Source organism: Malaclemys terrapin, chromosome 2, assembly GCF_027887155.1.
Source record: "Malaclemys terrapin pileata isolate rMalTer1 chromosome 2, rMalTer1.hap1, whole genome shotgun sequence".
Taxonomy (NCBI): domain Eukaryota; kingdom Metazoa; phylum Chordata; order Testudines; family Emydidae; genus Malaclemys; species Malaclemys terrapin.
The window spans coordinates 141,139,676-141,208,148 of record NC_071506.1 but is presented as its reverse complement, the minus strand read 5'-3'; the positions used below and the strand labels follow the sequence as shown (position 1 = coordinate 141,208,148).

At 54.7% G+C, this 68,473-nt stretch overlaps 4 protein-coding genes across 6 annotated transcripts in view; 2 read left to right on the top strand and 2 right to left on the bottom strand.

Moving 5' to 3' along the window:
- YKT6 (YKT6 v-SNARE homolog) overlaps positions 1–17 on the bottom strand; it is an 11,327-nt gene extending 11,310 nt beyond the window's left edge. Inside the window, exon 1 of the mRNA XM_054017811.1 lies at positions 1–17. This exon is cut by the window's left edge and continues 80 nt beyond it. The gene's annotated coding sequence lies outside the window, so the exon portion shown is untranslated.
- Positions 18–10,655: 10,638 nt separating this feature from the next.
- GCK (glucokinase) lies at positions 10,656–44,211 on the top strand. 3 transcript variants are annotated; one of them, XM_054020820.1, is made up of 10 exons: positions 10,656–10,919; positions 20,457–20,619; positions 22,332–22,486; positions 25,636–25,755; positions 27,301–27,396; positions 27,764–27,863; positions 33,595–33,778; positions 36,831–36,986; positions 38,903–39,136; positions 40,176–44,211. In XM_054020820.1, exons 1-10 carry the CDS (start codon positions 10,887–10,889, stop codon positions 40,318–40,320), a joined length of 1,386 nt encoding a protein of 461 aa, XP_053876795.1. In that variant the 5' UTR covers positions 10,656–10,886; the 3' UTR covers positions 40,321–44,211. The 3 variants fall into 3 exon arrangements, with proteins under 3 accessions (XP_053876795.1, XP_053876796.1, XP_053876797.1); XM_054020821.1 differs by lacking the exon at positions 10,656–10,919 and adding an exon at positions 15,519–15,607; XM_054020822.1 differs by lacking the exons at positions 10,656–10,919; positions 20,457–20,619; positions 22,332–22,486; ... (2 more) ...; positions 27,764–27,863; positions 33,595–33,778 and adding an exon at positions 33,992–34,199.
- A 3,541-nt stretch (positions 44,212–47,752) lies between these two features.
- Positions 47,753–54,355, top strand: MYL7 (myosin light chain 7). The gene is made up of 7 exons (XM_054017096.1): positions 47,753–47,857; positions 49,056–49,166; positions 50,002–50,077; positions 51,908–52,012; positions 52,932–53,010; positions 53,834–53,882; positions 54,179–54,355. The coding sequence occupies exons 1-7, from the start codon at positions 47,855–47,857 to the stop codon at positions 54,278–54,280; spliced, it is 525 nt and encodes a 174-aa protein (XP_053873071.1). The 5' UTR covers positions 47,753–47,854; the 3' UTR covers positions 54,281–54,355.
- Positions 54,356–55,454: 1,099 nt separating this feature from the next.
- On the bottom strand, positions 55,455–63,324 carry LOC128831240 (antimicrobial peptide NK-lysin-like). The gene is made up of 6 exons (XM_054017543.1): positions 63,193–63,324; positions 61,513–61,643; positions 57,133–57,243; positions 56,686–56,857; positions 56,237–56,366; positions 55,455–55,670 (listed from the first exon to the last, which is right to left on the bottom strand). Exons 1-5 carry the CDS (start codon positions 63,236–63,238, stop codon positions 56,353–56,355), a joined length of 474 nt encoding a protein of 157 aa, XP_053873518.1. The 5' UTR covers positions 63,239–63,324; the 3' UTR covers positions 55,455–55,670; positions 56,237–56,352.
- Positions 63,325–68,473: the final 5,149 nt, after the last annotated feature.

Here is a 68,473-nt window from a genome sequence, read left to right as displayed (position 1 = left end):
GCCCCGCTGACCCGGAAACAAAATGGTGCGGCCGGAAGTGCCGGCGGTGAGTCAGTGCCACGGAGCGCTCTCGCACTGCGCATGCGCTCGCCCGCTGAGGGAACCAGCCTGACAGACAGCTTCGCTCCCCGCTCCCTCCGGCCCATACTGGACAGCCAATCAGCATCGCCCTGACATAAGCCCCTCCCAGAGAGGGCGGGGCTGGGGAAACTCATACACCCCCCCCTCCTCCCCCAGGGTGTGGGGCAAGTCCCAGGGGCAGGTCCCAAGGGGGCAGGTTCTGGAGGGGAGGCAGGGGCAGATGCTGGGGAGCTGATCCAGCCCACCCGAAACCACCCATATGCTCTGGCTGCAGACGGAGGCCTGGTTCATGCCCATGTTTTGTACCCGTGCAGTGCCCTGGGGAATGGGAGATCGGGATGTGCGGGCGCCCAAGCCTGTGTGATGGATCAGGGGCACGCTCCTTGTGGAGTGAGCTACCGCACACTGAGATGAGCACCACTGACTTGGGAGTAGCCCTGCTGTACCCAGGGCACCAGTGTGCCAGGGTTGGACCCACTACATCCGAATTGGCCTCAATTACACCAGAGTGAGTAACAGTGTACCGGGGTCAGCACCAATACACTGCGATGAGGCCTGCTGTCCTGTGGTCAGCACCAATATACCCGGATCCTGTGGGCAGCAAGTCTAAGGGGAAAAACAGTTCAAGAGAGTTGGTAGTTTTTCAGAGACATTATTAAGGGCTAAGTTCCCTGTAAGCCGTGCGGCCACACATCACCCTGTTTAGTGCCTCACAGGCATTCAGGGAACCCACCCAGGGACCAGCCAGGGGAGGGGCACCCCTCCCCCAGCCCCAAACTAGCCCAGCCACCAACTTGCCCCCAACCTTTCCCCGTCCCCAACTATGCCGCGGCCCGGACCTGCCACAGCCCAGCCAGGGCACCCCACCCCGGCCTGAACCCGGCCAGCGTGGCCCAGCCTGCACCCAGCTGCAGCCCGGGCGGCCCAGCCCGAACAGCCCGGCCTAGACCCAGCCACGGCAACCTAAACCCAGCTGCGGCTGGGGTGGCCTGGCCTGAACCCGGGCAGCCGGGCTCGGACCTGTCACAGGGCGCCCCTCCACGAACTAGTTTTGCCAACTTTCCAATTGTACAAAACTGAACACACTAGCCCTGCCCCTTCCCTGAGGCCCTGCCCCTTCCCCGCCCCTTCCCAGAGTCCCCACCTCCGCATAGAGCAGCGGTTCTCAAACTTTAGCAACCCAAGGACCCCCAAGCCCCTCGCTCAGCCCCAGGCCCCGCTCCCACTCCACCTCTTCCCGCCCCCACTTCACCCTCTGCCCCTTCTCTCTCCTGCCTCTTTCCACCGCCTTCCCCGAGCGCGTCATGTCCCCGTTCCTCCTCCTTCCTCCCAGTGCCTCCTGCACACTGTTGAACAGCTGTTCCGCCATGTGCAGGAGGCATTGGGAGGAACGGGGCGGAGTTGAGGGAGGGAGGGAGGGGCAGGTGTTTATCAGCGGGGCCGGCGGACCCTCTGGAGTACCCTCACGGACCCCCAGGGTCTGCCCTCCTCAGTTTGAGAAACGCTGGCATAGAGAGTACACTTATCTGGGAGAGGTTGCAAGTGCTTTAGAGGATAGGATTAGATTTCAAAATGATCTGGACAAATTGGAGAAATGGTCTGAAGTAAACAGGATAAAAAATAAATATATGGAGCTATACCTATCTCATAGACAGGGCTGGCTCCAGGGTTTTTGCCGCCCCAAGCGGAAAAAAAAAAAAGCCACGATTGCAATCGGCAAGTCCTTTGCTCCAAGTGGGCGTGAGGGACCGTCCGCCAAATAGCTGGACATGCTGCCCCTCTGCAGAGTGGCCACCCCAAGCACCTGCTTGGCAAGGTGGTGCCTGCCCTGCTCCTAGAACTGGAAGGGACCCTGAAAGGTCATTGAGTCCAGCCCACTGCCTTCACTAGCAGGACCAAGTACTGATTTTGTGCTAGATCCCTAAGTGGTCCCCCTCAAGGACTGAGCTCATAACCCTGGCTTGAGTAGACCAATATTCAAACCACTGAGCTATCCCTCCCCACGAAGTCCATGAAATTCAATAATGAGAAATGCGAAGTACTCCACTTAGGAAGGAACAATCAGTTGCACACATACAAAATGGGAAATGACTGCCTAGGAAGGAGTACTGCAGAAAGGGATCTGGGGATTATTCATAGATTCATAGATTCTAGGACTGGAAGGGACCTCGAGAGGTCATCGAGTCCAGTCCCCTGCCCGCATGGCAGGACCAAATACTGTCTAGACCATCCCTGATAGACATTTATCTAACCTACTCTTAAATATCTCCAGAGATGGAGATTCCACAACCTCCCTAGGCAATTTATTCCAGTGTTTAACCAGCATTATAGTGGATCACAAGCTAAATATGAGTCAACATTGTAACACTGTTGCAAAAAAAGCAAACATCATTCCGGGATGTATTAGCAGGAGCGTTGTAAGTAAGGCACAAGAAGTACTTCTTCCTCTCTACTCTGTCCTAATTAGGCATCAGCTGGAATATTGTGTCCAGTTCTGGGTGCCACATTCCAGGAAAGATGTGGACAAATTGGAGAAAGTCCAGAGAAGAGCAACAAAAATGATTAAAGGTCTAGAAAACATGACCTACGAAGGAAGACTGAAAAAAATGGGTTTGTTTACCCTGGAGAAGAGAAGACTGAGAGGGGACATGATAACAGTTTTCAAGTACATAAAGGTTGTTACAAGGAGAAGGGAGAAAAATTGTTCTTGTTAACCTCTAAGGACAGGACAAGAAGCAATGGGCTTAAATTGCAGCAAAGGCGGTTTAGGTTGGACATAGGAAAAACTTCCTAACTGTCAGGGTGGTTAAACACTGGAATAAATTGCCCAGGGAGATTGTGGAATCTCCGTCATTGGAGATTTTTAAGACCAGGTTAGACAAACACCTGTCAGGGATGGTCTAGATCGTACCTAGTCCTGCCGTGAGTGCAGGGGACTGGACTAAATGATCTCTCGAGATCCTATGGGCCCCACTATACCAGGATCAGTACCAATATATCAGAATGGGCCCTGCTATACTGGGGTCAGCATTAATATATCAGGGTGAGCCCCGCTAGACAGGGGTGAGTACCATAGGTGCCAACTTTACCCGGCACCGGTGGGCGCTCGCACCCCCCGCCCCCGGCCCTGCCCCAACTCCATCCTTTCCCAGCCCTACCCCACCCCCATTCCAACCCCTTCCCCAAAATCCCTGCCCCAACTCCGCCCCCTCCCTGCCCCTATTGGATCCCTCCCCGGCCCCGCCTCTTCCCCGAGCGCACTGTGTTCCCCCTCCTCCCCCTCCCTCCCAGCCACACGAAACAGCTGTTTCACAGCCCAAGCGCTGGGAGCTAGGGGAAAAAGCGGGCACGCGGCACGCTCAGGGGAGGAGGCGGAGGTGAGGTGAGGCAGGGCAGGGTGGGGTGGAGAGCTTGGCTGTTGGTGGGTGCTGACAGGGCCGGCTCCAGCTTTTTTGCCGCCCCAAGCGGTGAAGCAGCTCTACTGCGCTGCTTCATTCATCGGCGGCAATTCGGCGGCAGGTCCTTCCTTCCGAGAGGGACTGAGGGACCTGCCGCCGAAGACCCAGACGTGCCGCCCCTTACCATTGGCCTCCCCAAGTACCTGTTTCCTTTGCTGGTGCCTGGAGCCAGCCCTGGGTGCTGAACACCCACCAATTTTTCCCAGTGGGTGCTCCAGCCCCGGAGCACCCATGGAGTCGGTGCCTATGGTGAGCACTAATACACCGGGTCATCCCCAATATACTGGGCTGGGCCCCACTATGCAAGGATTGGCCCCAACATATCAGGGTCAGCTCTAATATACTGGGGTGGGCGCACCAGACAGGGATCAACCTCAACATACTGGGTAGGGCTGCCAACTTTCTGATTGCAGAAAGCGGAACACCCTTGCCCTCAGGCCCCGCCCCTTCCCTGACACCCCGCCCCTGCTCACTCCATTCCCCCCTCCCTCTGTTGCTCGTTCTCCTCCACTCTCGCTCATTCGCTAAATTTTCACCGGCCTGGGGCAGGGGATTGGGCTGCGGGAGGGGGTGAGGGTTCTGGTGGGGGTGCAGGCTCTGGGGTGAGGCCAGGAATGAGGGGTTTGGGGTGCAAGAGAGAACTCTGGGCTGGGGGGGTGGGGCCAAGGGGTTTGCAGTGTGGGAGGGGGCTCCAGGCTGGGGCAGTGGGTTGAAGTGTTGGATGGGGTACGGGCTTCAGGGCGGAGCTATAAATGAGGGGTTCAGGGTGCAGGACGGGGCTCTGGGCTGGAGCAGGTAGTTGGGGTCAGGGAGAGGGGGAGGGCTCCAGCTGGGGGTGCAGGCTCTGGGGTGGGGCCGGGGATGAGAGGTTTAGGGTACAGGAGGGCACTCTGGGCAGGGGTGTGGGACCAAGGGGTTCGGAGTGTGGGAGGGGGCTCCAGGCATTGGCGCGGGGGTTTGGGGTGCAGGAGTGCGGGCTCTGGGAGGGAGTTTGGGTGCAGGAGAGGGCTCAGGGCTGCGGTGGGAGGTTGGAGTGCAGGAGGGGTCCAGGCTCTGAGAGGGCGTTTACGTGTGGGAGGGGGCTCAGGGCTGGGGTGGGCGGTTGGAGTGTGGGAGGGGTCCAGGCTCTGGGAGGGAGTTTAGGTATGGGAGTGGGGTCAGGGCTGGGGCATGAGGTTGGGGTGTGGGAGGGGGTGCGGTTCTGGGCACGCTTACCCCAGGTGGCTTGCGGAAGTGGCCGGCATGTCCTGCCGGCTCCTAGGCACAGGGGCAGCCAAGGGGGCTCCGCGCGCTATCCCTGCCTGCAGCTCCGGCGCTTCCCTGAGCTGTGGGGGCAGTGCCTGCAGATGGGGGCAACACATGGAGACCCCTGTCCGCCTCTGTGCCTAGGAACTGGCGGGACATGCCGGCCACTTTTAGCGGCCTGATCAGCTGTGCTGACCGGAGTTGCCAGGGTCCCGGATGCCTGGCGACCCTAATACTGGGTGAGCACTGATATACCAGAGTCTGCCTCAATATATCAGAGTAGGCCTAACTATACTGAGGTGAGCCCCAATATACTTGGGTTGGGCCCCACTATACCAGGGTAGACACCCTTTTCCAGTATGAGCCCCACTCTATGTGAGTAAGGCCCTTTATACCAGGGTCATCACCTTGATACCAGGGTAAGCACAGATGTGTTGGGATAACTGCATCCACATGGAGCGATACAGATCTAACCATCTTGGTTTCAAGTCAATATTATAGCGGAGTGATAGCACGACCATACTCAAGGGTGAGGCTTGTTTGCTGTTTACCCTCCTCCACAGAACAGAGAACCCCACCCAAAAATTTCTGCATCAAGCCCCAAGCTTCTATAAGAGCTACATTATATCTACATCTGGTCTTAATTGAAAGACTTCAAGTGACAGAGAAGCCATCACATCTTCTGCAAAGCCTCCTTCCTACGAGATCTGCTGCCCTACAGGTGTGCTCTGTAATCTGGTGTGTCACATCAGTGGCTCTGTCTGAATTAGACTGGAAGCTTCTGGGGGCAACCACCTTGTCTTCCTCTTCGCACTGGCTGTGCTCGCTTCAAGAATGAAATAACTATCTGGGCTTCATTTGTGATCCCAGGACTGTGCCTTAGCAGGATCGCTGGGCCAAGCTGCTCCTTGCCTATTCCATATCTCGTTGGGTTATAAGGCCTCTGAAAGGGGAATGATGCAGAGCTGGACCCTAGTTTCATTCCCACCACGGCAGATGCTTACTCTCGTCTTTGCTCAGATGTCTCATCTAAGCACCTTCCTGCTCTTTGTTAACCTTTGTCACTTGGAAGTGGGTTTCTCTGACCCAACACGGTCACCATGGGAGCAGAACAGGTTGCTAAGTCTTGCAATGGAGTGGTTACCGCAGTAACAAGGAGATAAAGTGGTTGTTATGACAATTTGAAGGAAGACTGATCACCATGGCAGTGGCCTTCTGCATGAGAGCACTAATGGCCAGGTGGGGAGGGGGCCCCATGAAGCAGGACAGCAACAGGATTTCCCTGGTTGCCACAGTAATACAAAGTTAATCTCAAGTTCCCAGGATGCAACTTGGGACCCCATTGAGGGCAAAACTGGGAAGGTGTCACCAGCCAAAAAAGTAAATAAACTTACTGGTAAGTTGAGAAAAGTGACTGGAGGAAGCAGGCAGGTGGGTGAGTGAAGCTGAGCACCCATGCTCCATTACCCCGAGGAGAGGAGGAGACCTTCAGTTACCAGGAAGGGACTCGTTGCTTCTCTTCCGACAAGATGCAGGGTGACAAAATGGATCCCAACGTGATGGACGTACCTTCACCCCATCCCACCGAGTGAACCCCCAAACCAGAAGGAGGCTGAGATCCCGGGGGCTGGGGCAAGACAAAGTCCAGGGAAAGAAGGAGAAGCAGGAGCAGAATTGCTTTGGTTTTGATTTTGCGTGCTAGAAAAGAGGAAACCAACCAACCAGCCTACGACTGAAATAAACCAGTGAGGAAAGTGAAGGATTCACAAGCGCAGCAGGGCGGAGCTGTCTTCTCAGTCCAGGACCAGCTGCTTCAGGAGCAAGAGGTGGAATATTTCCGGGGCAAGAAAACAAGTGGTGGTGTGTGTTTTGACTCGGTGCGTGACGGATTTGCCAGCAGCCTGCCCCTTGCGGACAGCTGCCCCAATGCTGGATCGCAGAACCAGGATGGACAGCTCCAAGAAGGAGAAGGTAACATTTCTAGTTCTGGCTCTCCCTTAGCTTTGTGGGGCGATGAAGGTGCTGCCTGGATGGATAGCGGATTAATCAGTAGGCCCCATCCTAAGCCAGTGGTGGACTCCTTCAGTGCACCTCTGCAAAAGGCAGACCTTTCTGGGAACCCCCAGCTTCATTTAGTGCCCATCCATCACCCCTTGTTCCACTAGACTCCAAATCCTGCTGACATAGAAGTTGACACCCAATTTTTCAAGGATGTCTCAATTTCTGGAGACCCAGTTAGTGCCCAGGTCAATTCTGGACACTCAAAATCTGAGGCATCCAAACTCAGAAGATGCCTTTGAACATTTGGGCTTTAATTTCCAGGTTCGCTAGTGAAGCAACTCTTCGTTTGGTGTTTGGAGAGACGGCGGGTCTTAGCTGCGCGTGCTGCTGCGTTGTGATGAGATTGCATCCAGGGTCGCGTAGCTTGGCCGTCAGCATTCTGCCGGAGCATTCGGTGCCATCCCCGTGCCAAGAGCGCAGAAGGGGGACGCGTGTGGCAGATGGTGGGCAATGTGGCAGAACTGTGTTCTGAGCTCGTCTCAGAACGTGGATTTGCTAACGCTGCCGAAATGGGTATTTTGTGCTGGGGGAAGAGGAAGTGCGTGGAGAGGATGGGCAGAGGGAGGGGTCTAGACATTTGGGGACAGGAGAAGGCCTCCAGCAGCTGGATTGTTGGTTGTCACTGAAGTGGTGTACTGGGATTTAGGGGTTAATAACCCACGTCTCAGTCATACCTCATTATCCAAAGGATGGCACTGTATTGGGGCCAACACTGACACAGAGGGGAGAGTGCCCCCTATTAATCCCCCTCAGCCTGCAGCACAGCACCCCCTAGCACTGCACTGGCACCTTGGGGGTAATGCTGATTCAGAGGGGAGAGCGCCCCCTATTGAACCTCCCCATGCGGCTCCTGGTATTACAGTGCCCCCTAGCACCTGAGTGGAGCTCAGAAGAGAGAGCGCCCCCTATGGGTCCACCCGCGCCACAGCCACTGTAGGCTCAGGTCTTGTGCAAACAATCCCGGTTCCTTTTAATCTACAAGATCTGTCAAGATCACAGCTCCTCCAAGGTGTGTCCTATGTAAGAGGGGACTTGGGGGTTCTGCAGGTCGGGGGGTTCTGTGCCCAGGCTGTTTAGTCCCGGGGAAACAACGCACAGCTCTGTCGGGAAGGCTTATGGTTCGGATCGCCGATTGGGCTGTTTGCTTTTCGACTTGGCTGTCTACCGTCCAGCCTTGTTCCAAGCCCCAGTGATGGCTTGTCTCCCACCCTGCCTCTCCTCTGGGGCCCATTATAACCAGCCTGTCTGCAATTTGCGGGGATGTTTCTCAGTGTGGTACTCCAGCAGCTTGGATTTCGGGGCTGCCATAGAGTCTAACCTGTCTGGGCAGCAGGAAGGAGAAGTGTCTCATGGGGCTCATGGCGTCCTTGGCCCACTGACCTCATGCCATTGACATCTGCTGAGGGACCATATGCAGCGTCCTGCCACCATGTGACCTAGTTAGAGCCTGAGAACTAGAGCAAATAACTACACCATCCACACACACACCATGTGCATCCCCATTGTGTGCTCAGAGATCACAGTCGATCTCAGCAAGGGGGTGAGCCAGAGGGAGCAGTCAGTGTGCATTGGCATCTCCCTGGGTGGGGGAACAGGAAGAAAGGGGTGTCCCCTCACTCCCAAGCTGCAATATTGTTTGGAGAAGCAGTCTGCCCATCTCAGGGATTGCAACATCCCAGCTCCCTGCAGTCCGGGGAGCCAATGGCAGTGCGTGGAGTGGGCGGGGCCCACGGAGCCCCAGCAATGCCCATTGTGTGAGCTGTGAAATATTAACTCTGCAGCAGCAGGTGCTTAGCACAGAGAGATCCCAGCTACATAGGACCCAAAGCCAGCCTGCATTCGCTGTGTGTGCTGGCCCGTGCAGAGAGCTGGGCTCACCCCCGGCTGGCTGAGAAACGAGGGTCCATGCTGCTCGTGCAGTGCCCCTTGCTGGCTGGGGCATGGTTTGGTTTGTGCCATGGCAGGGGCCTCAGGCATTGGTGGCACCTTGGTCTCTCCTGTTCCCTGCCCGTAGCACACAACAGTTTGATCTCCTGAGGACTAAAATGCTTTGGTCGAAGTGAAGGAATTGAGCCCAGCACAGGGGTATTTGGGTGACCGGTAATACCTGTGCTAGGCAGGGGGCAGCCTACATCATCTCATGGTCCCTTCTGGCCTTAAACTCTAGGCAACAATGAAAAAGAAGAAAAGCGGCGCATTGGGAGCTACTGTGTGTTAAAGGGGAGCGTGATACATGTCTGAAGGAGAATTACGGGGCTGCCAGTGACAATCAAGACTGAACTCAGGGAAGGCCCCGGCTGGGTGCAGGTCACTTGCCAAGGTGTATCTCATTTAATCATTTCCCTGCTACTGCAGGGGCCTTGAGCACTGGTGCACCTCAGTCCCACCCATTCTCTGCCCGTGGCACGGAATAGTCTATCTCTTTTCTGCTGCTGGTGGCCTGTGATATACAGGCGGTCAGACCAGATGACCTAGTGCTCCCATCTGGCCTTAAACTCCAGGATGCCTTTCTGTGCCTCAGAGCTTTATTGGTCCCCTAGGGCCTTCCAAGCTACATGTGTAAGGAGACGAGGGACCCTCTGTCCTTCCTTACACACGATGCAGCAGAGAGATCAGCTGGCAGCTGTCTAGCAACTGCTAGCTTCCTTGTTTTGTCCTTTTCCTTTGGACCCCCTTTCTTCAGGATCCATGGGGCCAGAACCTGGGTCTGTAGTGCCTAGTGCCTGAAGTTGTCTGGGCAGCTCCACTGATGTCTGGCCAGCTGTGACTCCCAAGCACACTGTCTCTTTTGGTCTCTGACTCCTGACTTGCTTATTGAACCTGGCCTAGCGAGTCCTCTGACCCCAGCCCATGTACTACAGTCCTGAGGCTAACCTCAATGTGTGGACACCGCCAGCCCTGCTGTGACTGCTAGGCCAGACCGCCTCCATCCCAGTTCCTTATGCTTTCCTCCAGGAGGTTCCATCCGGAAAGCTCTATTAAAGGAGAGCTGAGGTTACAAGACTGGGTGCTCAGAAGTCAGGACAGAACGGCGTATCCGTTAGCTCAGGAGAGCCAGTATCCCAGGGCTTGGCTCGCTGCTGAGCTGAACACAAGTTCCATCACAGCAAGTGGAGATGGAAAAGCTGCTGCCCTGGGGGAACAGGGCGAGGCTGTGCCCTCCGGTGAATTTTCCCTTTCTGAGTTTCATGCGCTCAGCGAAGTGGGTGATGCTAGGAGAGGTGGCAGTACGGGGAGCAGGCTGACCAGCTACCAATAACTATCCCACCTCGCTCTTATCAACCATTTTACATCAGTAGATGTCAAAGCCCTTTACAAAGCAGGTCAATGTCATCATCCCCACTTTACAGATGGGGAAACTGAGGCACAGAGAGAGGTAGTGACATGGTCAAGGTCACCCAGCAGGCCAGTAGCGGAGCTGGGAATAGAACCAGGTCTCCTGGATCCCAGTCCATTGCTCTGTCCACTAGGCCTCATTGCTTCCCAAATTGCCCCACAAGCCCACATTTGGGGTGCTTCATCCCAGAGACTTTCCTTTAATCGGTTTACTTTGGAGGGGCACATGGCCGGGTCTCCACAGTCTGATTTGTATCCTGAAAAAGGGCCGGAACCAGGAACGCTTCAGTATCACTAACAGCGCCAGAGTCAGAAACAGGGCCTGTAAGAGCCTCAGCACTACAGAAACTCTGCCAAGAGTCCTGGCAGCAGAACGGATGTCAGCGATTGGGTGACGTGCCTCTGGGCCGCCTCCCACTGCCAAAGTCCCAGGGCACTGAGCTGGGTGTATTTCAACAGCTCCTGAATCTTTAGTCTCTTTGGGTTGGAAGAAACTGTCGGGTGCTATGTGCAGCCCTCAGCCTTGAACTTCAGCAGCGGTGCAGCGCCAAGAGACACAGGCTCAGCCAATCTGTTCAGCTTCAAAGCAGGCACCCAAAAGATACCTTTGGTGCCTGTGGAGAGCAAGAGGACTCCTGCCTGTCCTCAAAGCAAAGCAGACCCAGCCGATCTCTTCAGGGCAGAAGGACTGGAGCGGTGTCAAAGATGAAACCAAGCCAGCATGAGGCCTTGCACCTGGTAAGCTCTGTATCCTGCCCACAGGAACCTCCGCCATCTCCCTTACTCGGCGTGATTTTCTGTTCGAGGTAGTGGTGGGCTGTTCCCTGCCTGTCAGACAGCACTGGGTGGGAGTCACACCTAGCTCCGGTCACTCTGCTTTGCAGCAGCAGATCACAAAGCGCTTTACAGAGGAGGGCGGGCGCATCACCCCCATTTTACAGATGGGGGAAACTGAGGCACAGAGAGGGGCGGGACATGCCCAAACAGGCAGCAGCAGAGTCAGGTAGTGGGTCCTACCACCAGCCTGGGACTCAGGACTCCCAGCCTCTCCTCCTGACTTTGCTGCTGGCCCTGGGCAAGTGAGTTTAACTTCTCTGTGCTTTAGTTGCCCCTCCGCTGTCAAATGGGGGTGCATTAATCCTCCCACGGTCACAGGGCTGCTGTGCTGAGTGATGTCTGGAAAGACCTGGGTGGTCCTCCGGTGAAAGACCCCTCGTCTCCGTCACACAGCCCTGCTTGGTCCCTATCAGTGCCACTCTGAACCCTTGGGATCATCATTCTCCCACCTTCCCCAACATGCTGTCTGCAGCAGAGCAGTGCTGGGTGCTCCTGGAAATGCCTCAGGAACCAAAGACCCCCAGCTGGCCTCGCGCTGAGCCGAAGGGAGGCCAGTGCGCTCGAGCCGGCAGTTGCTGAGGGGTGGTTCCTGGGTTAGGCCCCGAGGTGGAGGACCCTGGGGGCCTAGCATCAGTCCCTGTGGTGGGCAAGGATAGCTTGGATGGTGGTTGTTGAGGACCTGGGCTCAGTGCTTGAGATGAGCAGGCGTGAGTTCTGCGGGGCTTGCCACGTGCGCTGCAGCCCAGGGCGGCTGAGAGTCCAAGACTGGCATCAGCCAAGGGCGGGCTCAGCCCTGCCCATGGTTGGCAGGGTCTGAAATGGGCAGCTGCCTCCCTAGCAGTGGGTGCTCCTGGGGTCAGCTGTGCAGAAGGCCCCAGGCGGGCAGGAGAGATGGAGAATCCCCGAGGGACACAGTGCTGCTTTCCGGGGTCTGCGTGCTTCTCCGCCTGAGGGGCTGGGCTGACCCCCCCGAACTCGGAGTGCACGCGATGTGGGTGGGGGTTTTCCTGTGCCCGTCCATGTGCCTGGCCAGCTTTACCAGGGAACAGCCTAGCATGGCTTGGTGGCTGGGGTACCAGATTGGGACTTAGGAGCCCTAGGTTCAAATCCTCCCTCTGCTCCTGGGTGACATTGGGTGAGTCATTGCTTACTCTGTGCCTCCGTTTCCCCATTTGTAAGTTTAAGCATTGGAACAATTACCCAGGGTGGTGGCAGATTTTCCATCCATGGCTCCACATTCTAGCTACCACCGCTCAAGGGCTTGGGGTCTCTGCGTCCCAGCTCTGCAGCACCCTTTCACGCCGTTCACAACATGCCAAAGGCGCATGCGCTCCTAACTGAATGGGAAAGACACGGCCAAACAGCCTGTCGCTGTGGTTACTGCAGAGCTCTGTCTAGACACCGGGAATGGGCTTGCTTTCCTGACCCACAGTCTGCACCGACAGCAAAACAGAAAGCAGCCTGTCCATTAGCTCTGCAGGGCTCAGCTGGGTGATGGTCTTGCACCACTCTCCCGCTGCAGGCTGCACCGACCTAGTATCCTGCGCTCGTGGGAATAGGTCTCACCGGCAATACCTTTGCTGCGATGGGAGAAAAAAGCGTGTCCGAGTTTTGTATCCTTGCACTCAACGCTAGCGAGTTGTGAGTACCTGAGAGAACTCCTCAGGCAGCATTGCACCAGCCGTAGGTTGTTTGCAGGGGGTCCAAAGGATGGGGATGTTCACAGAGTCACAGATGCACAGAATTTAAGGGCAGAAGGGATCAGTAGGTATTCAAGTTCCTATATATCATCACAGGCCAGCACGAGGGAAAGGGGCTCAGATTAGCTCACCCCGGTGCAAAGCAGGGGTAAAACCCAACCAGAAGAGCAGCGTTTGTGCCCACTTTGCTCTTGTTTGAGGGCTTTTCTCACCCTTTAAATCAGTCACGTTTCACAGTCCTGGAAGTCACAGCCAGGACGTGGCCCCTAGCGCTGAACACACACCAGAAACTCGATTCTTCTGCTCTCAAGTGACTCGTTTTCAAACGGGCCTCTACTCTGGCAACCGGCGCGTCTGACCTGGGCAGGTCACGCTGAACACTGGGCCATTGGGCTCAGTTGCAATGGTGCATGTAAAATGTGAATCCAAATGTGGTCCTAGTAGAGAAGTTACAAGGCCAAGCCCATCTCTTCCCTGGGCCTTTGCAGGGGATTGAGCTGAGGTCGAAGTGAGATGCCCTGTGTGGATGGGCTTTTATAATGATCTGCTGGGATAGGTATTTTCAGACAGAAAGGAAAGATTATCTTATTTGATGGCTTTCTCCTTCTGCCGGTCACCGTGGTAACTGGGCACCCTCCATATGAAATCAGTAGCAGTAGTGAAGTCCCGTGGCGTCTCTGGCACTCCTTCTTTTCAGAGTCAAAACTCTGTTTTGGTTTTAGATGTTATTAATTTGCTCTTTTGGGTTGGTCGGGGTGTGGGGGTTGGAAGAGGGGGTCTGTTGGAGTGTGGGGGTTGAAAGGGGGAGTCAGTGTTGGGGGTTGAGGGGAGGAAAGGGGTCAGGGTTGGGGGTGGGGGGTCAGTGTTGTCAGTCCTATGTTGGAAATACCCTTGTAACTGTAGGGCGCCCCCTTGTGTCTTGTGCATCTTGTGAGACGGACATTATGGAAACGGGCCCAGGACATCAGATACAGCTTATTGCTGTTTTATGTATCTCATTAAATAACGAGGCAATATGCATGTCGATTCCACATCACAGCAGCAAGAGCACAGATGGCGTTTTAGCAAAGGTATTAGCCTGGAACCCAGGAGATGCAGGCAGGGCCGGCTCCAGGCACCAGCTTGCCAAGCAGGTGCTTGGGGCGGCCATTCTGGAGGGGGCGGCACGTCCAGCTATTCGGCGGCAATTCGGCGGATGGTCCCTCACTCCCACTTGGGGCGAAGGACCTCCCGCCGAATTGCTGCTGCAGATCGCAATCGCGGCTTTTTTTTTTTTTTTGCTCCACTTGGGGCGGCAAAAACCCTGGAGCCGGCCCTGGATGCAGGTGCTCTTCCTGCCCTCTCGGACTGGCAGCTCCATCATTTACAGGGGTCTGGTTGTTGTTAAGCACTTCCAGCTCCCAGAGACGTCAATTTGACCTTCAGTGCTCTGTGCCTCAGTTTCCCCATCTCTAGAATGCAGATCGTTAACCCTTCCCTACCCTGTGGGGGGGTTGCAAGGATAAATTCGTTAATGCAGGTGGTGCACCAATACTATATGACAGGGCCAGAGGAAAGCCTAGAAATAAATGAAAGCCTAAATGGTTGTGCACCTCCTCAACTCGGAGCAAGGCTCACTAGGAAGAGACTTACCTGGCCCCCATCACTGGAGCATTTCAGCAGCACACAGTCTTTACCACATTTATTGTCACACATCCCTGAGAGGTACGTCGAGGCTGTAATCCCCATTTCACAGATGGGAACTGAGGGGCACAGCAACTAAGTGATTTGCCCAAGGTCACACGGGAACTCTGTGGCAGAGCAGGGACACAGCTGGTCACAGCTGGCTGAATAATGGGGAAAATATTTCAGGCTAATTTCTTTGACCATCAACAAGAAATCTCGTTGAATACATCCTTCCTGGATAGCCGCTTCTTGTTCTGCTTCCATCTGTTTCCCAGGTTGGGAAAGATATAATATTAGTTTAACAAGAAAATACTTTTTTTCTCCCTGACTCAATCCAAATATGACAGCACTTTAAATGCCAGTGAGGCCTTCAGCTATTGCCGTGAACTGAACGTTTGCCAATCCAGCAGGAAGTTTCTCTCAGATATTTTCACTTGACATATAAATCGCGGTTGCTAAAGTGGAGCTGTGATGTCTGTCCCGCACTCCCTTTTTCCGTGGCTCCTAATTCACCCCAACAATTTGCTTTGGAGGTAATACCTCCCAGACTCAGTCCAAAGAGGAAGGAATGCTCTTGGAAAGTTTGAGCAAAATCAGATCAGACACTTTTGAGTGATGTGAACTGAGGCAGGGAGGGGGGAGACCATTTCCCCCTGTGTTCCAATTGAGGTTTTGTACTCAATTCTCAAGTGACTGGAGCTTGGAGCCTCAAATCTGCTCCACATTATAGTACTCAAAGAGGTCCTGAAGAGAACCGGCTTGGTATTTTGGAAAGGTTTAAAGGCTTGTAAGTTGCAGTGAGCTCACATGCGCTCACTGTAACTTGACATCTAGAGATGGGGAAACTGAGGCACAGAGCAATGACGGCAAAGCAAGCATGTTCATGCTCTCTCCCATGCAGCTCTTTGTGTTTGGGAGGAGCTGCCTGTAAACACCCTCCTTCAGATCTCTCCTTAACATTCTCCTTTGTCACGACGCCTGCAAAAACTTGACGACGATTCGGTCGCTGGGGTGCTGAGACCACTCCTGTCAGGCTGGCCAGCGTCTCATTGTTTCCTGTACTCCCCCACATTGGTCTGTCCGCATCTATCTGTTGTCTCTTGTCTTACCCTTAGATTGTTTGTTCTCTGGGGCGGGAACCGTCTTTTTGCTCTGTGTTTGTACAGCGCCTGGCACAACGGGGACCTGGTCCGTGACTGGGGCGCCGATCTATCATCATAATAGGTACATGAAATTAAAAAGCCAAAATTAATCCACAGGGGAAATAAATGCTGAACCTCTTCTGTCCTATCCAGCTTCTCCTCCTGCCCTCATCCCCAACTCTGTGTTTCTGTCAGAGAGGGCAGGGGGGAGGGGTCCGCCTGGCACTTGGAGCGGAAGGTGGTCTTCAGCAGCGGTTTGGGATCCTGGTGATTATTAGTCGTAGCCAGACATAGTTTGCAGACCACCGTCTCGGCCAACACCGGGAACCCCCGGAGCTCAAAGCGCGATGATCTCTACAGCTTGAGCTGAAGAGCCAAGCTAGAGCTAAGTGACTTGAAAGAAGCAGTGAAACACTAGAATAGGGAGGAGTGGGGAGAGTGGCTGGTGGTCGAGGCCCAAAGGGGAAGGGGCAGGTGGGACGGGGAGAAGGGGATGGTGTCATGGGCCCACCTAAGAGGAGAAAGTTGGGGAGAGGGAGAAAAGAGGGGGCCATGCCCTATAAACACAGATGAACCCATGGGGGTTCAAAGAAATGGGCTCAAAGAAATGGGAGTTACCTCAGGGCCTGCCACAGACAGAGGGTCGGGGGTAGTGTGTAATGAGGGAGCTGTGGGGATAATTGTGGGATTCTGGCTGAGAGATCACAGCACTGGGATGCTGCGGCACTCCTTCCTGAAATGGGATCCTAATCTCATCCTGTGTCTCCTTCCTGCAGAGGGTGCAGCGAGGGGTGAGGGCCCTGCCTGGCCACTGGGATTACGTTCCCCACTTCTCACCCTCTTGAGGTTCTGGAGTGTTCTCGGTGGGGCCCGCTCAGTGCAAATGCAAGGCCCGGGAGTTCGGGAGCCATTCGCTACGCACAGTGGAAACCGGGGAGGAGGGGCCCTTTGCGTGAACTCTTGGGAGCGTGTGAGGTAGGGAGGCTACCAAACGGCAGGGCATTGCAACCACCAGGGTGATGCAAGGCTTCTATATTTAGGAGCTGGCATGAGCCTGTCCTAAATATAGCACAAAATATGGGGCGCTGACCTCCCTGCAGACCGCTGGCAGTCCCTCAAGTTACGAAAGAACCGCTCCATTTAGATTAGATGTGGAAGAGAGCCCAAGGTCCCATCCAGTCCCTCCCTGGGGGACCAGGCAAAGTCCTTCCCTAGGGGACTTGTATAATGTTTTCTCCAGGCTCGGTTTAAATGCCCCAAGTGTTACGCTCCAGCCATTTCCCTTTGAGGAGCGATGGTGTTCGTCCCGATGTGGTGATGTTTTCATAGCGCAGCGGAACTGGGAACTGTCCTCTGAGCTCTAGGAGGGTGTGCACAGTGTGCTTTGTTCCACGGTGTGTATCTTCAGTGAACACGGCTATCTGGCCCTCACTGAATGTATGTGGGTCCTTCATAGTCTTTATGGCTGTGTTCTACCCCTTAAAATAGCCTCAAAACCCATTGCACCCACTGTCTGATTGACTTGCTTTACCGTCCATTTTCATTTCACACCGAAGCATATTGGGTCTATGGTAAATATAGCAGGATGCAGATGAGCATATGCCATTGTTTGTACGTGTGTCCGGGGACAAACAAAATGGTTACGATGGAATTGAAATTGGAAATACGTAGCCATCATTGCAGACGGAAAGGAAACCATTAAGAGGAATTTATTATTTAATAACCCAGACAAAGTGACATCAAACGAAGAGAAAGTGGGACATGCAGGGTTAAGGACATTGCAGATGAGTTTAAAATCCCCTCCCATCCCCGCTCCAAATCGTGAGATGACTCTACAACATCAAATGGACCTGATTCGGCTCTCACTGGCGGGTGCAAATCAGGGGTAACTTCACTGAAAGCAGCGGAGTGACCCTGGCATAAAGCTGTTGTGAGATCAGAATCAGGCCCCGTATCTTTAACACTGATGCTACCCTTACCAGATTGTCCCACACAAAATACTGATGGTCTGCAGCAGTTGTTGACTGGGAGCTCTGACATCCGTCACCCCCCTGCCCTATGCCCGATCCTCCCTCTCCTTCCTGTAGGTCATGCCTCCCCTGCACTGTCTGTCCAGGTCATTTTATAACCTCCACCGCAGCATGAGTCTCCTCGCAGATCCCATGAAGTTGTCACTGGGGGAGGAGAGGGACTCATTCCATACCTTGGGGGATTTTATTCCCCAGGAGAATAGGGCACCCTGAAGGGGAAAGAGAGATTGAGCGGCAGAGAGCCATGCTCTGAGTGGGGGCATGACTTATAATAATAAATGGAGATATATCTATCTCATAGAATTGGAAGGGACCCTGAAAGGTCATTGAGTCCAGCCCCCTGCCTTCACTAGCAGGACCAAGGACTGATTTTGCCCCAGATCCCTAAGTAGCCTCCTCAAGGATTGAGCTCACAACCCTGGGTTTAGCAGGCCAGTGCTCAACCACTGCTCCCCCTGCTTCCTGGAGAGGTGACCTCTGCTCTGGCTGCTGCCCCACAGCTGACCAAGGCATGGGTGCATGGAACAGAGACACAGTTGGTTGAAGCCTGTGTGGAGTGACTGGCAGCAGATTGCTGGCTAAACTCTGACACATCATTGTTGTCTATGCAAACAGCGAGTCAAGGTCAACGGTGATGGTCCCTACAGCTCAGTGACCCTGCTCTGAGGACAAGCCAGAAGATGTGGGGTCCTCTTTGTATAAGGTCACTGTTATCTTACTTTGGGACAGGACCTCCGGGAAATACATTTCAGCCGGAGAGACTGGTGCCAATTCCAACATTACAAAAGACAGATCAGACCAGTGGCCACAGTTCTGAGCTGTTGGCAAGGGTGGACTTTAACAGGTGCGACATCACATGCTGGGAAGTAAACAGTCAGGGTGTTTTGAGGCTGCGGCATTACAACACCCAGCCTGGTGGGCTATAGCGAAGCGGACATTAAGCATAAACTTTAATGGGCTGTATTTGTAATAAGTTTACAGTAATGGGGTTTATAAGTCGCTTTTGAAGCAGCTTGGCTTTGATAGAGGGAAATAACCTTTGACGCAATTGCCCAGACAGGTGACAGTTTAGTAATTTTTTACTGTGGTCATGAGGTCTCCCGGACCTTGAGAAAGCATAAGCATGAGGTGTGTGACCAAGTGAAGAATAATGGATCATGATTTATGACCAGGAAAGTGGCCAGACCCTAATGGTCAAGAAGCCGTTGAAGAGCCCAGATTGTTGATCCAAGGGGGCTTGAGACAGTTTTGGTGGAGGCGTCAGTCCTGTTATTTCCTTATCGCTTGCTTGGGATAAACACGTGGACTTGTGGACGGGATACAGAAGCAGTCCCCTAGGAAGGAGGGCCCCCAAGAATGGACAAAAGATCAGCCTGCCCTTGCTTGATCAGGACTGGATCAGTTGAGGTGCAAAACCTGTGATCACCTGATTTGCCCAGAAGATCTCCAGGGAGGTCCTATGGGATGTGACCAGCTTGAATCTCAACCTTAAAAGACCAGGTAAGCGAGGAAGAAGTGTGCTCCTCTCCAGGTCCCCATAACGACAACCAAACGGCTGACACTCCTGCTTTCCCTGGGCTGGTCCCACAGAAAGTGGAGTCCAAGACACCGCAGACCAGCCAGTTGACCAGAGGATGATGCCCACTAACATGAAGGTACCTGAGCCAGAAGACATTGCCTGCTTCCCTACACTGCATTTCCTCTTTGACTCTCTGAAGCTCAACGGATCAAGCAAGACAAAGAGCAGATCCTTTTTCTTTTCCCCAGTGACTTTTCCTCTTTTTGTAGAATACCTGATACCTGTGCAGGAATGCTTGTGAGGAGAGACTTGGCTTGTGTGTGTGTCCTCTGTGTGTGTGTGTGAGCCCATAGTACGAAATTAACCTAGGTTAATGCAACTCTTACCAAGATCACTGAAGGCCATCCTGGGTTTGTAAAAATTCCAGCTTTAGCTCATTCTTTCCACAAGGGAAAGGACACAGATTGAAATTACTGGGATTATATAGTTTTGTAATGTAATGATTAATTTTGCTCGTGCAATGATTTGAATCCATTGTTGGTCTCCACTTGTTTATATTGTTAGTTAACCGATTTTAATTTGTACTATTGTTAACTCCTTGATTGATTACTCTGATTTATGTTCTAACCTCAATCTGATTCTCATATTGTTTAGCACTTTAAGGAAGTATAATTAACTAATTAGCCTTATAGTCATTTAGGCTCTTAAATAAAAGCCATAAAACCACATTGAGCTGATTTTCTCTAATCAAAAAGCTGTGAGGTCAAAAGAACCTTAGTTAAGGGGATTTTAATTAAACATTAACAAATCATTTAACTGAGGCCCTGAAAACCTTATTATTACTACAGTTCGCGGCACACCATAACCTAAAGCTTGGACAGTGTGAAACCCGTAAGTACCCACCTTCTTCTCCCATGGCTGCTCTGTTCCACTACCCAAATCTCACTCCGTCAGGAGTGGCTGGGTTGAGCTGTTATCATGGTTTTCTGGTTAATTTTTTGATCTCCACTCTGACCACTTCGGATGCCCATGCTGCGTTCTAGGCTTCCCCTTTCTCCTGTGTGGCCAGAAGACCTCTTGAATTCTGCACTGCCTCTGACGAGCTCCATGCACACGGGACCCTGATGTACCGAGCCTGTCCTTTCTGCACAGGAAAAGACTGGGCAGGCTCGGTGTAAGTGAATAAAATAAAAAAGCTGTTCAGTGTCTTGGAGCTTGTGTCAAAGCAAACACCTAAGGAGTGAGCACCTGCTCCCCATTCCAGGTGTGCATTCACCTGCATCCTCCCCTGGTCTTGGGCATTAGATCCCCTGCTCCTCTTCCTTCCCCGGCACAAACTCACCTGGGTCCCTCCCCGCTTACTTGCATCTCTGCTGCCATAGGTGGAGCAGATCCTGTCGGAGTTCCGGCTGCAGGAGGAGGATCTGAAGAAGGTGATGCGTCGGATGCAGAAGGAAATGGATCGGGGGCTGAAGCTGGAGACGCACGAGGAAGCCTCCGTGAAAATGCTGCCCACTTACGTACGCTCCACGCCCGAAGGCTCAGGTAACACATTAGCCTACAGGGTGTGAACGCCCAGGGGGAAATGGGAGCACAGAATTTCCCACCCCTACACCTTCCAGTGGTCCCATGGGTACACAGAGACCCCCCATAGAGACAGGGACCCACCCACCCTGGGGTAAGAATTTGGTCACCATCTGTCCACTCCTCTCCACCAAGGGCGTGCCGCTCGCAGCTTGGGGGAGGGAGCAATCAGTGGTGGTAGATGACAGAACAAGGAGCAATGGTCTCAAGTTGCAGTGGGGGAGGTCCAGGTTGGACATTAGGAAACACTATTTCACTAGGAGGGTGGTGAAGCACTGGAATGGGTTCCCTAGGGAGGTGGCGGAATCTCCATCCTTAGAGGTTTTTAAGGCCCGGCTTGACAAAGCCCTGGTTGGGATGATTTAGTTGGTGTTGGTCCTGCTTTGAGCAGGGGGTTGGACTAGATGACCTCCTGAGGTCTCTTCCAACCCTGATATTCTATGATTCTATGAAACATAGCGCGCTGGCCTTCGAATCCATGAAAGACCCACTAGAAGAAGGGCTAGAGAGGGTGGAACAGCCTGTCGAACCTCAGTCCTGCCATTGTCTTCTGAGAGGCATTGTCTCCAGTGCCAGTGAAGTCTGTGGGAGACAAGGAGGTTCCTGCCTTTCTCAAGAGGTGCCCAGCACCTTCCAGAATTAGGCCCTCCCATAGGTGATTTCAAGGCGCCCATCTCTACTCCTTGGTGTCTTCTAGATCAGAGCTGCCTCATCTTTTGCAAACTCCGCTGGCTAGCACAAAGGCCAGGGCTTGTTTGGGGGAGGCTAGCGCTGACTCTGTGGCACTAGCCTCATTCAGTCAGCGGAAGGCAGCTTTGTCCTTGTGCTGGCCCCCAGAGAGGCGTTTTCTGGGTCATTACGCAATCTCCTGAATTCCCCCACCTCCCTCCAGCAGCAGCAAGAGATAGGTGATAAACCCTGTGGCAGGAACTGTGTTGACATGAGGGATGATGCGGGAGCACCCGGTGGGCTGGGCTTCCGATCAACTGGCCATAAACTGAAGTTGCCAAACAGAACCCAGCCATGTTAGATTCATTTGGACGCACAAAAGAGAAAGCAACGTGTCTGTAAAATGGAGGGAAAAGACAGGTCTTTCTCCGTTTGCTTTCTAAGCAAGTCTTCCAAGTTATTAACTGCCTTCCTCTGCAGGGGTCCATGCAGTGAACATCACAAGTCAGGAATAGAGCTGGTCAGAAAATGGGATGTTTTTCTCCATGGAAAATGTTGACCTGTTGTTGAAAAAACAAACCTTTGTGGCCAAAACCCAGAACATGTTTGGTCAAAATCCCCCAAAATTTCAGTCAAAAACCAAACAGTTTTGGCCATGGTTTTTCAGGTTTTAGTTTTTGACAAAAAGTTAAAATTTTCCACAGGAAGGGGAGGGAACAGTTTGGGTTTTGGACTGAACATTTTCTGTCCTTTTGATGGAAAAAATAAAAACACCCCTCCCCCAACTAGATATTTTCCATGAAAATGTGCATTGAATCAAACTGCCAATTTTCCATCAGAAAAAAAAAAGGTTTGGGGGGAATTTTTCAACCCTGAATTCTACTGTTAATTTTCGTAGCGTCTAGGAGCCCAGTCGTGGGCCAGGGCCCATTGCGCTAGGCGTAGTACAAACACAAAACAGCTAAGTAACTCTTGAACAGTTAAGCTTCATCCTGATGTTGCAGAGGTTGGGGACTTCCTGTCGTTGGATCTCGGTGGCACCAACTTCCGCGTGATGTTGGTGAAAGTGGGCGAAGGGGAAGAAGGGCAGTGGAGCGTGACAACAAAGCATCAGATGTATTCCATCCCAGAGGACGCCATGACGGGAACTGCTGAAATGGTGAGTGAGTGCTTGGCCGAAAGGGCCATGAAAACAAGGTGCTGGCGGGTGTCCCCCAGACAAACTCTCCAACCAGAAGGTGGGCGGGTGGCAGCTGGGGTGGGAATGAAAAGGCAGCTGGAATGGAGCAATACTAAAAGTGCTGAAGAATAAGCTAAGTTGTCTGATTGATTTTCTAGATCTATCCAACTCCAACAGGCCGTCGAAGGTCTCCTTCAGAGATGCAGAAGGATGAGGGAGGGTCCACTTTCTACGGGATATTAGGAGGAATGTACAGAGTAAAAACATGGATATATCCGTAATTTACCAGAAAGGAACCATGCGGGAAGTCTCTGTAGCAGGGCTTCCGATATTCTGTGTTTAGTGCGGTAAATAGAGCTGAACAAATGATTGATTTTTTTGGTTGGTGGCCGAACCAAAAAAACTGGGGGGGAAATAGATCCGAAACAGAAAATTTTCAGTTTTTCTCACTGAAAAGCCTCTAAAAAAATTAATTTTACATTCAGCAAAATATTTCTTTCACTCCAAAACAATTTTTTTATTATGTAATTTTTTGTGTCATTTCATTTTCAAGTCTTCTTACCCTTTTTTAAAATCTAACTAAGTTTTTAAAGTCACTTGGTTTAGAAAGGAAAAGTGGAAATGTTTCATTTCAAAAACGTCAAAACAAAATGGTTTGACTTTACTGAATGTTATTTTTCTTTCATTTTTGTGCCAAAACTCTTTGCCAAATTTGACCTGAATTTGTGAATAGTTTCAGTTGACCTAAAACTGTATTTTTTGGTAATCAGCTGTTCCTCTGAACATTTTGCCCAGCTCCAGTGATAAGTCCAGGGTACATGGTCATTGGCAATCCTTTAGGGAGCCTGTATGAAGCCATGAGTCAGTTATACAGCCCACACTAAAGGAAAGCCAATAAAACCTTTATACTCCCACACCTCAGCACGTTCTCTTTGTGCTGCAAAGTTTAGAGAACCTGTCCTAGTTGATTTTTAATTGTTTATTCTTCATGAAAACTAAAGAGACAAGACTCTGAGGACAGACCAGGTTTAGCTAACATTGGACATGCAAAAAATGAAGTAGGATCTTGAAAAGATAAAAAGACCCCAGAGACTTTAGGATTTAAGATTAGACAGAACATGGATAGCCTAGCAGATTCATATTGCTTTTTTCTGGTCTAATTTGTAGAGCTGGACAAAAATTTTCTGTTGAAACTATTTTTTGATGGAAAATTGGGTTTTAGGCAAAACAAAAAAGAGTTTCTTGCTTCCCACATAAAATATTGGTGTGTGGGTTTGGGGGGCAGGGAAGGGACTGGGGGGCAGGGGGTCAAAACAAGAATGTTCAAAGATGGAAACATTTCAGTTGTGAAATGCTGCTGGCATGCCTCATGGGAGTTGTAGTTTGCACATCTAATGCTCTCATTTTCTTCTATGGCAGGACTTCATCTCCCATGATGCACCAAGGCCATGCCACTGCCACAGTGAACCACCTCCCTGCACTAAGAAGGGAGGCTGTGGTGCATCATGAGAGATGTAGTATGACTGGGGAGCCTGGCCTGTGGAGGAGAATGGGAATATTAGGGACCTGAACTACAACTCCCATGAGGCACTGCGGCAGCCATTACCAAATTGAAAGGATTTGAGCTTTAGATTTTTTGCCAAAAAACTTGAAATTTCTCATCTGATCAGCTCTATTAATATGTAATTATTCAAATGGCAGATATGACAGGCAATACATTCTAAGGTCCTCGGATTGGGGTACCAGTTTGTTTGATAGCCCATTTTTAGGTGTAACCTCAGTGGCAGCTTGACTAGACACCTGGGTCAAATAAGTTTTAGCTTCATCCAAGCCATATAAAACAGGTAGTTTTTTGTTTCGATTTTTGCTAAAGCATCTTTGTGATAAGAATAAAACTGAAGTACTAAAGCCCAGTTCTCACCTGTGGGTCTTTAGGAGCAAAAGCTGCTGCCTCTGAGTTTGTAGATTTTGACACATCTGGAAATTAGGAATCTTTTATTTTGGAAGCCCAGTTTAACCCTTTTACCTCCCCCCTCCCATCCGGCCGATTAATATTTCATGATCAGAGAGACACAATAATTGTGTGAATAATTAATTTTACTGGCTGCGTTAAAATAGCCATTACTAGGGTCACAAAATACTTACATATGTGAAGGGGAGGACTGAACTAATCGAATTTTCAAATAAAAACACAGAATTATACCAGCCCTCTACTCAAATTCCCGCACTCACCAGTCACAGATCTCGGTATTGTTCCCGAAGACTTCAGCTTCTCTACGTAACAATATATTCCACCCACGACGTGGCAGCCACGTCATCTAAGCACTTGCCTGGCACAGACACACCAAAGTCATGTCAGAATTCCCCCCCCACACACACCCTAAAAAAAAGTTTTGACTAGGAAAATTTTGCCCAGCTCTATCCAAGAGTAATTCCTTCAACGAACATATCAGAGGAAGGCCAGTAGGGTACAGACAACCAGATTTAGGGCAGAGATAAAGTCATCTGCTCTCACATACACACATTCATCCCTCCGCACACCAGGTGTGTGTGCCCAGTCCCAGCCTCCTCTACCAGTATTCATTTCCTCTGTACCTCCAGCTAGGACTGGGCAGCTGCACACATCAACTCAGCCTAAGAGGCGTGGGTGGAAGCCATGGCCGGCAGTGCTAGCCCATGTGCTGTTGGCCGCTCTGAGACAGGCAAGAGCTACCCGTGAGCACAGATTTTGCAGATCTCCAAAGCTGGAATTAGGAACTGCCATTGCATGGGCCACTACGTTATACCAGAGGGTTGGGTGCCCTCTGGTGGGCAATGCTGCGACTGCAGACATCTGCATGTCTACATAATGCGCGCCATAGAAATCTTTATGTAGTGCGTGTGGTTTTCTGGGTAATAATCACTGATGGTCATTATTCCCGAGGCAACATCCAATAGAAAGTCAATGAATGGACCTGGGTAGAGGCTAGAGAACTGGGCAGCATGGAGTGGCGGGGAGTGTGGAGCCTGGCGTTCCATAGAGGAGGCCGTCAGAGGCAGGAGGAGGTTGGTGGTTGCAGGGCTGACGAGAAATGCCCAGCAATGCTGTTGTCGTGATTTTGGAGTGACTTGGGGCCTCCCTTTTCCAGCTCTTCGATTACATCTCCGAATGCATCTCCGACTTCCTGGATAAACACCAGATGAAACACAAAAAGCTGCCTCTGGGCTTCACATTCTCCTTCCCCGTGAGGCATGAGGATATTGACAAGGTGAGCCCAAGGCGGGGTGACTCCCACGGGCAAATCAGAGGTGAAGGGTGAGAGAGGCTGCAAAGAATAGGGAGGGAGTGTGACAGTGGGCAAAGTGGAGGAGCCAAGCCTGGTCTTCACTGCCCCTTCACATGCTGAGCTACAGAGCTGCGTCCAGCGTCCCCGGGTCCACAGTGTGAGCGTGAACCCCCATCTGTACACAGCAGATCCCTTAAACGCTCGAGCCCAGGTCCTCAAAGGTATTTAAGTCCCCTTGATTTCAATGGAAGTTAGGTGCCTAAATACCTTTGGCCTTTCTTCATAGGGCTGGCGTCTTTATTCAGAGGTGAGCAATGACTGATCCCCCATCACGTTCATGCTTGTTGCTTCCGCTCTACACCCGCGTGCTCCCTTGCGCACTTACACTAGATCTCACACTTCAGACTCCAAAGCTCAGGCCGTGCTGATAAGGCCTCAGCTGGAGTATTGTGTCCAGTTCTGGGTGCCACATTCCAGGAAAGATGTGGACAAATTGGAGAAAGTCCAGAGAAGAGCAACAAAAATGATTAAAGGTCTAGAAAACCTGACCTATGAGGGAAGATTGAAAAAATTGAGTTTGGCTAGTCTGGAGAAGAGAAGACTGAGAGGGGACATGATAACAGTTTTCAACTACATAAAAGGTTGTTACAAGGAGAAAGGAGAAAAATTGTTCTCTTTTACCTCTGAGGACAGGACAAGAAGCAATGAGCTTAAATTGCAGCAAGGGAGGTTTAGGTTGGACATTAGGAAAAACTTCCTAACTGTCAGGGTGGTTAAGCACTGGAATAAATTGCCTAGGGAGGTTGTGGAGTCTCCATCATTGGAGGTTTTTAAGAGCAGGGTGGACAAACACCTGCCAGGGACAGGGCCGGCTTTAGCAGGTGCGGGGCCCCACGCCAGGACGCGAATTGTCTCTCGTCCCCCCACACCCCAACTCCGCCCCTTCCCTACCCCCTCCCTGCCCCATTGGATCCCTCCCCAAATCCCCGCCCTGGCCCTGCCCCCTCACTGCTCCATTGGATCCCTCCCCAAATCCCCGCCCTGGCCCTGCCTCTTCCCCAAGCATACTGCATTCCTCCTCCTCACTCCTCCCTCCCAGGCTTGCGCTGATCAGCTGTATGACAGCGCAAGTGCTGGAGGGAGGGTGGAGAAGCAGGACACGGCTTTTTTTTTTTTTTTTTTTTTTTCTCCATTCCGCTGGCAGCCCTGGACATTGCGGGGCCCTCTTAAGGCGTGGGGCCCCATTCCGGGGTATCGGCCGAATCGGCTTAAAGCCAGCCCTGGCCGGGGATGGTCTAGATAATACTTAGTCCTGCCTTGAGTGCAGGGGACTGGACTAGATAACCTCTCAAGGTCCCTTCCAGTTCTCTGATTCTCTGATTGTGAGAGCTGGGACTGCCCAGCTGGACATGCATTAGCAATAATGCACCACCCGCATCCACTGGGACCAGAGAACTGATTGCTTAGCTCTCTGCTTTCTCTCTTTGTAGCACTTTGATCTAGCCCCTTTGTCCCCTTGTCCCGCAGGGGATCCTTCTGAACTGGACGAAGGGTTTCAAAGCATCAGGAGCTGAAGGGAACAACATCGTGGGGCTTTTGCGGGACGCTATCAAGCGCCGAGGGGTGAGCTGAAAACATGGTTTATGCTGTTCATGCTGGCTAGTTCCCCAGCGCCTCCTCACAGCTGCACCCTCGTGGGGCAAGACTGGGGCTTCTCCGGACAAACCAGCTCCACTGGGGGCGCGTTGCAACCCTCCGGCTCCTGCAGCCTCAAGGACATCCTCAGTGGGCTGGAGAGATCGTCACTCTGCAGGAGCATTCTTGGCTTGCCCAGTCCGGATCAGTGGACTGGGCACTCCACGTGCCCCTTACTAGCGTCAGGGTCCTGCCCTGGAAATGTTCTGTACTCAGGTGCATGCTTCCTTTTGCATGGGCTCTTCTCTGGGATGCCTAGGGGATCATGACCTCTCTTTTGTATGCTCCTCCACAGGATTTCGAGATGGACGTGGTCGCCATGGTCAATGACACGGTGGCTACAATGATTTCCTGTTACTATGAAGATCACCGGTGCGAGGTTGGCATGATAGTGGGTAAGTTACCTGCCCACCTGGGTGTTTCCCCTCATCCCAGAGTGCACTGGGCGCAGCTCCTGCCAACACGGGCATTCCCCACCTGCCCACGGACACCGCAGGCTCCCTGATGTGGATTGTCCTGGTGGAATTCCTGCCGGTCTGTTCTCAGGGCTCATTCCAGTCCTGTTGGCAGCACGAGGAAGCAGAGTAGTCCTCGGTCCAGCTCATACTGTGGGAGTGGGTGGGACGCCTCAGAGCTATTCAGTTGATTTGGGGCTAGGCCGTGCCGTGTGTCATCTTTAGCAACATTCAGGAGGCAGGTGGGTTGGAGGAAAGCCCCACCGCTGAACTGCTCTGGTGTCATGTGTGTGGCAGGGGGCATTCTCAAAGACCTTGCTCTCCAGCTGGGATTTCTCTGGACACAACTACTGTTGAGCCTCCCTTGAGGCTAATGGTGTTGCGATGTCGGTCAGGTGTCAGGCTCCCTCTAGATGCGGCAGCTGGGGCGATGTAACGGTTCTGCGCTGGTCTTAGTAACCCTGGGGTCCGCAATGATTCTGCTGACGCCGATGCACGTTCCCTCCTCCCATGATTTGTTCCTCGCAGGATCCAGTTGTCTTTTGCTCCGTGATCAGCTGGTACCCAGGGTGTCTCTGGTATTTCAAGTAACCCTGCTGATTTCTTTGACCGTCTGTTTCCGCTCTCTGTGATGGGGGAGGAGTGAGCACTCTTGCTGACTTCCAGTTGTTACTGATTGTTGGGCTGAACCGTGGGTTTGTGCATCAACCAGAGTCACGTTACTGCTCCGTTTGCATTTCTTCCAGCTGAATTGTTAAGCCTGGAATTGACGTAGGTTTGTGTAATGGAGATCTTGTGGGAAATAAAGTCCCTGCCCATGTGTTCTGTGGAAGCTGTTCCCTACTGGTACTTGTCTATTCTCCAGTAGGTTTAGATCTATTTATCTATCTTAGGGTTGAATACTTCCACCCATCACCATAATATCTGGGCACCTTTCCCGTAAAATTGATAGCGATAGCAAAGTCCCTAGAGGACTGGCTAAATAAAGATCTCCGTCATCATGCTTAGCTTCCTTGGAGACAGTCTTCACTCCCCGCCGCCCCATTGTTCTGGGGACACTGTGGCGAGAAAGCGCTGTGCTCAAACAGGGAGATCGCAGTGAGCTCCTGCACTTCCGCATCTGGAATCAATGATGGGAGCCCAAGGGGTTGCAAATTGTGATCTAGGATGGGGAACGCCCGTTCTACTGACTTTGCCTGTTCAATTTGAGATCGCCGTTCATTTAGTAACCGGTTAACTAGGGGCACGTCTGGGACGCTGAGACTCGATACCATGTGTGGACGTTACCTCTTCCATCTCCCATGAGCTGATAACCTGACCTACCAAGAGCAGTTAGCATCCCCTTGAGAGTCACCGCTGGCTGCTGGTTCCCATGAGGAGGACAGAGCAGAGCTGAGGGAGTTACTCACAGCCCAGCCCCTGTGTGCGAGGTGGGCTCTATGAGTGGAGAGCCGCCGGGTGGAGCAGGAGGCAGAGCTCCCTTGGAAGGACTCGGGAATGACAGGACATAAGGGAGCTGGCAGGAGAAAGGCTTGGGGGTGGGCCCAAAGTTCTGGGCAGGGACCAAAGCATATGGGCGGACCCACTGTTATAGAGTTTTAGGCCAGAAGGGACCACCAGTCTGACCGCCTGTAAATCACAGGCCACCCACCCCACCCAGCACCTGCACACTAACCCAACAACCCAGGTGTCACAGCCCAGAGGACACTAGACTGTGGTGTGCCACAGGCTGAGATTAGGAGTTACCAGGGTGCACCCATGCCCTGCAATGGCAGGGAAATGGCTGAGAGATGCCCCCAGATAATCCTGGCGAGGGACCCGCACCCCATGCTGCGGAGGAAGGCAAACCCCCCCGAGATCACTGTCAATCTGACCTGGGGAAAATTCCTTCCCAACCCCAGAGCCCCTGGGCATGGGAACAACAACCAGCCAGCGACACCAGGGGAGAGACTGCTCAGATCCCTAGCCCACCCCGCCCAGTGTCCCATCTCCAGCCATGGCCATCCCATAATGCATTTGGGGGGAATCCCTTCCTGACCCCTGCAGGTGGCCGGCTGACACCTTGAAGGACCTGGGAGCCCGATTCAGCTCCCGCTCACCCCACGTTCATCAGGAGTGGTCCCGGAGCACCACTGGTGCAAGCGATTAGAGAGTTGGGCCTGTTGTGTTCACCACGAGATCCTTGCTGAGCAGACACAGCCGGCAGCAAGGCAGGGCTGATTCCCACTCCTGGAGAGCAGACAGTGATGCTGGGCCGCCCACCCGGGGACGCCGCAGCGCGCCTCGTGTCAGAGAGACGCCGAAGCTGAGCCGCACACAGTGACAGCAGGACGCTGTTAGAAATGCTGGGATACCCTGTGCATGGGCAGGCTGCGGCCTCCTGGAACGGTGGCAGCCGATGGCAACCCGGGGCCCCTCCTGCAGCTGCCAGGGAGGGAGCTCTGGCATGGCGCCCTCAGCTGGGGCAGGTGGAGAAGCAAGGACACCTTCCCCATGGGGCGCAGGAGCCGCTCAGTGTCGTCAGCGACAGCTCCATCTGGGCCTTTCGCATGGCTGCCTCTTCCGCTCGTCCTGGGTAAACAACGCTCGCTCGGCACTGGCCTATTTTTTAATCACGCTAAGAATAGAGATGAGCTCATCTCTGAGTGGGAGCTGCCAGCCGGGTGAGTTTAACACACAGTGCTCCTTCCGAGCGGCCGCAGACTTCCCCAGTGGGTGAGGGCCGAGGGCTCCCCCAACAGGGTATTATCACTGCTGGCTTCACCAGGGTGGGCTGTGGATTTATAGATTCCAAAGCCAGAATGGACCCCTGTGATCAGCTGGTCTGACCTCCTGTAGACCACAGGCCATGGGACTTCCCAGGATAATTCCTGTTTGAACTAGGACGGATCTTTTACAGAAACATCCCAGCCATGGAGAATCCACCACAACTCTTGGGAAATTGTTCCGATGGTTAATGACCCTCACTGATTTGTACCTTATTTCCAGTCTGAATTTGTCTAGCTTCCCCTCTCAGCCATTGGGTGGTGTTAGACCTTCCTCTGCTAGCCTGAAGAGCTCAGTATGAAATACTTGTTCCGCATGTAGGCACTGATGGACTGGGATCAAGTCACCCCTTGACCCTCTCTTTGTTAAGCTAGATAGATTGAGCTTTTTGGGTCTCTCACTGGAAGGCAGGTTTTCCAGTCCTTTAATCATTCTCGTGGCTCTTCTCTGACCCCTCTCCAATTTATCAACATCCTCCTTGAATTGTGGGCACCAAAATTGGACACCGTATTCCAGTAGCGGTCGCGCCAGTGCCAGATACAGGGATCAATATGGATTGGCCAGTGCTGCCAAGTCACTGCCTCCAGGTGGGATTTCCTGTACTCTTACCTGGGACTAGTGGGGGACTTGCTTATAGACCTGTAGGCAGTATTTTCTCATGTGGACAAGGATTCGGTTTCTATCGTTTCTTTTCCTCAAAGGTCAACACTATGGTATGGTGATCTGGAGTAGCGGTCAGTGGTAGCTATGCCCTCTAGTGGCTGGCTTGTCAGACTAGCTCAAATATGTCTCACAAGTAGAATCAAGAGAATCATCTGTACCCAAGAACTTTTTTGACAAATCTCGCCTCTTTCTGCTGGAGATCTTGTCAACTGATTGCAGCTTTCCGAGTTAATTTGCCAGCAGAATGTGTTGGGTACGGCTCTTTTTGCGGTCGTTTAGTCAATGAGTGCACCCTCATCCGAGATATTTAAATTCAAGCGGTGTTGCTTAGTTGTGATAGATCAGGTAAGTTACGCAGGATGGTTTCCACTCATTGGTTAGAGGAGGGTGCAGGCACTTCGAAGATGATGATTTGTGTGCTTGCGTTTAATATTTGGTTTCCAAGAATATTCATGCGAGCAGCTTGCTATCTAATGTGCTTATCTGGCTCATAGTTAAGCATCTAGGCGGTGGCATGTGAGCACCTCGCAATCTTTAATGTATATATCCTCATGGCAGTCCCCTGCCGCCAGGAAGTACTGTAATCCCCATCATACAGACAAGGAGCTGAGCACGGAGAGGCCGGGGCCATTCTGAGCTCAAACATTTGTGCCGACGAAACTCAGTTACTTGAAAGTTTGTGGGATGTGAACGCTAAAGGGTGAAAAAGGCGCCATCATAAATCTGAGCCAGATGTGCTTTCTGGGTGTGCCGTTTGCCCATCTCTTGCCCTGAGTCCTAGTGAAGAGATTCTCCCTTAGCGCTAGGGGGCCCGTGCTTCGGGAAGACGTTCTTTGTACTGCAGGAGGCTTGATTTCTAAGCCAACCTCATGATTTTTTGAGGCCTGGCTCCTGAGTTTTGAGCTGAGGGTGGCAACATCTACAGGGAGTATTAAATTATGACAGAGCAGTTCCATGTTCGTCACTTACCAATGCAACCGGAAGAAGTGCACAAGGACGAACAGACGGCCCAGCCCGAGGGCCCGGCTTCCACGGGACACACCAAAAACCGCTCAGCCCTGCAGGGGCACCATTACAGAGACAGAGAAAAAATCACTGTGGTCCCTTGACTTTCTGCTTCTCTGGGTCACCACTGAGCTATTGACTACCATGGTCCCAGCCTCCCTCACCCGCTTGTTAAATTTGCAAACAAGCCTCTGCGCGTTTCCTCCCCTGCTGTCCCTCACGCTCCCCCTCCTCGCCCTGTAAACATCCCCAAAGCTACCTCATGATCCCCCTTCCAACCGCTCCTTAAAACTCTCCTTTGCCATGACGCTTGCAAAAACCGTACCAGCCAGGCAGCAGCTGTGCTGAGACCCCTGCTGATCAATACTGTCCCATTGTCTCCGTGTGCTCCCCTGTCTGCCTATACCCAGTTGTTCTCTCTCAGGGCAGGGACAGTCTTTCATTGTGTTTGTGTGCAGCACCTTGCACCAGGGAAGCCTGGTCCGTGCCAGGGGCTCATAGGCTCTCTGGTCACACAAGTAATAATACCCGGTTGCTCCAGGAGAAAAAGGTGACACCGTGATCCTTCAAGGAGCAATAGCTAACTGACCAGTGGTGCAGATCCGCAGCTGGCAGAGATCGACTGATCGCCCCCGGCCGTGGATCTGACCCAGGCCTTTGAGAGCTCTGCATCAGCCACACTATTGCAGAGCTGGGTTGTTGAGAATGGCTGAAAGGAGGAGTATGGACCTTGGAGGGCTTTCCCCTTCTTCCACAGCATGGGGCATGGGTGGTCTGCTGGCATCATCTGGGCATGTCTCACCTAATCCATTCCCTGCCCTGGCAGGGGCCTCGGCCATCGGTGGTGCCCCGGTCTCTTCTGTTCTCTGCCTGTGGCTGCAATACTTCGGCCTCGTGAAACCCTTTAGCCTAACTGGCGTCATCGGGCTTAGCTCTGGGTATCGGGTGAAATCCTGTGCCAGGCAAGAGCTCAGACTAGTGGTCCCTTCTGGCTTTAAACGCTAGGAAACAGGCTATAAGGATGGGGCATGAGGTTGTATCATGGGCATACGTAGGCTATGGCCTGTATTAAGCCCGTGCGTCTGCCCCTTGTAAACTAGATACCCGCGCAGACTCAAAGCCAGCGGCTGCTCATGCAGTGGGTCAAGCGCAGGGCCCGCGTCCCCAGCTGTCACAGGGCGCTTTGCCTGGGACTCGCCATCATGAGACTAACCCCCGGCTTGGTGTCCCCTGCCAGGTACCGGCTGCAACGCCTGCTACATGGAGGAGATGGAGAACGTGGAGCTGGTGGAGGGGGACGAGGGCCGGATGTGCGTGAACACCGAGTGGGGAGCCTTCGGGGCCTCAGGGGAGCTGGACGAGTTCCTCCTGGAGTACGATCGGGTGGTGGATGAGACCTCACTTAACCCCGGGCACCAGCTGTAAGGGACACGACAGATAAAACAAATGCTTTCCCTGCGCCTCACTTCCTCCCTGCTGTCGCCCGGCCGCAGAGCCGGATTCTGCCAGCCGCGGCTGCTAATTCAGCGGAGGTGGGGGCAGTTCATCTCCAACGGGATTTGCTCAGCTCTGGTTCTGAGAGTGCAGTTTTACATTCCCTGGCAGGCAAGTCGGCCCTTCGTGACAGTGTGGGCCGAGGGGCCGAGAAGTGGGTCTGCGGGGCTCTCTCTCAGAGGTCCCAGTACAGGTGCTGCCAGGGGCTGGCTTGTCTGATCACTGAGGTGCTGTAGCAGGAGGCTGATATGTGCAGAGCCCAGCAAAGAGGAAAAGTGGTTGTTTTCCTGCAGCTCAGAGAAAATAGCCTCACAGACTGAGCAATCCATCTTGGCGGTGTTAAAACAGGTGAGAGCAATTTCCGCTCACCAGCCCTACCTCCAGCCCTCTCTCTCTCACACACACACACCCCAAGGGTGTCTAAACACACACTCGCATACCCACGGACACACCTCAAACATACCGACATGTGCAAACATCCCCTCCACACACACACACACTGTGAAACAGACACACTAGCTCCCTCACACGTCCGTAACTGCACCCACGTCTGCTAATCCACCCACGCTGTCTCCCTTCAGAAACACAACTGTGCACATACGCCTCACACACACCTCCGTACACCCCCTGTGCACAACCATCCACTCACAGCCATGTGCACACTCACCCTGCTACACCCTCAGTACATTCACCCCAGGACACAGATACCCACCAGCAATCTACACTCACATACCTGGATACACACAAATACACTCCCCTATACACACAGTAAAACACCAACACACACACCGAGAGCAATCTACACTCCTGCACCCTGGTGCCCTCACAAACACACTCCCGCATCCACACACCAATACACAAACACACCCAGAGCAACCTACGCTCACACCCCAGATGCCCACAAACACACTCCCATATCCACACACCAATACACAGAGCAATCAACACTTACCCCCCAACACCCTGACAAATACATGTTTCTCCCTTGTGCTTTTCCTCACTTCTCTCCTTTCCTTTCCCCTTCGCTCTCTCGCGCTGTCCCCAGCCCAGTGTCCCACTAACCTTGAAAGGACAGAGGAGGCCCCCAAGGGCTCTACCTTTGTCTTCCCTCCCTTTGGCTCTGCAGTGGTGGGAAAGGGCAACTGCCACTTAGCATTAAGGGCTGAAGAACGCAAAACCTACCAAGGCCTGAAATAAAAGTACCAGGGCGGGACCGGGGCGGGAAAGTAGCCGACAGCTGTTGCCCGAGGAGCGTGGCCATCTGAATAAGCGATCAATGGCAGGGCCATTTGAGTTAAGCATCTCCTTAGCTGCAGGAGCAGAGTGGGCCCGATCCTGGCCCATGCTATGGGGCAAAGGGGTCGTAAAGACATTTGCGGAGGATGAATCACTGGCTCTGTGCCCCCTCGCTTGGTCCCCCCTGAGCTCAGTGGGTAGAATCATAGAATCTCAGGATTGGAAGGGACCTCAGGAGGTATCTAGTCCCACCCCCTGCTCAAAGCAGGACCAATCCCCAACTAAATCATCCCAGCCAGGGCTTTGTCAAGCTGGCCTTAAAAACCTCTAAGGAAGGAGATTCCACCACCTCCCTAGGTAACCCATTCCCGTGCTTCACCACCCTCCTAGTGAAAAAGTTTTTTCTAATATCCAACCTAGACCTCCCCCACTGCAACTTGAAACCATTACTCCTTGTTCTGTCATCTGCTACCACTGAGAACAGTCTAGATCCATCCTCTTTGGAACCCCCTTTCCAGTAGTTGAAAGCAGCTATCAAATCCCCCCTCATTCTTCTCTTCTGCAGACTAAACAATCCCAGTTCCCTCAGCCTCTCCTCATAAGTCATGTGCTCCAGCCCCCTAATCATTTTTGTTGCCCTCCACTGGACTCTTTCCAATTTTTCCACATCCTTCTTGTAGTGTGGGGCCCAAAACTGGACACAGTACTCCAGACGAGGCCTCAACAATGTCGAATAGAGGGGAATGATCACGTCCCTCGATCTGCTGGCAGTGCCCCTACTTATACAGCCCAAAGTGCCATTAGCCTTCTTGGCAACAAGGGCACACTGTTGACTCACATCCAGCTTCTCATCCACTGTAACCCCTAGGTCCTTTTCTGCAGAACTACTGCCTAGCCATTCGGTCCCTAGTCTGTAGCAGTGCGATGGAGGGAGGAGGGTGTGACTGGAGGATGCTACACTCCAGGGCTCCCCTGCGGTGTAATGGTGTCTCAGGACCCGTTACAAGCTGGCACAAGTTAGAGCAGTCCTGAGGTGGCTCTGAGTTGAGGTGTGCGGGGGTGAGCTCGGCCCCCAGCAGAGCCAGGGATCATGGGGGCTCAAAGCCATCTTCTCCCCCACCCCAGGGCATTGGGTGAGGCTCTAGCACAGTGGAGGATTTGGGCCTGTCAGTGTATTTGGTATGTAACTGTCCTGTTCTCCTTCACCTATCGCACTACTGAGTGGGTGATGGAAACACTGGCCCAGGCTCTGCACTGGGCCCAGGTGGTTGGCGTCTGGTACCACTTCCCTCTGCACAGGCTGCCCATAACTCCCCCCAGCTGCAGGCCCCGGAACCGGCCGTTGCATTCGCTGGGTGCTGCAGGCAGCAAGAATTGGCTTTGGCTTCGGCTCTGCTCACTGCAAGCTGAGGCGTTCCTCTCCTGCCTGAGTCTCTGCACGAGGCCTGTCCCCACGGAGGTTGGGAGTAGGGAGACGTCCCTTTGGCAGAATGCAAGGGGAGGAGAAGCCGAGCAGGACCTTTGCCCCCCTTGGGCTGGCACTGTGGCAGCATCCCTGAGCCTGCAGCTATCTCAGGAGGAAGGGGCAAGCCAGCGTCAGCGTTGCTCAGCCGGGGTTGTGTCGAGACAGATCTCTAGGCCTCGGATGCCCCTCGTTGCAGGAGAGCAGGGTCCGACTGAGAGCGGGCAGAGGGTCTGTGTCCTCGCGGCCCTGACCGGGGGTACTCTTCTGTCCCCGCCCAGCTACGAGAAGATGATCGGAGGCAAGTACATGGGAGAGATCGTGCGGCTGGTGCTGCTAAAACTGGTCAATGAAAATCTGCTCTTCCATGGGGAGGCGTCCGAGAAGCTGAAAACCAGAGGCAGCTTCGAAACCCGCTTCATCTCGCAGATCGAAAGGTACGTTGTGGCCTCCCCAACCGCCCAATGCGCAGCCAGCCCCACCCGCTGCAATTCAGGGGCTCCTCATAGAGCCCTACGAGGGAGCTCTCCCATCCCCCCCACCCACCAGCTGTAATCCCATCCTACAGCCCCAGAGCACGGCTGGACTCCCAGGGCCCCCAACGGCGACCGAGCTGCAATATGTATAACTAGAGAGAACAACAACCGTTCCCCACTGGGCTTCGAGCTCACATGGAAGCCGTGTATGTCAGCTCCCCCTCTGACAGGGACTCGCACACACCTACGGCAGGTACCCTCACACCTTGCAGTGTACTGGCTAGAGCACTGCACTGGGGCTCAGGAGACTTGGGTTCTCTCCCCAGCTCTGCTGGGCAACTTTGGGCAAGTCACTTGCCCGCTCTGTGCCTCAGTTTCCCCATCTATAACGACACTGCCCTTCTTTGAGCTCTTTGGCTGAAAAACTTGCTGGGGATTGTTAGTACTTGGAATGAGGAATCAGCCCCAAGATTGCGGGAGCCAGAGGAAGGGTGCCAGTCAGTGAATGCTCTTTAATAAGGGTGCCCACAACCCCCACACGACTGTGCCAGCGTCACTTTGAACAGGGCCTAGCTCACTTTTCCTTGCACGTTATTAGTGGCTGGTTTGCTCTGCACCTGGCTTCTTGAGCCCAGCTTCTCGGGCCTGACCCAACTGTCCTCCCTTTGCAGCTCTAAGATCACGGGACTTAGAGCAGCTTTAAGGCTAATCCTCTAAAATGCACCAAGTTAGGCCTGGTAGTCTACGGCCCAAGGGATTTCTGATCATCTAGTCTGATCTCCAGCGTAACCCAGGCCAGAGAACCTCAACCAGAGATTCCTGCGTCTAGCCCAGAACTCCTGGCTGAGCTACAGCGGGTCTCTGAGAAAGATTGAAAGACTCCAAGCAATGGAGAACCCACCATGCCCCTGGTAAATTCTTCCAGTGGTTAATTACCCTAAACAAATGCACCTTAGTTTTAATCTGAAGTTGCCTAGCTTCCGCTTCCCACTGTTGGATCTCCTTCTGCTGTTTACAGCAAAATTAAAGATCCGTCTATAATCAGAGATCTTCTAGCAGGTGGTGACCAAGTCACCTCTTAGCCTTCTCTGGGCTAAACCAAACAGAGGGAGCTTCATAAATCTCGCACTGTGAGGCAGGTTTTCCAGACCTCAAATAATGCCCGTGGGTCTTACCAACATGGAGGCAGGCGGGCTCCCGGAACTATGGGCTGTATTTGTAGGGATGGGGAGAGACGCCTGCTCACAGACCTTCCACGCCAGACATCATTTGGTGGGAGGGGCTGGAAGCACCTGGAGGAGATTGGGAAGGAGGCTGGAGTCTCATGGGCATTGGTAAAGCGGGTTTACAGGAGGTACAGTAGAGCTGAGTGAGGTTTTAGACACGTAGGAACATAGGCAGCCTAAGGGCCCTCTCGCCTAGTCTCCTGTACCTGACATTGGCCAGCACCATCTGCTTCAGGGGCTGGGTGGAACAAGAAACCCCCAAGGGCAATTCTGGGTAGCCCGAGCCCTGACCCCATTTCTTTGTTGCACCCTATCTCACGTAACTGCACATGTTGCTGTTACAAGGAGCTGTCCTGCTGCTCTCTTCCCAGGAGTATGAGCAGTCTGAAATTCAGCCACTTCTGGTGAGGAACTGCACTGCAAACCAGCAGAACATTTTCCGGAGGGGTAAACGGGTGTCCTCTCCTGAGTCGCCAAAGCCAACTTCCATCCAGCTACCAGCAGGCCTTAGGAGCCTGCTAGCTGTCTGCACCCTTCCACTGGCTTTACCCAGCACCTTCTGTCCAGCTGCCCCAGCAGCACTGGGTCTGCCCCCCGTGTTCGGCACGCCCTAGCGTATGGAGCCTGACATGCTTTCACTCTCTGTCCCAGCGACGCCAATGACTGGAAACAGACCTACAACATCCTGACGTCCTTCGAGCTGCTGCCCTCGCTCACGGACTGCGACATCGTGCGGATGGCGTGCGAGAGCGTCTCCACGCGGGCAGCACAGATGTGCTCGGCAGGGCTGGCCGGCGTGATCAACCGCATGCGGGAAAGCAGGGGCGAGGAGAGGCTGAAGATCACCGTGGGCATCGATGGCTCGGTCTACAAGCTCCACCCCAGGTGAGGTCGCATGCAGGGGCGAGTGCGCCGACTGAAAGTGACCGGGAAGGTGAAATGGCACTAGCAGCTGCCTCCCCAACCCCAGCGCTGCCTCTCAGCCTTATCCCAGCCCCATCATGGCCTCCACGGAAAGCTGCGTCAGATGGAATGATTCACAGACAGGAGCATGTGGGTGGCCTCTCTCTGCAGGGCCACTAGGGAGCACTCACCCTTATCCTGGGCAATGGCAGCCTTGTTAGTGCCTTAGCACTGAACGGCTGTGAGAGGCAGTGCTGAGGGCTGGCCCTGGGGCCAGCTTTACAGGTGCTGGTGGGCTCCAAGTCGGGGGGAGGGGGAGGGTTGTACCTCAGCTTCCTGGGCCATAGAGGGGCCAATGAGATCTGAGACCTCTAGATGCCTGGGGAGTGGAGGGGAGAAGGGAGGAAAACTGGGAATCTTAAAAGAGCAGCATCTGAAAAAGGAACAGACTGGAAAGGACATGACCGGGGGGTTCCATCAGCTGTCAGACACTCCTCATCAAGCCAGCAGGTCGGGCCGGGCAGGGCTCAGCCTGAGAACCAGCTGTCTTTTTTTCGCTGCCTTACGGGAGAAATTTGGCCCTCAGGCCTGACCTGCGCTAAGACTTCCCACAGCACTTTCTGAGCCCGTTCTCAGAACTGAAAAGCAATCACAGCCTGCGGTTCTCTGGGGGCGGGGGAGCAAACTGCAGCGTTGCGCCAGGGTACAGCCCGGAGATCTAAACCGCCTTAGATCGGACGCTCCGTGGGGCAGCACCTCGCACAATGGAACCTCACCCCCGTGGGCACCATCAGAGCCTGAATCTATCTTTAGATGACCCCCATCACCATATTTATGCTCACTGCCCTCCTGGGCAGTGTTGTGCCCATTGTACAGATGGACGCACTGAGGCACAGGGAGGATCAGTAACTTGAGGATGGTCACACAGGAAGTCGGGCAGAGCAGGGAGATGGGGCAGCAGTTTCTCCGTAGGCTCAGTGGAGCCGTTCAGCCTAACCTCCGCCGCCTCCTCTCTCCCCAGCTTCAAAGACCAGTTCCATGCGACCGTCAGACAGCTGGCGCCCGGCTGCGACATCACCTTCCTCCAGTCAGAGGAGGGCAGCGGCAGGGGGGCCGCCCTGATCTCGGCGGTAGCGTGCAAAATGGCCTGCCTGATTGGCCGGTGAGCGGGGCCGCTGGCCAAAGGACCACGGAAGGAGCAGCCGCGACTGGGATGTGGCTCCATGCCGAGTTCTTTAGAGCGCGTGCGCCCAGGAGCGGAAACAACAATTGAAGGGGCGGGGCAGTTCCTGACCCCGCCCACCTGCCTCCCACCTGTCCTAGCCACTGCGCTAGCTGCACTGTGTCCCCTTGCTGTTCCTCAGCCCTCTTTGCTGCTGCCAGGCCGGGCTCTTGGTCCACGCAATAAATAGGTTCCCGAGGAGGCCTACTCCTAGGATTGGTTTGAGGGGAGGGGGGAGGGGAGTCCTCAGACCCTTCTCTTCTGATTGGCTCAGGAATTAAAACGAGACGGGCGCATCAAAACGGCGTCCAATCCGCACAAACGGCGGTCGAGGGTTGCGTTTCTCTCAGCCAATCAGGTGCGTGGACGTCGGGGCGTGTCAGGAGCCTGCGATCGGTGGCAGGCTGGCGTGTGCTTGCGGGGGCGCTGGCGTCAGGACTAGAGCCCAGGCGGGAGGCGGAGGCTGGATAGAGACTGGCCTCTCCGCTAGCCGGAGGCCCTGGTGTGGCTGGGCCTGCTGAGCCCAGGCTGGGATGGAGCTGGCGGGAATCTCCGGCAGGAGAGCAGCTGGGGGGGTTCACTTCCCCTCCCGCCCTTTCCTGACCCTCCAGATCTAGCTGCCGAACAGGGCCAAAAGCTTTGCCTCTGGTCTCCCCCCGTCTCTGGCTGTCCCCTCCATGGTGCAGCTCGGGTTCCTTTAGGAATAGCAATAGATCCTCTCTCTTCTGGTTGTGCCCAAAGGCCGGCGGCCCCATGGCACTGGCTGCGGTCCGAACACCAATGAAGAGATGTTCCTTGCGGCGGACTGACCTCCTGGCATCCCTGCCCCTGATGCTCTGGGACAGAGCCCACAACAGGGAACGCTCCCCAGGGCCCAGCCCACCCCTTTCCATCTGGAAATCCAGCTCCGGGGCTCGCCTTCCTCCTCCCAAGCACACCTAGTCCTTGGCCTCCCTGGGGTGCACCTCCTGCTCACAAGGAGGAGGCTGCCGTGGAGTAAATCCTGCCCTGTGCTCTTTGGCTGGCCTCGGGCTGGTTTCGCAGAGGCAACAGAAATTCAGGAAACCAGGGCAAACCCCAGGGCAAGAACTGCTCTCCCCGGGAAACCTTTCTGTCGGGAGCAGATACAGAGCGGGGGGCAGATACCTTCTCTCAGTCATATGTGACCACATGGCCTGGTGTGAGTTGGCCATCTGTGTTCCCTGTACCGTATGGCCCAGACTTCCTCTTGGCGGGAGGCTGGGGGGCTTTCTGCTGGACACCCCCCCACACACACACACACACTGCAGCCAGCCATGTCTGCACATTCTATGTTGGTCCGAGGTCCGGTCCACGTCTCTTTGTTGCCAAGCATTTGAAATCTTCAGGTACCCCTCCCGCCCTCTCAGGCTAACGTTGATTAGGCTGTACCTCTCCTGAGCAGGACCAGTGCTGCTGTTCGTGAGCCAGACACATTGCCATCCCCACTCCCCTCCACACACAGCCTGCGTGTTCCCATGCAGCGTGCATACCCCCATGCACAAAGCCCACCGGGTGCACGCCTTCACCCACTCACCGTCCCATGGGATGTACGTCGCACTGCGGCTCGTCAGATAAGCATCATGCATGTGCGCGCCAGGCCCTACAGACTCATGCATCTTTTGATAGCCCCACACATGGGTGCACGTACCGTCCTTGTATACCCAATCCATCTGCAGGACGCCTCAGCCGGACATACAGGGCTTCCACTCTTTTTTTTCTGTACATAAGAATAAAATCATTCTGATGCTCTGGGCCTGACTGTTTAGTAGCGATGAAATTCACCCCAACAGCGTATTAGACTTTATCCTATGTTTGATGTTAAAATAATTCCCCACCCATCCCTAGTGATGGCACCCTGCCCACATCAGACATGGAGGTGTGGAGGGGGGGCACGTATCCCTGAGTTAAAGTCCCCCTCACGCAATCAAAACACAACGTAAGAATAGAGAAGATACATGTAGCGTCCAGACAGCCTTTGTAAATAGCATGATCTACCCCTCTGTGGGGCTCCTAGGGGCATTGTATTGCAAGTGCCATCTGTGGTAGGTAATATACACAGAGCTATGCTTCCTAATGCCAGACCTGATCATGTAGGAGCCAGCTGTAGGACACAAGCCAGGTCTGGAAGAAGCCAGCAGTTGCCCTCTGATCTCTGGCTCTTCTGAAGCTCCTGGCCCTAGAGAGGACTGTCCTGGCAGGTCCCAGCCCCTTGCTTTCTCCCTGTGTCAGTGTACTTCTGGCACTGTCTGCGTCACATCCCTGAGCTGTCAGAGCTGCCTGGCCCATCAGTACTTCCTACGCAGCCTGGTTGTTCCTGGCAGTGACAAGAGGATGATATTTTGGGATCGGGGAACGGGAGCGTCCTTTATCCTTCCCACCAGAGAGGGTCAAAAAAGCCCCCACATCCTGATTCGAATCCAGCTTTCATTTCCAAATTTTCCTGCCAAAAGTTTGGGACGAACAATGTTTCCTTTGGAATTGTTGGCAGAAAAAGTTTGCAAGGGAATCTGACTCCAAATTGGGATTTTTTTCTTGCCGTTTGGTTTTCGCAAAGCACAATGTTTTCAGAAATCTGGATGTTTGTGGTTCCTTTTAGCGTCGAAGGCCAGAAGGGACCATTGTGATCCTCCGATCTGACCTCCTGTTTCGCACAGGCCAAAGACCTGCCCCACAGTCATTCCTAGAGCAGATCTGTTAGAAATCTAGCATCTTCGTTTGAAAATTTAATTATGGAGAATCTATCGCGACCCTTGGTAAATTGTTCCAGTGGTGAATTACCCTCAAGTGTCAAAAGTTTACACCTTATTTCCAGTCTGAATTTGTCTATCTTCGACTTTCAGCCATTTGAATCGTGTTAGACCTTCTTCTGCCAGACTGAAGAGCCCAGTATTAAATCTTTGTTCCCCACGTCGGTACTGACAGACTGGGATTAAGTCCCCCCTTCACCGTCCCTTTGTTAAGCTAAATAGACGGAGCACCTTGAGTCTCTTGCTATAAGACAGGTTTTCTAATCCTTGAATCATTCTTATGGCTCTTTTCTGGTCCCTCTCCAATTTATGAACCTCTTTTTTGAATTGTGGGCACCAGAACTGGACACCGGATTCCAGCAGCGATCGCACCAGCAGCAAACACAGAGTTGAAATAACCACTCGGCTCTGATCCGAGATTGCCGTTTATGTAGCCCAGGATCGTATTAGCTCTTTTGGCCACAGCATTGCATGGGGCACTCACGTTCTGCTGATTATCCATCACGCTCCCCAAATCTTTTTCAGGGTCTCTGCTTCCCAGGATACAGTCACCTATCCTGTAAATATGGCCTACAGTCTTTGTTCCTAGATGCACACATTTACCTTTAGCCGTATGACAATGCATATTGTTTGCTTGCGCCCAGCTTTCCAAGTGATCCAGATCGCTCTGTATCAGTGACTTGTCCTCTTCGTTATTTACCATGTTCCCAATTTTCGTGTCCGCTGCAAACTTCATCAGCGATTATATTGTTTTCTTCCAGGCCGTTAATAAAAATGTTCAATAGCGTAGGGCCAAGAACCGAACCTTGTGGGACCCCACTAGAAACACACCCGTTTGATGCTGATTCCCCATTTACAATTACGTTTCGAGACCTCTCCATTAGCCAGCTTTTTATCCATGTCCTGTGTGCCACGTTAATTTTACAGTGTTCTAGTTTTGTAATCAAAATGTCGTGCGGTACCCAGTCAGATACCTTACCGTAGTAGTCTAAGTATGTTACCTCAACATTAGTACCTTTATCAACCAAACTTGTAATTGCATCCAAAAAAAGCTGTCATGACTGGAATTTTAGTGTGGAGTGTTTTGTTTGGTGTTTCCTGCTCTTCAACGTTTCAGTACTGCTCCAACTTTGGAGAAGTCTCCAGTGGGCTGAAAAAAGTGATGGTGGGGAGGGTCGGGGGGTCTGTCAGAATCTGGGAGCTGCAGCTTTGGGAAATTGAGTTGAACAGGAAAAGCTTTCAACCCTTTAGAGAAGCAGCCAGGCATCCTGGCTCCCTTTCTCCTCCAACTTCCCCGTGCTTGGGGATGGATGTCACGGACAGGGACCGGGAGGTTGTGGGCCTTTCTGGGATTACCTTTGTCTGGATCTTAGTTGCTCAGCTCTTGGCATGAGATGTGGAGGGCTCCTGTCTCCCCACTGCCTGCATGTGCTGGGAAGGGGGGAAAGTGGGTAAAATCCCAGCCGACTCCCCTACCGGCCCTTCTCAGCTGCTCTCCAGTTGCCCCAGGACCTCTTGCCCCTCCTGCTGCAGCCCGGTGCAGGTATGGTCAGTTAGAGCATTTCCCTTTGCCCAGCAGGGCTCGGAAGCCAAGCCGGAGTTTGGTGCAACTGAGCCAGGGGCCGGTGCCTGGTTCTGACCCATCGACTCAGCACACGGGCCAGGGGAGGGAGATACTGGTTCCTCAGTTGTAAGGAGAGAAGACGACCGCTTTCTTCATCCAGCTGTAGTACCACCAGTCAGCAGTGGCTCAGTCACTTCACAGCTGCGTGGCCAAAGGGGTTGTGGCCCAGGGGAGTCGGGGTGGGCGGTGGATACCGGGTGAGGGGATGTACTTCAGAGGTGATGTTAACTCGGCCTTGGGTGGCTTTTCTAGGGGGGGAGTGAAGATGCCATGAGGCTTGACAGAGAGAGTTGAGGCTAATCCCAGGCAGGGTCTCAGGCCAAACATCCCCAGCACTGTGTGCACATGGGATAAACTTCCCCGCAGCAGCAGCTCCCCAGGGAAAAGCTGGCCAGGAATCCTGCGTGGCCAGTGTGGAGCCGTCTCTAGTCTCTGAGAGCAAACCACAGGCCTGTATCCCCTGCTTCACTGGAGCTGGCCCCCGGGGACCACCCCCAGCGTGGGGGGCTGCAGTAGATACTGTGCTGCACAGAGCCCCCCGGGGGGCACAGCCATGATGGCTGCGCTGGCATAGGAGGGGGTGCGGCTGGAGCACTCTGCACCCCAGCTCTTCTGATGTCATGCTGGGAGCCAGAGCCCAGAATTCAGCTCTGCTCCCCCCTCGTCTGAGCTGGGGCTCCTCAGCGCTGGATCTGACCCCGAGTCCTGGCTGCAGGGCCAGGCTTCCCCATTAGCATAACCGTGGGATAATGAGCCCTCTAGCTAACGGTTAATATCCGTCATCCAAACCCTCCCCCAGGCCTGGACACGAGCGGGGACTGAATGTGGAGCCGGGAACACGTTTGCTTCCAGCTGGAGTTTTGACTGGGGCTGGCGGTATCAGAGACCTTGCTGGCCTTTAATGCATTAGCCCCGGAACCGAGGTTGGGACAATATCACGGCTCAGGGCCTGCCGGGTCATAGGAGAGTCTGTTGGATGGGGGAGCAGGTTGCAGTGCTGGGGGGTTGAGAGCCAATTGGATCAGCTCTTTCATTGATAAGACAGCAGATGCTGTCTTGATGCTTGATGGGTTTGATTGCCCATAGAGAAATCAGCCCCAACGGGAAAGGGTTCATTGTTTCCCCAGTGCTGGGAAGCTGTTCTTGCAGCAGTTTTCAGGTTGTGTCTGCTTTAACATGTGAGCTTAATTTGCCTCAGATTTATACACCACTTGTTTAGGACAGGGAGAAAAGGAATGCCCCATACTCCCTTTTCCTGAGCTGCCTTCAGAGTTATTTTTTCAGGCTACAGAGTCATCTGGGCTAACCAGAATCAAACGACGAGAAACCACCAAGCGCAAATAACATTGGCCCAGACTGGTTTCCTGGCCCACAGCTCCCGTCTGGCAAACCTGAACAGAACCTACTTCTTGCTTCTGGCAAATCAAGGGACCGCCCGAGGAGCAGAGATTACAGGGGCACTGCTCAGACGTTGCCGCACCGAAACCGGACCTGAGTAGAGGAGACACGGACAGAGCTTTAGCCTAAGGACCAAAGTACGCTGGGAGTTCTGGGGTCGTAGTTTAGCACAAGCGCTCTGGCTTGCTTAATAATATTGGCTAACAGAGACCAGTGCTGCTGCAACCGAGATGCCATAAGCCCAGATGAACCTTGCTGGCTCCAAGCTCAAAGCCACACGATGGCTGGCTCTCTCCGGCTCACTGGGGAAGGCCATGGTAGGGAAGCCTGCGTGCCAACGCTGCAACAGGTGACCCCAGCGGAGCGTGCCCTCGGTGCCAGGGGCTGAGGGAGGCCAAAGCATTCCTTTCCTCAGCAACCTTCACAGCAGGAGCTGGAGGCTGGGCATGAGGCAGGAGCCTCTCTCCAAGCTGGGTCTCCAGGGGGGGCCCTGTAAATCAGAACCATCCCTGCTGACTTTCAACCCGCTTCCTTCCTGCCTCAGTTTCCCGAGGGCTTTCCGCACAGACCTTCCAGCAGCCTGGCTTGGGGCAACGTTTTTATAAGGGGTGGCCTCCATACTTGGCCTCCACAACTCTGGGTGGCCTCCATACTTGGGTGCACCAGGCGGGGAACCCAGAACCTGGGGCACCAGCATTTCGAAATGTGGCTGCACACGACTAGCTCGAAGCCGGGGTTCGACTTCACCTCCCAGCGCTGTGCTGTAGCCACTAGGCCACCCTGCCTCCCTGGCCCAGCTGTTTACTCAATGTGAGCGAAGCATTTCAAGAAGGTTCCGTGTCGACCCGATTGCATCGGCCTGTTTCTTTTCGTTTCTAGCTGGATTGTATCGGTTGTGCCAGTGTCAGTAACAGAAGCTATGGTTTAAACCCGGGGTAGGCAACTTATGGCACACGTGCCGAACGCGGCACGCGAGCTGATTTTCAGTGGCACTCACACTGCTTGGGTCCTGGCCACCGGTCCGGGGGCTCTCCATTTTAATTTAATTTTAAATGAACCTTCTTAAACATTTTTAAAACCTGATTTACTTTACATACAACAATAGTTTAGTTATATATTATAGACTTATAGAGAGAGACCTTCTAAAAAACGTTAACATGTATTACCGGCACGCGAAACCTTAAATTAGAGTGAATAAATGAAGACTCGGCACACCACTTCTGAAAGGTTGCCGACCCCTGGTTTAAACAGTCAGGCGGGGCTCCGAGTGAGCAGCTGCAACCCCCACCCCAGAACGGGCCAGTCGACCCAAACCACGAGCCGGGTTTCGAAAACCGTGTTTCGCTGGAACGCTCGACTTCGTTTTGTTCTGATTTGGAGCCAAACCAAATTTTGCGCAGTCAGAAATTCCCGGAAATCCCGGGATGTGACCAGCGTAAGGACTCCGGTTCTCCGCGGCTGCCTGGGGACCCCTTCCATAGAGCTCAAGCCGGCTCTCAGGGCCCACCCTGCTGGAATGTCGCTGTCATCCGCCCTTATCACCCCAGCCAGCTCTGCGCCGGGACTGCCAAGTTTGGCGCTCTCCCCTGTTCTGCTCCTAATTTAGCTACCTGGGTGATAAGCAGCAGTATATAGCGGAGCCCAGCCACCCCCTCGCTGCGGAGGAGCTGCGGAGCTGACACAGCAGGATGGTGAGTCCCTCCCCCCGCCCCCCAGCCCCTCACTGGAACCTCCTGGACAAGGCTGTTCTGAGTGGGAGCCGTCGGACCCACTCCTGTGGGCAGGGGCACAGGAGTGACCCAAGACCCCCAGAATAGCTCCAGCCCCCCCACATCCTGGGGTGAGGGAGAGCCGGGGCCTGTGCTGAGAGCGCCCACCCAAAATGGCTCCAACCCTCCTCGTCCTGGGGTGAGAGAGAGCTGGGGCCTGTGCTGAGAGCTCCAGCCCCCCCAGAACAGCTCCAGGCCCCCCACGTCCTGGGGCGAGGGAGAACCGGGCAATGTGCTGAGAGCACACTCCCCCCCCCCCCCGAACGATTCCAGCCCCCGCTTGTCCTGAGGCAAGGGATATCCGGGCACTGTGCTGAGAGCGCCCCCTCAGAACGGCTCCAGCCCCCCACGTACTGAGGCGAGGAGCAGCCCCTCAGCATGCAGCAGGGCACTAACTCGGGGGGACCTGCCCAGGCCATGCCAGAGCCCCATTGACAGCCCCTAGATACCCATTGTCAGTGCCCCCCAGCCCCAGCACTGCCAGCAGACCCCAAAGCCTCACTGCTGTCCCCCTAGAGCCCCATTGTCAGCACCAGCCCCCCCCAGCCCCATTGCCAGTGCCACCCCCTGAGCCAGCCCCTGCCCCAGAGCTTACAGCCCCCGTGGGGACCATGCGGCCAAAGAACAAAGAATGCAGGGAAGGGAAGAACACCGCATCCCTGAGATTACTGGTGACCTTTCCCTGCCTCCCTCCAGCCCTCTCCCACCCGCAGACCCAGAGCCCTTCCCCCACTAGCAGCTGACCCCCCCCAGCCCCACCCCCATGCAGATACCTGCCCTAGAGAGCACCTTCCCTCCCTCTGCCCCATTGCCCCCTGAGAGGTTTGACGGGAGTTGGAACGCTGGGGGTTATCAGTGGTTTAAAACTGTCTGTTTCAATCACACTGGTCCCAGGCACCGGAGAGGGGGCACCTTTCATGCCAGCAAGGGGCTCCCCTTCTGCTGCTTGTGCCCACTGGCACGCATCACAGGGCTCCTCACTGATTGGCTCTGCTGGGCTCAGCAGGATTCCTTGCGCTCTGATTGGATCTGCTGGGGACAGCAGGATTCCCTGTGCTTTGATTGGCTCTGCCAGAGACAGCAGGACTCCCTGCACTCTGATTGGCTCTTTCCCCTGCAGGCTAGCCGGAAAGCCGGGACCCGAAGCAAAGCTGCTGCCAAGCGTGCCCAGAGGGGCTCCTCCAACGTCTTCTCCATGTTTGAGCAGTCTCAGATCCAGGAGTTCAAGGAGGTGAGGGTGCCGCGGCCCATTGTGTGTGAACGCCAGCACGCAGGGGAGCCCGGGCAATGCACATGGTACCCACGCAGGGATATGGCCCGTGGTGAGAGAAGGGTCAGGGCCATGGCCTTCGCAAAGAGAGAGTGGGGAATATTCAGCGTTAGCTCCCCCAAGTAGTCACAGCACACACACAGTGAGCTAGAACTTGAGCAACAGCCATCTTGCAGGAAGGCTGCAGCATAACACGACTTTATGTCTTAGAATCAAGAAGCTTAACACACAAGAACCAAAACCAGAGAGAGACAAAACAGGCTGCTCCCTGTGGCAGAGAGGCCCAACTCACCCCATCTTTCTCTAGGCAGACTGACTGCACAGGACCCAGATCACAGAGTCCCCCAAGCCTACAAGCAGGACAAGGAATCCCCTTATAATTTAACATGACAGCTCAGACTTTTCACACAGTTTGCGATATACCACACTTTGCATTGGCCGGCTGGTTTCTGAGCCTCTCGCGGTCACGTTTTTAGCTCTTCTCCCCAACCACAAGGTACTTGGTTGGAACCAAAGCCGAGATTCTCCCCGAATCACCTGACTCCAGGAGCTGGAGCTTGAAGATATCGTGACACTCACAAGTCGGACACGCTGGGGCTGCAGGGAATAATGTGGCCTAGGGACTCAGCCATGGCAAGCTGGGCTGGAGCTCCCCACTCCTGCTGGGGCACGGCTAGGGAGAGGGGAAGATGCCAGCTGGAGGGAGGTTCTGCCCTACCGGAAGAGTGAGGGGGCTGGTGCCGAGGGCTGCAAGCAGGCCCAGGCTCCAGGGCTCAGCGTCTCATTCTGTTCCCAGGCATTCAGCTGCATCGACCAGAACCGTGACGGCATTATCACGAAATCAGACCTGAAGGAGACCTATTCCCAGCTTGGTGAGTGAGCACCTCGCCCCCCACCCTCCCAATGCACTTTGGCCAGGGGCAGGCACCAAAGCTATCCCCAATAATCATTGTTGTGAAATGCCAGGCCTCAGCAAACCCCCCGGGCCTGGAGCTTGCTGCAAGCTTCAAACACAGACCATGGAGGTGCCCAAAGAATGATAAACCTGTCAGGACATCACCATCTTTCTATCCTCATCCATCCCCTCTATCTATCTAATCTAATCTATCTATCTCCATACACCCTATCTATCTATCTATCTACCTCCATCCACCCCCTCCGGCTTGAGTGGCTTGCCCTCTGGCGGGAAGGCAGCGAAGGTTCTCTGCTGTCCCAATCTCTTGCGAAAGTGAGTTCCCTAGTCCAATATGGAACAAACCTGGGCCCGGTGCATCGCCTGGAATCGAAAGGGTCTGAAAGTCCTTAATCTCAGGCACGGCAGCTTTGTGCGAGTTTTGCTTTGATATTCCCGTGTATCGGCCTGGAGTCTAGTTCCCCAGCTGTGGCCCCGTGGCGTCAGGCGCTGCACAGACACAGGATGTGAAAAAAGGGCTGAGTTTTCAGTTCATTCAAAGCAAAACTGGGAGGCTCCTGCACTTACGCTGGGAGCCCAGGAGCAAAAAAGCCTCTTCTTGCTTCCTCAGCCCTGTGGTGCCAATGCTCCGTCCCCCCACCCCACCCCAGAGCATCGGCCTACCCCTGGTGTCTGAGGAAGAGGGGAGCCCTCGGAGCAGGAGAAAGGCAGGGAATTCTCAACCACCACGGGTCTATGGGCTGGTGCCCAGTAAAGGAGGGTCCTGCCAGTGGGTAATGCCCCTGTGAATGGGGGCGTGGGCTGCTGGGGGATCCTGCACCGCCAGGGAGCGGGTGGGGCTGGGGAGCACCGCTTTAACAAGACAAGCCCTTTATGTTACAAATCGATGGAGGAAGCCAGCTGCTAGCTCCAAAACTACCCAGCCCCCTGCCCCCTTGACAGACAGCGGGGCCGCTGATTAAGTAGCAGGCACGCTCTTTCCACCGGGCACTTGAGCTTGGCATCTCGTGATTTCATCCCCATGCGTCATCACTGATAAGGCTGGCTCTGCTTGCCTGCACTGTGGGGGAGTGAGGCGGTCAGCTTCTGGGCTCAGGGGCCCGGCTCAGGGGCAAAGCGGGCCTCCTCCTAGAGCGGCATGAGGCGCAGACCCGGGTTCACCTCAGATCCCGGCCTGGCCCCTCTGGTGCTTTTATCAAAGGGGGCTCTGCGGAGGTGGCTCTCTCCACTGACGCTGCCACGGAGATCGGCCTATAGACCCCGACTGAGATCAAGGGGACCTGTCTTGCTGGGCCCTGCCCCCACCCTGACCCAGATCAAGGGGACCTGTCGTGTCAGGCCCTGCACCCACCCCGATGGAGATCGGGGGTACCACTGTCATGCCAGGCCCTGCACACACCCCGATGGAGATCGGGGGTACCACTGTCATGCCAGGCCCTGCACACACCCCGATGGAGATCGGGGGTACCACTGTCATGCCAGGCCCTGCTCCGACAGAGATCTGCTCCCCCCCGCCCCCCCATCGTGCTGGGTGCTGCCCAGAGGTAGCAGAGGGTGAGAACAGAGCTCAGAGTGGGTTGTGTCATCTGATGGCATGATGTGCCAGCTCCCTGGCTGGAGCTGCCTCCCTGCTCAGATTGTGCTGGGGTCCGGGCCTCCGGCTGAACAGCGGTGGGGCTCCATGGGGCAAGGCCCGCTCCTGCCGCCAGAAAGCGAACGGTGCTCTGGGTGGGGGGCCAGAGGCGTCCTGGGGAAGATGGGCTCTCACCGGGCCTCCCCTCCTCACCAGGGAAATTGAACATGAAGGATGAGGAGCTGGACGAGATGCTGAAGGAGGGGAAGGGCCCCATCAACTTCACTGTCTTCCTCGCACTCTTCGGGGAGAAGCTGAATGGTGAGTAGGCCGAGAGCCGAATGGGGCCGAGAGCTGGAGGGGGCCTGTTCAACCTGGGCTCTATCGACCTCTCGGACATCCCTGGCCCTATCGCCAGAGCATCTGAGCACCTCACCCTCCATCATGTATTGATCCTCACACACGGGGTTATGATTCCCATGGGACAGATGGAGAAACTGAGGCACAGAGCAACTGGGTGACTTGCCCAAGGTCACACTGGGGTGGCACAGGTTTCCCGTGTCCCAGACTCGCCCTCACACCGCTGGAGCATCCTCACTGTTCCCAGCTCTGCTGCCCACTTGCTCTTGGCACCCTCGAGACGACTTTGCACTACACCCGCAGTGCGGGATGCTCCCATGTTGTCTTTCTCCCCCGCTGGTGACTGTTCCAAGTGGAGAGCGAAGGTCCCGAGGCCCTGCCTGGAAAGAGGAATTCCCTCAATAGCTTCGCCAGCATCCCCTCCTAGGCATGGCTGGGTCCCCCGTTGCAGGCTCCGGGCATGAGCCATGGCTGAGTGCTGCCGGGCCCCACGGGGCTTGGAGATACCATGATCCATGCTGGGAAAGCCATACAGTCTCCTGCTGCCGCTTAACTCGGCTTTTAGCTGCTGGGGTCTTTGGAACCCCGCCCCCAGCAATGGGCTTGTGGGGGGGCACAGAGATGGGGGTGCAGCTGCCCTCTGAGATGTGGCTTTGGGCACCTCAGAGCGTTCGGAGCGCAGGCAGGGAATGCGGGTTCCCAGCATCTCTGAGGAGAGGGAGGGTCGTCGGCTCATCCTGCCCCGCAGGTTCAGAGTGCGAAGAGAAGCAGGGCCGTCCCCCCGCCACGAGGCAGGCATGGGGGGGGCCTAGAGCCAGGGGAATGTGGCTGGGGAACCTCGGCCTCATCCTGAGCTAACCAGCCCCCCCTGCTCCCCCAGGCACCGACCCGGAGGAATCCATCCTCAACGCTTTCAAACTCTTCGACCCCGACGGAACCGGCCACGTGAACAAGGACGAGTGAGTCAAAGCACCCCAAGCCAGGGTGTGTGGGGGGGAGTTGCAGGCCTGGGGGACCCAGCACCCCTAGTCCCACAGAGACACGAGGAGCCCCTGCTTCTGGGGCCTCGGCTTTTGGGAGCCCAGGTGGAGATGCCCTTGGCCTGGTGTCTTGGGGGGGGCTGCGCACCCCCAGATCTGACTGACCTCCATTGTGGGGGCTGCAAATCAGAGCTCAGGGTGTCTCAGGCTGGGCTCTCAGGGCCAGATTCCCAGGTGCCCAATGGCTTGCGGGGCAGAGCTGGCTCTTTGCCACCCTGGTGCCGGGGGCATCCTGGGCCAAACTGGGCGTGGGCTGGAGCCAGAAGGAGGCCTGGCTGGGCCTCCCTGTCACTGCCCCAATGGGGAAATGGCCATGGGGGGGTGGAGCAGGCTGCCATAGCATGTGGAAGGGGCGGGAGGGGGTATGGCGGGGGGGCAGGGCTGAACAGGTCCCAGCAACTGAGGCCAGTTCGGAAAATGTGGGGTTAAAAAAAGTCTCTGTGTTCAGTGGGCAGGTCTGTCTAGTCCTGCGGGGCCTGTGCCCCTGGAATCACTCCCCCCCGACCCTGCCCCCCTTCCAGACCTTACCCAGCTCCTGTCCCCCAGGCCCTGTCTCTCAGATCCTTCCAGCCCCTGCCCCCTTCAACTCCCATCCTGCCCCTTGCCAGGCCCCACCTGGCCCTTACCCCCCATTAGGCCCCAGCCCCCCAGTCCTTGCCTGGCCCCAGCCGAGCTGGGCACTCAGGGGCAGTAGGCACAAATCCAAGGCTCTGCGTTCTCACTCACGTCGTTTTGGTTGCAGGTTTAAGCAGCTCCTGCTGACCCAGGCAGACAAGTTCACCCCGGAGGAGGTGAGACGGCCCCTGCTCTCCCCCCGCCCCCAATCTATGGGGCCCAGGAACTCCCCCTGCCTTTGACCCCACAGGTTGGCAGGACCCCCTCGTTACTGCTGCACTGGGAAACACAAGCGTGTGTGTGTGTGGCTTTGCACTACACGCCCCCCCACCCCCATGGCAGATCTGGGTGCCCACCAGCCGCCCGGGTCTTTGGTGCCCAGGCTGCGGCCTCCCCCGTGGGCCCTGCCCCGCAAAGTCGCTGGGATCCCTGCCCACAACTCACATGCCCACCTCCACTTTCTCCTGCCCAGGTGGAGCAGATGTTCGCGGTGACGCCCATCGACGTGGCGGGAAACATTGATTACAAATCACTCTGTTACATCATCACCCACGGCGACGAGAAGGAGGACTGACAGGTGATGCGGACAATCAGCATGTGTCCCATGCCTAGCGCCATTGAAATAAAAGCCCAAGCCCATCAAACGAGAGCCACCTGTGTGTGACCAGGGGGAGGGAAGCCCCATCTGTGGCCAAGCGGGAGAGGGAATATATGGAGATATACCTATCTCATAGAGCTGGAAGCGACCCTGAAAGGTCATCAAGTCCAGCCCCTGCCTTTACTAGCAGGACCAAGTACTGATTTTGCCCCAGATCCCTAAGTGGCCCCCTCAAGGATTAAACTCACAACCCTGGGTTTAGCAGGCCAATGCTCAAACCACTGAGCTATCTCTCCCCCCCAAGCTAAGGGCTTGTTTCAAAGGGCCGGGCACAGCTCAAGGCCATTCCCTAAGCACTGGGTGCAAGGCTAGGGGGACCCTGGCACAAGGACTGGTGGGTGATTGGGATGCAAAGGGCCTCTCCACTGTGGGCCCCAGTGGGTAGCGGTGGGCAGGCTCTGGGACGGAGGAGGACGCAAGCCATGTATGGTCGCTCTCCCATGATGGAGGCAGGGGGCATTAGGAATCCACCCTGCGGGAAGCAGCCTGGGGGAGACACGGTTCAGATGCAAAGCTCACCCCTATGGGGGGGCCCCTTGTCCGCACCCTGGGTGTGGCCCCCCCCAGCACAGCAGAGGAAGGTTTGTCACAGGATCGTCTCCTGACCTGAGAGGCTGGAGGCTCCTCTGCACAGGGGAGCTGGGTGACCAACATGCAATACCCGCAGTCACCATCTCCCCCCGGCTCCCCCACCCTGTCCCTTATCTTCCTCCACCTTAACTACGGTGAGCTCGGGACACGTTCACTGGTGGCCACTTTCCCCTCCTGCACTCGCCAGTCCTCAGGCACGTCTTCTTCTGAGCCAACAGCTTCCGCTCCCGTTCCTGCTCCCAGGCCCCGCTCTTGTCTGGGGGGTGAGGGGGAAGGAGCTGCAGGGGCCAAGGCCACCACACCCACGCCCAGCCTGTGACGCCGTCAGGGCCCTGCCCTGGGATAAGGCACGCAGGAAGGAAAGGCAGATGACAGGTCAGAGAGATGCAGGATTGTGGCTGGGACAAATGTTTCTCAAGCAGCCTCAGCAGCGCTGGAGCCGAAAGGCTCATTTCCACCTGCCCACCCTCCCCGCCCAGCAGGGGCACGAAGCCAGCCACACGTTGTCCAAAGCACTTTATTCATAAGGAAGCCAAAAGCAGCAGGGGGGAAAAAATGGGTCAGATGCCTGGCTGGTGCAAATAGGCATGGCTTGGTGCTGTGCCCACGTGCACCGGCTCACGATATCCAGCAGAAGAGATGCCAGAGCCAAGTTGATGGCCAAGGGCTGGCAGAGTCACTGTCCTCCGGTTGTCTGCTCCGGTCTGCAGTGGTCCTGGATGCGGGAGACAGCCTGTGAGCTTAACCAGCAGGGGTCCTGCTTTCCGCCTTCATCTCCAGGCTGTACCCACCATCTCCTCCACAGCCCAGACTAGGCCCCCATAAACCCCACAGTGCCTGGGGCTCATAACCCTGGGTGGCGTTCGAAGCACCCACTGGTGAGCAGGTCCCCTAAGCACCCATCCCCATGGGTACATGTAGCGGTCAGTGTGTGCTCCAGGCCCTGCTCCATGCCCAATCCCTAGAGCTGAGCTTGGGGCAGCCCCAGCTGTGGAGCCATGGCTCTTTAGCACAAGCTGTGGAGCTCCTGCTTTAAGCTCTGCCGGTCCCCAGTGTGCAGCCACGCCGTCCAGGGCATCAGACCAAGGAGCACATGGGTCCCAGAGACACTGCAGCCCTCACAGGGCCGGGCCGGGCTGAAGCACTGGGTGAAGGAGCCCCGGCTGCTGCTCCAGCGTCACCTTCAGGGCATGGTGCTATAAGCCAGACCTGAGCACCAGTGGGTCCCGCTCCCCCACCTCGCTCCCCCAGCCCAGCGATCTGCCTTGGGGTACCACGTACCCAGCTGGCCCTATGCCGTGCTTCATCCAGCCAGTTCTGTGCATTGCAGGTGGGTGCAATCAGCAGCAGCAAGAAGCTTCGGGGAATCGGCGTGGCCTCGGGGCAAGCGGCGGGCATCAGTTGGAGAACTCTGGAGGGAAAGCCAGCGTTTCTGGGTCAGAGCAGCTCCAGCCCCCCAGGCAGGTCGGCCTAGGCATCCTCTGTGCAGCACCTCAGAGACGGGCCAGGGGGCGGCTGAGCCCTAGCGGGATAATGCAGGGGATGGGGGAAGAACAAGGCGGGGGAGGATCCCTGGAGACACGGGAGGGGGTGAACTTTGCAGGGGACAATTCCTGGGGTGGAGGTGATTGCTGGGCCAGGAGAGCCCAGTCGATGTTTCTCAGAGAAGCCCCAAGGAGCCTGGGCCGAAGTTTGCCGTGGGGGATGAACTGCGGCCTACGCACTCTCACCTGGGGGCTCCTTGCACAATTTCATGCTGATGCAGATGTCTCCGGCCTCATCGCCGTTCTGCAGTCCCTCCATGAGCTGATCTTTGTACTTTTTCAGCAACGATTTGCACTGCCGGGCCAGGCGTCTGCCCACAGATCTGCACACGGAGCCCAGGGCCTTGTTGATAGCGTCCTGCAGCAAGAGCCCTGGCACGTGAGCTATGGCACTGCGCTCCGCCCACTCTCTCCTCTCCCATAACTTCGCCATCAGCTAGGGAATCATCCCCCGGTCCGCTCCCCACCTCTCCCTCTCCTTCCCCCATCTCCCATCTCCATCACGCCCTCTGCTCCCCCCCCCCCACACACACCTTCTCCCTCCTCATCCCACCATTCCTCACCCCTCCCACACACTTCCTCATTCCCCCTCCTCTAACCGCTGGGCTGGCCAACAGGCACTGGGTGACGTACCTCATCGGGGTCATCACCAATCAACGACTTGAGCTTCTCCACAATCTGGGTGCAGAACGTGCACCTCTTGTTAGGGGGCCGAGCCTCATCTTCCTCTTCCAGCTGATCCCACTGTCCCAGAGAGAACCGAGAGACCCTGTAGTGCAGCTATGGGACCAGGGCCCAGTGCGGCCAGGCCCAGGGCAGCAGTAACGGGGGGCGGGGAGGGAGAGACAGACACCCAGCCCGATAGGGGTTCTCAGAGGGGTTGGGCCGGGTGTTCCATTGTTACCTCCTCTGAGCACAGGGCAGCAGTATCCCCGCCATTAGGGTTACCATTCGTCCGGATTCCCCCGGACATGTCCGGATTTTTGAGCTAAAAATAGCGTCCGAGGGGAATTTGTAAATGTCCGGACTTCCCCCCCCACCCCCTCCCATGCAGGGCGTGCACAGCTAACAGGGCAGTCGGCCGGATGGTGCCACTTACATGGGGCTCCAACAGCCAGAGAGAGCCCCTCCTCTGCTTCCCCTGCAGCTGAGATCACTCCCTCCCGCCCTGCATTTGCAGATCGCCTCCGGCAGTCTGGAGCTCCTCCCCCACTCCTCCTTCCCTGCCAGCCAGCCTGCCAGGATGAACGGCTCAGGTCGTTCCTGAGCAAGTTCACAGAGACATTAGGTGAAGAAAGGCCAACAACAAGAGGGTCAGGGGGGTCGGAGAAGTGGCAGGGAGGTTTTGGATGGGGCAGTCAAGAGACGGGGAGGGTTGGGAGTTCGGGGGGGGGCTTTCTGAGGGAGGGTGTGGATAAGGTTTTGGGCAGTCAGGGTACAGGTAGGGGGTAGGGTCCTGGGGGGCAGTTAGGAGCAGGGGTCCCAGGAGGGGGCAGTCAGGGGACAAGGAGCGAGGGGGGGGCTGTCAGGGGGCAGGAGTGGGGAGAGGGATCGGAGCAGTCAATGGGACAGAAAGCAGAGGGGTTTAGATGGGTCAGGAGTTCTGGGGGGGCTGTCAGGGGGTGGGGAGTAGTTAGATGGGGCGTGGGAGTCCCAGGGGTCTGTCTGGGGGTGGGGGTGTGGATAAGGGTTGGAGCAGTCAGGGTACAGGTAGGGGGTAGGGTCCTGGGGCCCAGTTAGGATGGGGGGAGGGTCTCAGGAGGGGGCAGTCAGGGGACAAGAGGCAGGGAGGCTTAGGTAGGGGGTGGAGTCCTGGGGAGCAGTTAGGGGCAGGGGTCCCAGGAGGGGGCAGTCAGGGGACAAGGAGCAGGGGGAAGGGTTGGGGGTTCTGAGGGGGGTGGGAAGTGGGAGGGGCAGGGGCGGGGCTAGGGCAGGATGGGGCGGGGCTCCTCCCATCCTCTTTTTTGCTTGCTGAAATATGGTAACCCTACCCGCCATTATCTATCTCAATCGCTCATCCTGCCCTAATCATTATTCTTAGTTATTATTGTGACGTTATTGACATAAACTGGGACCATATAGATCATCGTTGCAACCAAGGTCCGGTAGTGGCACCCAAATCTTTGTATAAAGGGGGTCAAATGGGGTGTCTAGGACAAGGTTATGGTTTACTGGTTATGATTGTGCTGTCTATATGTATGTATCAGTTTTGTAGTTGAAGTTATGAATATTGGCTCTATACTGTCTGTATGGCAAACTTATGCTATGCTTCTGGGTGACATCCCAGACAAGCTGAGATTAGCTCTGCCTAGCCTGCTTGATGGCCCATTAAGGACCATCAGCTATACAATGGACCCATTGAGAGAAGGCAGATACGCCTTGTACCTCAGCAAAGTATGCAGGGACTGGCCCATGTGACTCCAGACTCCATGTTGCTGTAATTTTCCACAGTAAGAACAAAGAGGTGATCTTACACCTGGAAAAGACTATATAAGGCTGATGCCTGATCTCCATCTGGTCTTCAATCCTGCTTCTTACCTCTGGAGGGACTTTGCTACAAACTGAAGCTCTGAACAAAGGACTGAGGACCCATCCCAGCTGGGGATGTACTCCAGAGACTTGATTTGAACATGCAGTTTATTCCATCGCTGCTGCAAGCCTGAACCAAGAACTGTGCCATTACTGTATGTAATTGATTCCATTTAACCAATTCTAATTCTCATCTCTATCTTTTCCCTTTTATGAATAAACCTTTAGATTTTAGATTCTAAAGGATTGGCAGTAGCGTGATTTGTGGGTAAGGTCTGATTTGTATATTGACCTGGGTCTGGGGCTTGGTCCTTTGGGATCAGGAGAACCTTTTTCTTTTACTGGGGTATTGGTTTTTATAACCATTTGTCCCCATAACGTGTGGCACTGGTGGTAATACTGGGAAACTGGAGCGTCTAAGGAGATTGCTTGTGAGACTTGCGGTTAGCCAGTGGGGTGAGACCGAAGTCTTAGTCTGGCTGGTTTGGTTTGCCTTAGAGGTGGAAAAACCCCGGCCTTGGGCTGTAACTGCCCTGTTTTAGCAATTTGTCCTGAGTTGGCACTCTCAGTTGGGTTCCGCCAGAACCGCATTGTCACAGTGGCGTAGTCGTGCTTGGATCCACAGAACCAGGTCAATTAAGCTTTGGGTCAGAACCCCACGCTATCCAAATTTGAATTTTGGGATTGAGAGTTTTGTTGGTTAAAGAGCTGCTGCAATGGCTGAGCAAAGAGCATATGAGGGACTTGGCAAAAAAGCCCTGGAAAATTTGTGTTCAGAAAAGAGGATAAGCTTTAGAAAGAAAGCTACAAAGGAAGAACTGAGAAATCTGTTAATAGCCAGTGATCAGGGGGCAAGAGCACAGCCCTTACCTGAGGCTGCAGAAGATGCAGAAAAGATTAGGATGCAAAGGGTGACAAGTCAACTGCAATTTGAGCATGAACAGTGCTCCTTCAGTATGAATAATTGTGACAATGCGGTTCTGGCGGAACCCAACTGAGAGTGGGAAACTGAGTTTTCGACTCGGCGAAATGTCCCCGGAAAGCGTCTGCTTCCTGTGGGAAATGTCGCTTGTTCAGCCAAAAAAACAGAGCGAACAAAATATTTTGATGCCAAAGTGTCTTATGGGAGTTGTAGTTCAGGTGCTTCCTGCTTCCAGCCTCCTCTATGGACCAGGCTCCCCAGCTGAACATCGTCTCCCATGATGCACTGCGGAGAGGTGGCGGCCACAATAAGAGGGGAGACTAATGCATCATGGGAGATGTAGTACAGCCAGCCATAGAGGAGAATGGGTGCATAAGGCACCTGAACTACAACTCCCATGAAGCACTGCAGCAGCATTTGCTAAACCAAAATATTATGGTTTTCAATATTTTCGCTGAAAACTTGAAATTTCCCATGGGGGGGGAAAAATCAGCTCTAAATTTATCCTTTCAACCGCCCCCCCCCCCCAGGCAGAGCCATGCTATGCTCCCCAGAGAGACAAAGTGATCTGCTCAAGGTCACTCAGGGAGTCTGTGGCAGGGCAGACTAGTGCCTTCAACACTGGACCACCCTTCCTCATCGACACAAGTGAAGTTTTGCCTATCTTGGCCTGGGGTGGGGAGGTGGGGGTCAAGGGGGTGGAGCCAGGGGCAAGGGATAAGGGAGGGTAGTGGGGTTGGAAGCAGAGGGCGCAGAAGTTGGATTGTGGAGTGGAAGGGCTGCTGCAGTGGCTGGCTCCTGCCATTGCCTCACTAGCTGCCCCAGCTCCTCCCTGGTGCTGAGGGGCAGGGAGAGGGGCGGGGGCAGCTGGCTGGGTCGACCCGCCTGTGGGTCATAAGTGGCTCCTGCAGCCAAGAGCAGCTCCTCCATCAGTTGCCCTGACCGCCTCTCCCTGCCCCACCTGGGCACTGCAGGACTGGGAGGGGGGTGCAGGCAGCTGGACCGGGAGCCATGCAGAGCTGGAGACGGGGGAAGGGGGTTTCCACTCCTGCCCAGCTTCTCTGACCGATGCGTGTGGCTCCATCCAGCCCCCCCGCCTTCCACTGCCAGACCAGCCAACTCCTTCTGCACCCTGTGCATTGCTAACGCAGCCCAGAGCTCAGGAATTTTCATCCCTGTCTCCCCTAAAGCCCCTCCCTGGGCCATGCTGAGCTCCGCTCCCAGAGAACCCCTCCCTTAGCCCCCGAGTGTCTGCAGCACCCAGGCTGGGCACCCAGCACCCCTCCGTGCTGCCCCCTCACCCCACCTTTTGTCACCCAACTACGGTCAGTTCCCCTCCCCTCCCCTCACTCGCGGCATGGGCAGCAAGCGGGGAAAGGACACGGCATGCAAAGGGGGTGGGGAGATCCGGACTCTGCTCTAGCACCCGCCCAAGGAAAGGGGGGAGGAGACAGGGACGCGGCTCTAGCACCCGCCCAAAGAAAGGGGGGAGGAGACAGGGATGCGGCTCTAGCACCCGCCCAAAGAAAGGGGGGAAGAGGAGAGACGGCTCCAGCACTCACCAGAGGAACATCGGCCCAGAGGCTCGTGCAGTACTGCTCTCTCTGGCATTCCACGGCTGTGGCCACATCCTGGCACCAGAACTTGGGTCCTTGCAAACATCGCGCGGGAACCAAATCTTGGCTGGCAAATGCTGCCAAACAAAGAGACAAGTGTGAGGTGCGCAGAGCCCTGCGGACCTGTAACGCCCTCTAGCTGGTCCAGGGGCACTTCCCCCAGGAGAACGTGAGCTCCCAACCTCTATCTGGTGTGTCACGCTCTGTCCCCACGGCCAGCCCCACAGCGTTTCTGCCATTCAGCCTGGTAAATCTTGAACTCTAGATAATAACACGTTCTGCACGCAGTGTGCGTCAGTCTCACTGGAGCAGGGCTGGCTCCACCTTGTCTCAAGATCCAAAGAGACACTACAAGGACAGGCCACAGGATCAGAGGTTCTCCGGAAAGTACAGAACTAGTGTCTTCCTGTTGTGACTGTGTTGATTCCCGTGGGGTTATGCCGGGGGGGGAGGGAGGGGTCTGCCCCAGTTGGTCATTCATAGACTTTAAGGTCAGAAGGGACCATTATGATCATCTAGTTTGACCTCCTGCACAACGCAGGCCACAGAATTTCACCCACCCACTCCTGTATCAAATCTGTGTCTGACCCATTGAAGTCCATTCATTAGCCTTTCCATTAACGCGCAAGAAAAATAACCTGAGCTTTTCTAGTAATAGATACCAAAAGGAAGGGCTAAGCAAGATCTGCTGCTGTCTGGAGCATCCCAAAATCCTCAGGAGGAACATTATATTATGATGATGATGTATTTGAATTACCAGGACCCCGTTATGCCAGGCAATGTACAAACACACAACAAAGAGACAGTCCCTGCCCTAAAGCTACGGAAAACTGGTCTAGCTGCACGGTGGGAGCCTTGACCACAGGAACGCGGTGAGACTCGTGGCTCGCCAGCCCACCAGAGCAGAACCAGGGGCCAGCCCAAACAGGATCCTGCCTCTGATAATACCCAAGATCAGAGGCATCAAAGGAAGAGGCAGGCAAATCCAAAAGCAACTCACCAGCTTCCCTTCCTACCCGCCTCTGTTGACACGCTCCGTGGATTCTTCTAGCTCAGCGAGCAGAGCGGTCAGCCCCGAGTGTCTAAAACTCAGGAGTCAGGCCTCCAAAATCATGAGATTTCAAATTAACAAGGGGGGGGTGTCTTTTTATTGGCTTCCTGGGGGTGGCATGTTTTGAGGTCCACATGTTTCTCTTCAGCCTTAAGGGCGAAAAATTCCCTTTTTGTCTGAAAGGAAAGCGGAGACGCTGACCTAAACACCTGATCCCTGCAGCTAGGGCGCTGGTGAAATTAGCAAATGCCACGAGGCAGGTGTTACCGGGCAGAGCTCTCCATGCCGCTGAGCGCCTGTCGGAGCCAGCTGGGTCCATGTTCTACGATTCTGGATTGACTCATTGTTCTCACCAGCGTGACTGGGCCTGACCTGCTGGCTGGCAAACCCCAGAGCCCTTTGGACCATAACTCCGTTTGCCCCCTCCCAGCTCGCTGGTCCAGAAGCAGATGCACCTGCCCGTTAGCAGCGCATGGCTCCTAAAACCCTTCGTCGCTCTTGGCTGGCTCCCAGCTGGGGCCTGGCAATGGAGGCTGGGGAATGGGAAGCAAGCCTACCCCTCCCTCGCTTCTTACCTGCGGCCACAGCGAAGAGCAATGGGAGGACGAGTACTGAAGCCATTGGAGCCCGACGATTGCTGGAATGGTCGGCTAGCGCTCTCGCGGTGGCTTTTATAGCCCAAGTGAAGGAGGCGGAGGGGTCTGGCTGGGCCAGTGAGAGCTTCTGAAAGCCGGCGAGACCTTAAAAAGGAGTGTTGAGGTCCTGCTGCCCCCCCCTTCCCCCGACCCCTGCTGCTCTTCCTTCCTCCTACGCCCCTGGCTTTCTGCAGAGATGCTCACCACAGAAACTAACCAGAGACAGGAGGCAGCAACCACCACAGGCTCTAGTCTGTTGGGGGCGGCTTCCTCTCCCCCTGCCTCCTCCGTGGGCTCCCTGCACCCCATCCCTGGGGCCCTGATATCTTCCCCTCTGCCTTAGAGAGGTACTTAGTCCCTGCTCCTGTTCACATCACAAGGCAGCACCGGGTCCTAAGCCCAACCAGCAGGTGCTTTCATTGCAGCTGGGTGGGTCCGTGCCTAGCCCAGTTAATACATGGTTTGGGGGTGATTTCCAGGTTCCCAGCCTCCTCACTGCAGCCGCTGTCTTCTCTGACTCACCAGAGCTGGGGGTCGGCCCCCGGCGGGGACCACAGCTCAGCGCCAGGCAGCTGGGAACAATCGCAGAAGCAGTTGGTGGTTTCCAGCTCAGGCCTCTGTCTGTTCGCTCACAGGCGAGTGGCGGCCTCTGCGCTCAGAGAGCAGAACCCCGCGGTTCATCTTTGCTGGTTCCCAGCTGCTTTGGTCCAAGCTGGCGTCACTGCACGGGTGTCACGTCAAGGCACTGTGGCATGGGTCCACCGCGAGTTATATCTGCCATGATCAAATCGGCCGAGATGCCTTCTAATACACTGAGCTAAGCCAGACCTAGCATAGATCCCCCCACCCAGCACCTGCCGCTCGCTTACAGTCCACGAAAATGAATCAGTGGTGAGTTGACCAGTTTCCAAGCCGTACCAGAACTTTAGCCCTCCAGTCTAGGACTGATTGATTTCCTCTTGTTATGGACTTTGCCAAAGGCTTTTTGAAAGTCACAGGAACAGTCAAACTGGATCAGACTGAGATCCAGCCAGCACAGTAGCCTGTCTATGACAGTAGTAGCACCAGATGCTTCAGACGAAGGAATAAGTACCCTCAGGAGCGGCACCAGGGTTTTTGCCGCCCTGGCGGCAGCGCTCCCCCTCTGAGCAATCGGCGGCGGGGGTGCTTCCGCTCCGCGTCTTCGGGGCACTTCGGCGGCGGGTCCCGGAGCGAGTGAAGGACCCGCCGCCGAATTTCCGCCGAAGACCTGGAGCGGAAGGACCCACCGCCGCCGAATTTCCGCCGAGGGCGGCAAAATGCCACCCCCCAAATCCTGCCACCCTACGCAACCGCCTAGGGTTACCTCAGGCGCCGGTCCTGAGTACCCTGTGGTAGCAGATGTGGGATAACCTGACCCCCATTTAAGTCTCCCCCTAATTCCTGAAGCACAAGGTTTAATTTCCCCCCAAAATGCATGTTAGCTTTAACATGAACTCCGGGATATTCTGGCTAACCATATAAATGTCCAATCCCCTTTTCAAACTTGCAAAAGGCTTGGCATCCGGTGGCAGAGAGTTCCACAGTCCAATTGTGCATTGTGCAAAACACTCTTTCCTTTTATCGGTTTCCCGCATCTTCACTTCATCGAATGCCCCCTTGTTCTTGTATTATGTGACAGAGAGAACAGAAGCTGGGTTCCCAATCGCCCGTCTCTAGACCAATTATTATTACAGATAGCAGCACATGTAATTATGGTTGCCTGATACGTCCCATTATAAGAGCCTATTTTCAGATGCTTATAGCTTTGCTGAAATTTTCCATGCTGGATGTTTGCCACAGGCTGAATTTGGGGGGGGAGGAGTTTCAACAAAAATGGTTCAGCAGTTTCTCCGAATGAGGTGAGAAATATACAGGTTTTCCCCCCAACTAAAAAAAATATTTCAGCAGTTTAATTGAGAAGCCCTAGATTCTGCATGCTTTGGAGCAGGGGCTTGAAATCGGGTGAAGAGATCACCTTCCAGTCAGAGTTGTGCCTTGTGCTGCCCATGTGTAGGGTTACCATTCGTCCGGATTTACCCGGACATGTCCTCCTTTTGTGTGCTAAAAATAGCGTCCGGGGGGAATTTGTAAAGCACTCACAATGTCCGGGATTTCCCCCTCCCCTGGCAGAGCAGAGCGAGCGGCTGGGAGGGCTGCAGGAAAGTCCCGGGCTGGACTCCGGAGCAGCTTCCTCCTCCCACCCCCCCCCTCCCTGCATTCTGAGCCGGCCGGCAGCTCCTCCTCCTGCAGCCCGCTCCGGCAGCCCTGTGCAGGGCCAGGGACCGGGTTTTGTGTTGTGCTGGGGAGCTCAGCCATGTGTCCGGCTGGCACAGAGCCGGACACCCTGTTCTGAGCAGCAGGGTAAGGGGGGGCAGGAGAAGGGACAGGGAGGTTCTGGAGGGGGCAGTCAAGAAACGGGTGGGGGCTTTTGGAGGGGAGTGGAGAAAGTTTTGGGCAGTCAGGGTACAGGTAGGGGGTAGGGTCCTGGGGGGCAGTTGGGGGGGGTCTTAGGAGGGGGCAGTTAGGGGACAAGGAACAGGGAGTCTTAGGTAGGGGGTGGGGTTCTGGAGGGCAGTTAGGAGCAGGGGTCCCAGGAGGGGGCAGTCAGGGGACAAGGAGCGGGGGGTAGGGGGCTGTGAGTTCTGGGGGGGAGCTGTCAGGGGGCAGGAGTGGGGAGAGGGATCGGAGCAGTCAGGGGACAGGGAGCAGAGGGGTTTAGATGGGTTGGGAGTTCTGGGGGGGGCTGTCAGGGGGCAGGAGTGTGGAGAGGGATCGGAGCAGTCAGGGGACAAGGAGCAGGGGGGTGGGGGGTTGGGAGTTCTGGGGGGGCTGTCAGGGGGCAGGAGTGGGGAGAGGGATCGGAGCAGTCAGGGGACAGGGAGCAGAGGGGTTTAGATGGGTTGGGAGTTCTGGGGGGGGCTGTCAGGGGGTGGGGAGTGGTTGGATGGGGCGTGGGAGTCCCAGGGGTCTGTCTGGGGGTGGGGGTGTGGATAAGGGTTGGGGCAGTCAGGGGACAAGAGGCAAGGAGGCTTAGATAGGGAGTGGAGTCCCGGGGGGCAGTTAGGGGCAGGGGTCCCAGGAGGGGGCAGTCAGGGGACAAGGAACGGGGGGAGGGTTGGGGGTTCTGGGGGGGCGGGAAGTGGGAGGGGCAGGGGCGGGGCTAGGGCGGGGCTCCTCCCGTCCTCTTTTTTGCTTGTTGAAATATGGTAACCCTACCCATGTGAAAATTCACCCACCTTTGGCAAAGTTGCAAGGCTTTGAAAAATTGCAGTTTGTACATCTCACTCTAGATTTCATGTGCCCTGAGGATGCTTCATCCCCTCAAAGCGCCGACATGTGCCATCCCCACAGAGCAATGGAGCATGTTCCAGCCTGAGGCTGCATGAGCTAAGAAGGACTCTCCCTGCAATTGGTGCTTGGCACTGTGGTGCTGGACACCAGCAAAGAGACTGTCATGGACAATCTAGAGGGGACAGGGACAGAAGGGGCTATTCCCTCTAAAGAACACTCCCCTCCCGGACCTGGAATGGAACCCAAGGTGCCTGAATCTCAGCATTCCTCTGTTAGAAGCACAGGTCTGTGAAACTTGCTGATAAAGTGTGTCTGCATAATGTGCATCCAGTAGCTGGACACAGAGGATAACAACCTATTACTACTGACAGTTACTCGATAGCTCGAGTGGCAGAGGTCTGTGGGATGCAGCTAAAGATTCCAACTCTGCTGATGACCCACACGGAATGAGAAGTGTTAATTAGACCCAGAGAGCCCCACCCTGGAGGGTTGGTCAGGCTCAGGAAGGAATTACAAGGCTAGCTAGGAGGAGCTGGCCCAGGAGAGGTGGGCTGGAGTCCCTGTTCTCTGGGAAGGGCGTGGCAGGAGGCAGGTGAAGGGAGAACCTATAAGGGAGTCGATGGGTGGAGGAAGTTGCTTACTTTGTATTTTTGGCTGGGTCTGAGTCTTGTGGAGGGACTTCAGGGACTTGCTGAGGGACTGGGTCTGAGTCTTGCTGAGGGAAGCTCTGTGAGCGGCTGCTCCCGAAGACGTGTGAGGCTGAAAAGGCGCCCGGGTAGGGGCGGAAGACACTGTATTACCGGACATCACTCACTGGGGACGTCACTACCCCCGAAAGGTAGCCTTACCTGGCCGGAGGGCCTCGTCGCTGCTGGCCCAGACCAGTGAAGTCCAGAGAGAGCGGCGGAGTGGATGAAATACCGTGTTGTGCCACAAGGAGGTGCTCCGGGACGGCACAGCTATGGCGGGGTTGAATTACGGCCACACAGGCAACCAGACCCTATGTGATCTATGACATTACTTCGCCTCTCGGTCTGTGTCTACTTACCCTCTTCAGCAGCCTCTTGGGAGGGATGTTGTGAAAGTCCCACGTCAACCGGCTGTCCTTTGCCCACTACTTTATTGACCTGTTTAAAGAATTAGTATGTTCCCTTTGCAGAAACCAGGCTGGCTAGCCCCAATCACATCACCACCTTCCCGAGGTTTTATTCTGATATTTTTGTTTCTCTGCCCGGGACGGATTACTTACTGCTCTGTAATTCCCCACATCCCACCTACAGCCTTCCTTAAGTACAGGTTCAATGCTTACCACCCTCAATCCTTGGCTACCGTAGCTGCTTTTCATGAGAGATTGCCTCTTTTTCCCGGCAGCTCAGCCTCTAGCTCTTTAGAACTCTTGGCTGGACCATCTGGACCTGGTGACTTATTGTTTTTTAAATGATCAATTTATTCCCGTACCTCTTCTTCCGATACCTTGGTCTCTAGCAACACCTCATCCTTATTACCAGGAAACAGCAGGTGCAGGGTGGGTATTCTTGCAACACCCATAGCAGGGGAAATTGATGCAGATAAATCATTTAGCTTCCCAGCAATGCACTTAACTTCCCTCATTGGTCCCTGGTGACCAGTTTCATAGACTCATAGGACTGGAAGAGACCTTGAGAGATCATCTAGTTCAGTCCCCTGCACTCAAGGCAGGACTAAGTATTATCTAGACCATCCTTGACAGGTGTTTGTCTAACCTGCTCTTAAAAACCTCCAATGATGGAAACTCCACATCTTCCCTAGGTAATTTATTCCAGTGCTTAACCACCCTGACAGGAAGTTTTTCCTAATGTCAACCTAAACCTCACTTGTTGCAATTTAAACCCATTGCTTCTTGTCCTGTCAGAGATTAAGAAGAACAATT

What these genes read in the sequence shown, in the direction of transcription:
- LOC128831240 (XM_054017543.1), bottom strand. Translation starts at nt 63,238, where the DNA reads ATGGCTTCAGTACTCGTCCTCCCATTGCTCTTCGCTGTGGCCGCAG. An exon ending in GCTCTTCGCTGTGGCCGCAG is followed by an intron (nt 61,644 to 63,192) that starts GTAAGAAGCGAG and finishes TTTGTTTGGCAG; the next exon opens with CATTTGCCAGCCAAGATTTG. An exon ending in TTGGTGATGACCCCGATGAG is followed by an intron (nt 56,858 to 57,132) that starts GTACGTCACCCA and finishes CTCTTGCTGCAG; the next exon opens with GACGCTATCAACAAGGCCCT.
- MYL7 (XM_054017096.1), top strand. An exon ending in AGATCCAGGAGTTCAAGGAG is followed by an intron (nt 49,167 to 50,001) that starts GTGAGGGTGCCG and finishes TTCTGTTCCCAG; the next exon opens with GCATTCAGCTGCATCGACCA. An exon ending in GGAGACCTATTCCCAGCTTG is followed by an intron (nt 50,078 to 51,907) that starts GTGAGTGAGCAC and finishes CCTCCTCACCAG; the next exon opens with GGAAATTGAACATGAAGGAT.
- GCK (XM_054020820.1), top strand. Translation starts at nt 10,887, where the DNA reads ATGAAACCAAGCCAGCATGAGGCCTTGCACCTG. An exon ending in CTCCACGCCCGAAGGCTCAG is followed by an intron (nt 20,620 to 22,331) that starts GTAACACATTAG and finishes CTGATGTTGCAG; the next exon opens with AGGTTGGGGACTTCCTGTCG. An exon ending in TTCATCTCGCAGATCGAAAG is followed by an intron (nt 36,987 to 38,902) that starts GTACGTTGTGGC and finishes TCTCTGTCCCAG; the next exon opens with CGACGCCAATGACTGGAAAC.